General features: G+C 44.2%; 7 protein-coding genes across 9 annotated transcripts; 1 reads left to right on the plus strand and 6 right to left on the minus strand.

Annotated features, from left to right (window-relative positions):
* Window positions 1-2,251: 2,251 nt before the first annotated feature.
* Window positions 2,252-7,729, minus strand: LOC133137167 (proton-coupled zinc antiporter SLC30A2-like). The gene is made up of 8 exons (XM_061255250.1): window positions 7,173-7,729; window positions 6,066-6,229; window positions 5,799-5,945; window positions 5,437-5,590; window positions 4,671-4,851; window positions 4,026-4,131; window positions 3,172-3,306; window positions 2,252-2,727 (listed from the first exon to the last, which is right to left on the minus strand). Exons 1-8 carry the CDS (start codon window positions 7,226-7,228, stop codon window positions 2,582-2,584), a joined length of 1,089 nt encoding a protein of 362 aa, XP_061111234.1. The 5' UTR covers window positions 7,229-7,729; the 3' UTR covers window positions 2,252-2,581.
* A 254-nt stretch (window positions 7,730-7,983) lies between these two features.
* Window positions 7,984-17,415, minus strand: LOC133136877 (E3 ubiquitin-protein ligase TRIM63-like). Its single transcript, XM_061254707.1, has 9 exons — window positions 17,048-17,415; window positions 15,152-15,318; window positions 13,460-13,634; window positions 11,443-11,538; window positions 10,616-10,849; window positions 10,239-10,261; window positions 9,936-10,060; window positions 9,621-9,701; window positions 7,984-8,949 (listed from the first exon to the last, which is right to left on the minus strand). The coding sequence occupies exons 1-9, from the start codon at window positions 17,204-17,206 to the stop codon at window positions 8,939-8,941; spliced, it is 1,071 nt and encodes a 356-aa protein (XP_061110691.1). The 5' UTR covers window positions 17,207-17,415; the 3' UTR covers window positions 7,984-8,938.
* An 848-nt stretch (window positions 17,416-18,263) lies between these two features.
* Window positions 18,264-26,428, minus strand: LOC133137417 (protein FAM76A). Of its 2 annotated transcripts, XM_061255694.1 has the most exons (10): window positions 26,206-26,271; window positions 25,074-25,201; window positions 24,567-24,631; window positions 24,103-24,157; window positions 23,701-23,853; window positions 23,322-23,476; window positions 21,350-21,436; window positions 20,684-20,819; window positions 19,859-19,960; window positions 18,264-19,649 (listed from the first exon to the last, which is right to left on the minus strand). In XM_061255694.1, exons 3-10 carry the CDS (start codon window positions 24,608-24,610, stop codon window positions 19,575-19,577), a joined length of 807 nt encoding a protein of 268 aa, XP_061111678.1. In that variant the 5' UTR covers window positions 24,611-24,631; window positions 25,074-25,201; window positions 26,206-26,271; the 3' UTR covers window positions 18,264-19,574. The 2 variants fall into 2 exon arrangements, with proteins under 2 accessions (XP_061111678.1, XP_061111677.1); XM_061255693.1 differs by lacking the exon at window positions 25,074-25,201 and having other exon boundaries at window positions 26,206-26,428.
* Window positions 26,429-26,916: 488 nt separating this feature from the next.
* Window positions 26,917-32,225, minus strand: cd164l2 (CD164 sialomucin-like 2). 2 transcript variants are annotated; one of them, XM_061256427.1, is made up of 6 exons: window positions 32,008-32,225; window positions 31,076-31,168; window positions 28,813-28,890; window positions 28,590-28,625; window positions 28,295-28,451; window positions 26,917-28,095 (listed from the first exon to the last, which is right to left on the minus strand). In XM_061256427.1, exons 1-6 carry the CDS (start codon window positions 32,084-32,086, stop codon window positions 28,080-28,082), a joined length of 459 nt encoding a protein of 152 aa, XP_061112411.1. In that variant the 5' UTR covers window positions 32,087-32,225; the 3' UTR covers window positions 26,917-28,079. The 2 variants fall into 2 exon arrangements, with proteins under 2 accessions (XP_061112411.1, XP_061112412.1); XM_061256428.1 differs by lacking the exon at window positions 28,590-28,625.
* Window positions 32,226-42,803: 10,578 nt separating this feature from the next.
* gpr3 (G protein-coupled receptor 3) lies at window positions 42,804-46,495 on the plus strand. The gene is made up of 2 exons (XM_061255705.1): window positions 42,804-43,095; window positions 44,090-46,495. The coding sequence occupies exon 2, from the start codon at window positions 44,100-44,102 to the stop codon at window positions 45,054-45,056; it is 957 nt and encodes a 318-aa protein (XP_061111689.1). The 5' UTR covers window positions 42,804-43,095; window positions 44,090-44,099; the 3' UTR covers window positions 45,057-46,495.
* A 3,921-nt stretch (window positions 46,496-50,416) lies between these two features.
* wasf2 (WASP family member 2) lies at window positions 50,417-60,042 on the minus strand. Its single transcript, XM_061254500.1, has 9 exons — window positions 59,886-60,042; window positions 58,329-58,498; window positions 57,792-57,926; window positions 57,357-57,510; window positions 55,531-55,648; window positions 55,305-55,423; window positions 54,212-54,367; window positions 53,050-53,516; window positions 50,417-52,426 (listed from the first exon to the last, which is right to left on the minus strand). The coding sequence occupies exons 2-9, from the start codon at window positions 58,459-58,461 to the stop codon at window positions 52,269-52,271; spliced, it is 1,440 nt and encodes a 479-aa protein (XP_061110484.1). The 5' UTR covers window positions 58,462-58,498; window positions 59,886-60,042; the 3' UTR covers window positions 50,417-52,268.
* A 748-nt stretch (window positions 60,043-60,790) lies between these two features.
* Window positions 60,791-68,710, minus strand: LOC133137857 (probable methyltransferase-like protein 24). Its single transcript, XM_061256246.1, has 5 exons — window positions 68,326-68,710; window positions 66,468-66,569; window positions 65,924-66,057; window positions 63,766-63,988; window positions 60,791-61,674 (listed from the first exon to the last, which is right to left on the minus strand). The coding sequence occupies exons 1-5, from the start codon at window positions 68,641-68,643 to the stop codon at window positions 61,333-61,335; spliced, it is 1,119 nt and encodes a 372-aa protein (XP_061112230.1). The 5' UTR covers window positions 68,644-68,710; the 3' UTR covers window positions 60,791-61,332.
* Window positions 68,711-69,834: the final 1,124 nt, after the last annotated feature.

The raw sequence follows: 69,834 nt of genomic DNA on the forward strand, positions 1-69,834 counted from the left end.
CTTTGATAAATCCAGTTTGGTCGGGATTAATTATGACTGGTGTGACTGTTTCAATTCTGGTGGCTAAAGCTTTGCTAATTATTTTGATGTCGGTACTGATAAGTGATAGAGGGCAATAGCTGGAGGGTAGGGATGGGTCTTTCTTAAGCAGTACTGAGAACAGCACATGCATATGCATATGCAAAATAATTTTGGAGTTAAGTTTTCAAGATTTCAAGTGCCATTCTCATGTATAATGAAGAAATGGTTAGCCAGCAGGGAAGCCATCAGGTCCTGGAGCTTTATTGTTGGGTATCTTGGTCAGTGCTTTATGGAATTCAATTTGTGTTAATGGTTTGCCCAGTGCTCATTGGATAGTTGTGGTAGGTTTATTTTATTCAAGAAGGAATTGATGTCTGCTGAACTTGGGTCGATGTCTGAGGTATATAATTAGGGGCGGCCTGTAGCGTAGTGGTTAAGGTAAATGACTGGGACACACAAGGTTGGTGGTTCTAATCCCAGTGTAGCCACAATAAGATCTGCACAGCCATTGGGCCCTTGAGCAAGGCCCTTAACCCTGCATTGCTCCAGGGGAGGATTGTCTCCTGCTTAGTCCACTCAACTGTACATCGCTCTGGATAAGAGTGTCTGCCAAATGCCAATAAGGTAATGTAATGGAGAATCGTTTATTTCCATGCAGGACACCCACTTTCTCAGGCTGTCTCAGGGTTGTTTACTATTTAAAATGAAGGAGACAGGGGTGTGGTCGCTGACTATGGTCCTGATGTTGACAATTGCCAATAACAAAGGCAATCAAAAGCCTAGAATCTAGATACAGAAAGCTTATGCCTGCACAAAGGAAACAATGAAATACACCTAATTAGAAACATTTGAGAAGCCAACTGTCCAATTACTTTTGGTCCCCTAGAATGGACTAATGTATAGAGATGTAATACTTACACAGACCAATATGGATGTAAATACCTTCAAATAAAGGTGACAGTCCTCATTTTAACCTCATTATCCATTGCTTCATTTCATATCCAATGTGCATAAGTACAGAGCCGAAAGAACAGAAATTGTACAACTGTCTAAATACCTATGGACTGCACTGTATACCATGATGACTAACAAGCAATTTTAGAATTTACAGCAATGTGGAGAGGATTTGTTGCTGCACAGTTGTGTCTAGTTGTAGCATGTGGGAACATATCTGGCTTTTAGTGGGGATGCGGGCCCACTAAATTATATACGTTTTGTGGAAGTGACATGTTTGCGAAGTGCAGGAGGGTGGCAGATACATTGTGAAAGAGGATTTCCCTAATTGGATGTTTTTTTCAACATAAGTTTCATAATCACACACACACACACACACACACACACACACACACACACACCTTCCTGACTAGGAGCAACAGAAACTTATGTTGACAGGCCTTATCTAATCACAGTGAAAGGGAGCGTTACAGGGGTTTGCCAGTCTCCACACCCTGCTAGCTGCATGGCAGTGTGGAGTATTCAGGGGATGTCCTAATGTACAGGACACAATTCAGGTAAAAAAAATGATGCCTAGCTATTGTTTGGTTCAGTGTAACATTCTTATAAATATATTCTTATCATTATTTGTAGTCAATCAGGGTGTGGTTGCATATGTGCTGACCACACCAATTTTATCACAATTTTTTCTAAACTGCCAGCAGTCACATTTATCATTGTTAATAATATACAGTAGATGTTTTTTATTGCATCGTCTATCATGTTCTAATCATACACCCGCTCACTCTACATTTTTCTTTTCCCAAATTATGAATTCCCCTTTCACTTCGAACAACTTTCTCTTTACCTCAGAAATAGCCTTGCTCTATTATTCTCTGACTTTACTCATACTGCCCTGCCCATGGTTCTGATAAAAATGATTGCCAAAGTACATTAAGTCTGTTTGTGCACACATTCACAATGACAACAGGATCAGCACACTCCCCGTGTTCCTGCTTGTGTGGAAGAATCCATTAAGCGTTTTGTAAACAGACTGGGGTAAATGGACAGTCCCTGCTTTGTGTGAGTGGCTCCTTACGTAAGCCCACTGCTTTGTCCCGTCATTACCATGTTCCGTTCTTGTCCAAAGCAGGACTCAGGAGCCAAACAGGAGTTCTCTGCTCATACATACAGTATCTGTGTACTATGTAAAGTGAATGAGTGAATGTGATAGAGAATAATTTGATTTACCTCAACAACCACCCCCTCAAAATACACAATCTACACTGGTTAGATTCATTTCCCATTTTACGTTTATTTATCAGTTCACTTCTGTTGGACAGCCAGTACACGACACTACAATACCAGCAGGTGTTGTGGGACTGGACTAGGCAGTTCAGTCATCCTGTACTCTCGGCGTCAGGGCACCATACGAATCACAGTCTACCTTTTCAAACATTAATAAATAAATCTATTAAATATTATCTGCTCTTTTTGCTGGTGCACTGTTGTGCCAGTGTCCTGCACTCGTTCATTTTAATCTAATTTTCATTTATCTAAATCAGCTCCCAGCACGCACACACACACGCGCACATGCACGCAAGCACGCACTCGCTCTCCTCCCCTCTCAGTCCTGTGGGTCCTGGCACTGCTGACAGCTCTGCATGTCCTCAGAGTAATCCTCAATCTGGATGGTTATGGTGTGGAAGTCAAACTTGTCCTGCAGGATCCCACTGGCTTCCTTCAGCACTGCCTGTCCATCCACCCCATCCTCTACACACAGTGGATATAAGCCAATATAAATGCACAACAACAAATAAAGCATAGCATATATATTTATGGCTAAAATGAGCATAACAGGAAGCTTTAACTTGGCACTGAATGAACTGAAAGCAGAAGCACGCAGGCCATTCTATGCCAAAGCAAACACTCACTCAAACTCCAATTAAGATGCAACAAAATTATCCTAATCAGTTTTTAAACACTGAGTGGCAAAAGTGTGGGGTTTGTTCACAGCTAGGCCAATACTCATTAAAATACTAAAAGCTATTCACTTTCACAAGACAACAATCACCCCAAATCACCTCAATTAGCAACTGGGACCCTCAAAAAACACAAAAAATAAAGAATTTTCAGAATCTACATGACAAGTACTTATAGAGTTTGTTATTATATTAGGATTACGATGTGGACAGACTGGTAGAAAAGTAGACTCACTGATGGCAATGTGAACAGACAGCACTGGTTGATTGACACTTAGAGCCCAAATATGCAGGCTGTGGAGGGATCTCACTCCTCGGATTGACAGCAGCGTCTCTTTCACCTGTGAGAAGTCCAGCCCCCGCGGAGTACCTGCCGGAAACCCCACAGTTCAGAGGTCATACAGCCACATCAAAGGTGCAAAGGCACGGTTTCAGTTGTGGCTTTTTGACAAGGCTTGAGGAAACATTATTTGCTTGCGTGTTATATTTGGTCTCAGTTTGCATATGGTGCATTTTAATGCGGATATGCAAACATCCACTGTGCTGCAGTGGAAGTCTAGTTTTATGCTTTGACTAGTCAATAAATCCATTTAAAACATTTCCAAGGGACGTGCAGTCACCTACTTTGACAAAGGGTGCTTGTGAACACAACCGAAGTCGAACACACGTGTATATTCACACTGCAAATGTGAATACATATACAATGATGTCCATCATTTGACCATGCAGTGAAATGACCAGGCTAATGTACCACTGAGCGGTATGATATGATGTGACAGGGCTGATCCCTTATTGTTCTTGATTATTACCCCAAACTGAAACAAATGCAGTGATGGATTTGTATTTCAACACTGCATGAATGATAGAACAGAGCACTTAAGGATATGCTGGAAAAACACTTTGTGGTTCAGAATAATCTGCCAGTGGCATCACCTGAAAGCTCTGAGAAACAGCCTCCCCATTGCTATCATTTTGACATAACTTCTATGCCTTTATGCAAACTCCAACTCCTCCCTACCACCACTTTTCACCTCTTCTCTTCCCTCACTTCCTCACTTTTTATCTCTCCCTTCATCCCTCCCCCCTCACCCTCCATCAGCACGGTGAGCACGTCCCTGAGGATAGCGAGAGTGGTTCCCAGGACGAGGAAGGAGAAGAGGAAGGTGCAGATGGGATCGATCAGCTTTAACCCCGGCTGTAATGGGAGACACAGAACCACAGAGGGTTTAACTCCATCAATTGGATCGACTGATGAAAAAATGAAAGTGAGCTTCCCACAACAGCCTCACCATGAGCTGCCACCTCAGAAGCACTTCCAAGGGCTACAACACATCATTAAATGTCTATTTCAATGTAAATTCAGTGTTGTAAACTGAGTGCCCAAATGATGGGTTTATGCTCTATATCGCTTTTGGTAAAACTGATCATCTATAGATATAGCGAACGTAGAAGACCACTATAAATAAAAGCATTCGAGATCTCCACTGGTCAATCAGGGGCTTGCAGTCTAATAAGGACTTTCGTTAGTGGAGACAACATAAAAATGGTGTGTGAGCATTCCACCGAACATGAATATAGAACCCACAAAAAAGGCTTATTGGCTAATCAATATCCAGGACTGGAACTATCAATTTTATGATAGACATAATTTCATTAATAATTGGCTGTGAGTACATGAGGCATAACGGGACAGTCTGCATCCCTCTCCCGGTCATTAGGAGGCGGAGTCTGTACCTTGAAGTAGATGGCATAAGAGGCCATCAACACTCCCAGGCTCTGCAGCAGATCCCCAATCACATGGATGAAGGCAGCACGCACACTCGCATTCTGCTGAGGCTTGCGGGAATCTGGAGGACTGTTAGATCCATGGCTGTGACCATGGTGGTGAGAGCACTGATGAAGAGTGATACCCATTCTGGAGGAATGGATGGAAGGATGGGGGGAGGGGGGAGACAGCGAGTCGGTCAGAAAGAAAGAGTCAGAAGGATAGAGGGTACAAAGTTAGTTTAGACTATGTCCAAAATCATGATCTGCATGATAAATTACTGATATACATTGAAAGCACCTGTACCTGTGCACCTGCTTATTCACATGATTATCTATTCAGCCAATCATGTGGCAGCAGTGCAATGCATAAAATTATGCAGATGTGGGTCAGGAGCTTCAGTTAATGTTTACATCAACCAACAGAATTGGGAAAAATGTGATCCAAGTGACTTGGACCTTTGGGGTAAATCCTGAGTGGAATTTCAATTGCAGTACCCTTGTGTAAAAGAAACCAGGTATGTCTGTATATAACCAGGAGTGTGGTAATGCAATGTGGTTCAAGCTAAAATACTGAGTAAACAAATTTTGAGATATTTTCAGTTCTGAATCAACTTGCCAGTTTGCACTGAAAACAGAATTCGGGTCCCAGGGTGCTATTCAGACAGAGAGAAGCAGGGCTGTTTTAATGACTGCCTGGGTGAGCAGGACCCATGGAGCTGGACCCGAAACTCACATGATGTTCACCGCAACAGCACAGCCGGACGTGATGAGCATGACGCTGCCATTAATGTCAAAATCCTGTGACATCATTCTCTGCACTGCCAGGTACACCAGCACACCCGTCACCACCCAGATGGAAAGCACAGACAGCAACGCCCCCAGAATCTCTAAGACACACACCCACAGAAAGAGAACAAGGAAAGGAAGGCTGTGGTCATGAACACAACAAACATACAAAACAAACAGTACCACACAATTCAAGGAACCCATACAAAACAGAGGGAGAAGGTTAAGTTGAAAAGGCCATACGCCACATAGTCGCCTTTTCTCCTACCAAACTGTCCCTCGCACGCACACCTATGGCACTGGGCTCACCTGCTCGGTGCCAGCCAAAGTTCATGGTCTTGGTGGCAGGGCGGGACGACATCCACAGTGAGAAGAGGCTGAGCAGCATGCTGGCAAAATCTGTCAGCAGGTGGGCTGCATCTGTGAGGATGGCCAGACTGTGGGCCAGATAGCCCCCTGAGCAGGGTGCAGAGAGGATGGATTACAGAACTGCAACACTACACAACCGCATTATGATCCCACAGACCTACCACAGATCCTTATGTCTCAAACTTTGTCGGCAGGGCCTGTGCTTACCAATCACCTCGCCGATGATAAACAGCAGACAGACAGATGAGGCCACGTACAGCTGGAGGCGGGCCCTGCGCTTCCCCTGCTCTCCACGAAGGGCCTCGCCAGCAGATGAGTGACAGTGCTGTTGGCCAATTCGTTGCTCCTCTGCACCAAGATCACCATATAATCTTGAAAGTGATGGAAGGAGGGAGGGAGAGAAAGTCAAATCTGAATTTGAGGAGATGTATTCAGAGAACATTTTGAAACTAAGTGTACTGTGAAAAACAATGTTGCTGATGGGTAAGGGTGAATTAAAAAATGAAGGAATGGTTAGTTATTTGCACACATGCTGACAAACACACAGAGGTATAGTTCTGCAGAGATGGACCACAAACTGTGCTCACAAGCACAGTGTTCATTGTACAGCACAGCACCAATATGTTATCTGAAAACATTTAGTTTGGTGAAGTCTCGATTAAGTCATTCAAATTATGTTTATAATACTGCAACACATCATTAAATTGTATTATAAAAATGAAACCCATGAAACAAAAGGTTCATAGAAACTACCAAAGGTAGCCCAACTGGTAGTGCTAGAACCAAAAAACCCTTTATATGAAGTGTAAGGGAAGTCACTGAATGCAGGCCCAGCACAATGGTTACCCACTTCATATCACTCATCAATAATTCTTGGCACATTCAACGACCTAATTAGTATGTAGAGTTATGGACAGACAAATAGGCCAAATGATTACGTCGAGTAGGATGGTCTTGTAAAATTATGTGAATTCGCAGTGCCTTTGTCAAGAAATGTAGGTTACCTGAAGCAAAGTCGTCAGACGGCATAATGACTGCACTTAAGATCCCCATATGCCAACCACTAAAAAGGAAACGTGTCAGCCACAATAATTCAATGCAATTTTGAGACCGTCATGATTGGTAATGGTTTAGGGTGAGCATAATTATAGTCTATACCCAGTGCGTTTGAGTAAAAAGATGTACAAAAATACCACGCGCTGATTGACAAACCACCTGAGTGCTTGCATAGGTATCCAAAGCAGCACGTGAAGGAATAACCAACCCAACTGATCCAATAACAAATGCAATGCCACAAAAAATACTGACACTAACCTGCCGGGAAAGTGATGTTCCACCAGAAGACCGGTTCTCTCGTTGACTTTATCCATGTTGGTTAGTTGTAGAATTGTAGTTGTAGAAAGTGGTGTTGAAAAACAAAATTTCTTCTGTTCGTCTGCTCTACCCTGTTAATAATTAGGCTTGAAGATCCATTTAAAAAATCTGTCGCTACACGCGAAATGTTCAGTTAATTCAGTAAATATCCAGTGCAGGCTCGACAAGATTTATCTTGATACTCCTCTCCTACGAGTAGTTCAGGCCTTTAATCACGTCTTTTTAATTGCGTCGTGTGTAAAAGTGAGAACCGCACTTTGTTTCTCGGACTACTGAAATCATAGCCAGTATGTATAACGATTTTAAACTGCTTGTTAATTATTAGTTTGTTAAATGTATATAGCTCTTGATATGCATAGGCTATGGCCCAATCATGAGACATTAATTAGCCTATCAATGCTAGACGAATTGAGGGTTAGGTAGTTATCCGAAATGTCTGGTTTTCTGAGCCGTAGTCAAGACCTTGATTTTGGTTTTCTTGCAAAGAAATTTCTTCCCCGGTTTTCAAGGACTATTTCATGTTTGGTTGTAAGTGATGCTAGCTTTCTATTGGTTAAGATTTCAGTTTTATTGATCACGGACCAGGGAATCCCGAAATGTCTTCACGCCCCTAAATATGCAGGTACTATGGGGTATATTTGGTGTGTCCGGTTCCAGACAAGCAAAAACTTTTTTATTTTATGTGAAGATTTATTTTTATATTATATTATATTATATTATATATAAAGACGTGAAGGAAAGGCGTGACATGTTTGACATGAAAAGCAACACTTTATTCCACTGTGCAATTTATACATTCATTCAGTGAAATCTCTAGGTGCATTTTTTTTCCTGAATATGGCACCTAGCTTCTGATGTCTGCACCTAACAACTTGATCTTCTCTCGCCAACAAATCTACACATCACAAAACATCTACAGGACTGGGTCTTTGGCCCGCCCCCTACGGTACAGTACGTGCTTTCTGCCACCCTTCCAGCGTAAACAAATGTGCTTCTTCGCGTCCAGGTTTCCCCATCGTCTTTTTGCTCCTTATACCCTTCAGCGTAAAAATACGTGGCAACTCTTGGCATAATATACAAAACAACAGTAATGATTATTTTAATCATTACAAGTAGCACAATAACATTAAAAATATAAAAAGTACAAAACATACATTTTGCACCAATGCATGTATATATATAAAAAATAACATTCCATTGATGAATTAAATGATGACATGATGCAAAGAAGTTTTCCTGCTTTGTATGGAAGATTCAGAGGCATTTCACAGCGCCAGCCGCAGGGGGCGCTGTCTACCAGGAAACCCTCCACGTCTGCAATTGGATAGCGTTCACTAGTTTTAAAGCTAAGCCCTATGCCTGAGTCTTTCCTTTTGGTTTAGTTTATAAACGTTCTCCATCCTCTCACCTCTCACCTCCATCAAAGAGGGCTGATATGCACTTTGTGTGTGGGTATGCGTCAGAGGAAGAAAGAGAGAGAGAGACAGAGAAAGAGAGGTGAGGGGAGGGAGAGAGATTCTCCTGGAATTTTTCCCGAGGTTGCACCATTTAAAACCTGAGACAACAAACATCTCCACCCTCCTCCAACTCCTCTTCTTCTCATCTGTCAACACCTTCCCTGTCTTCTTATCTTCACTTCCTTTTTGACCACCATCGGCTCTGCTTAAATCACCCCAGAGCAGCATCTTGTTTCTTGTGCTCGACTCTCACTGCTCACCTGGGGGAGACACAGAGCACAAGCACATCTCAGCCTGAGACTCTCCATAGCAGCAGACTCTCCTCTCTCACAGACATCAGTCACAGAGCTTCATCTGCATAACAGAAACTCTTATCGCATCCTGTTCATGATGTGCATGCATGTTCATGATTCTCTCTTAGATGAGTCATAGCAGGGGTGGAAATAAGGGAGTCTTGTTTGTGTATGTGTGTTGGAGGGCCCTTTCTCACATTTTTTGTCCTTGTACAAATGATTTCCAGATCCTTCCATGTGTCATAGATGTGGCGTGTGTATACGCACAGAAGCAGTTGTGTGCACTTCCTACTGGGTTGTGCATTGTTAAAGTGCGATGCAGAATAAAGATATAACCATAGCGGTAGGATAAAGATGATGTCAATTCATCTTCATCCTACAGGAGATGCTGCCTGAGGCATAGTGGTTAAGGTACATGACTGGGACCTGCAAGGTCAGTGGTTCGATCCCCGGTGTAGCCACAATAAGGACCACACAGCCATTGGGCCCTTGAGCAAGGCTCTTAACCCTGCATTGCTCCCTGATTGTCTCCTGCTTAGTCTAATCAACTGTACATTGCTCTGGATAAGAGCATCTGCCAAATGCCATTAATGTAATGTAATTTCCTCCCCCTCCTTGTTCCCTCTGCCCCCACTAACCTCCCATTGGCCGCTGTGCTTCTTCACCAGCCTCTTCCTCTGCACCCCCTTCCTCATCCTCAAAGTCGTCATCATCATCATCTGGGTGAGATAAGTCCGAGGTCAACAGAAACATTAATGATGCACAATAATAGACATTTCCTCACTGGCACCTCTCCCCATTCATTTAAGAGATGTTGAGTAATACCAGAATTAATAAATACGGGTGTATGACTACAGCAATGGCAAGTGCCTCATACAGGTGATTAACTGTAAAATGAAATACAGTTTAGCAGGGCTTGGTATAAAAGGTTGCACCGGTGACACAGAACTTACCCACGCCAAAATCCATGGTGCTTAGCAGCTCCTCCACTTGCTGGGTGTCGACGGTGAAATGGTCCATGTTCTCGAACCCCGGTTCGATTCGCTCGGCCGCGTTGAGGCGTGAGGCGCTGGATATCCTATCAGCACAGCAGGGTGTGGTCATTCAGAGATCAGCAGGAACAGTGAGGGCGATTACTTACAGAACAGGAAGTCACAGGAAGTCACACATGAAACGGGAGGATGTGAGGATGGTGGACATGCGTGGGACAAGAAGACGGAACGGGACGTTAAACATGAGAGGGTGGTGCGACTTACTCGTTCAGAAGCTTTTTAGCATTCTGTAGATATTTAGCATGGGTAGAAAAGGAGAGAAAAGATAATTAAATTAGAGCTAATTTTACTCTTAGCAATCCACGATTGTATAGCGGTATAATCAAATAACTGTATAGTGCTTTACTTTTTCAATTATTCTAGCACACAAATAACATCAACGCTAGTAGTGACATAATTCTTAATTCATCTGTGAATTTAAGGCTTTGAGGCAGCTTATGGAATCACGGCCATCACACTAGTGTTTCCACAGTAAGAATGAACGCAAGGTCATCATCCCGTGGCTTTGGCATCAAAGCAGCGCTGTAAGTGCCCAGGCAGAACTGCTAGCTGGCTAGTGCTGGATGGTGCTGGAGTCTCACCACCAGGAAGCTGGCCTCTCCCGGCTCATCCATGGAGGAAATGGCGGTCTGCATGAGTGCGGAGCTGCCCTCCAGCTGCTGCCGGTACTTCTGTGCCAGGCCGCGCACAAAGGCCGTCTTGGTGTCCTGCTCCACCGCGATCCGAGCCAGCAGCTCGCCCTTCTTCTCCTCCAACAGTGCGTACAGCCCGTCAAACGTCTCCCCTAGCAACCGCTTCTGACGCTCGCTGTTCTCCTGCCACAGGGAGAGAGAGGAGAGTGAGGGAGGCAGAGGGCAGGCAGAGGGAGAGAGGGCAGATGGAGGTAGAGAGGAGGCAGAGGGAGAGAGTGGAGATTGAGGGAGGCAGAGGGAGGGAGGGAGGGAGAGAGGTCATATGGAGTTAGAGAGGAGGGAGAGGGGGGAGGCAGAGATGACAAGGAGGGACAGAGGGGAGGGAGAGAGAAGATGGGAGAGAAAAGAGATGGGGGGGAGAGGGGAGAGGGAGGAGGCAGAGGGAGAGATGGGGGAGAGGGAGGAGGCAGAGGGAGAGAGAGGTAGGTGGGAAAACAAATGAGAGTGAGAAGAAGGTAGAGAGAAAGGGATATAAAGTGAAAGCAGGAAAGGTGATAAAGAAGTAAAGGAGAGAGTAAGAAAATAAAATGGTGTGAGTCAAAAGAAGAGGAAAAGTGAGTGGTGGGGGAAAAAAGGGAAACAGAAAATTGGGCAGAGAGGGGTAAAACAGAAAATAAAACACTGTTTGTTTCAGGTCTCATCAGGCGATACCCTATTATGGACGTTTAGTGCCAATACATGTGGTGAATCCACCCCACTGGTGCCTCCTGCTGTACCTCAATGGCTGTGCAGGTGTTCTCCATTTGGGTCAGGATGGCCTGGATCCTTTCATTTCCAGACACTATGGCTGCAATACCTTCAGACAGCTCTGTCTGCAACACGCACAAAAAACTGGGTCAGAACACACATACACATACACTCAGTGAGCACTTTATTAGGTATTTATTGAACTCATTTTGTTTTACTAAAAGTCTAAAAATACCAATACGTCTAAAATAAATACATAATAAAGTGCTTACTGGGTGTATACACAAAAGGCAAACAAAAACACTGCCAGGAACCCTTTCATCTGCTTCACTGTCTACTGGCACTGACTCACTCACCCTTGCACAAATGTTTTTCTCTCTCACACCCCCACTTTTCCTTCCTGTTGTTTTTATGTTCTGCTCAGAGAAATGACTGCATGAGAGTCAGAAACCTCACTGTGGTGACAGTCATTAATGATGTGAAAGCAGACGCCCCTCTCTGTATCTGATCTCAGGGAAGAGGGCTGATATCCCAGCAAGCCATGCACATTAGCAGCGAGCGCAAATAGATGCCCTGCCATCTGCCATATCCAGGCCCCTCTGCTGTGCTGATGCAGGCTTTTCTCCTTCACTGAGTCTGGCACACGGGAGACTTATATGGGTAACGTGTCACCCCACCTGTGTCTATAAACAGTGGGCTGGCAGGGGAAGGGCACAGACATAATGGAGGGAACAGAGGTCACATCACTGAGAAGATGGGTTCATACACATCCACATACAGAGCGAGAGAAGGCATTCTACATGGATTCATAGGCACACACAGGGGTCAGGAACACTCTCCGCCAAACAAAAGTGTCAAATACAGTCATTTCTCAAATATTGTAGATGCATACAGACAAGTGAATAAACACAAATCTTTCAGATATGTTCAGTCTCTTTCTTTCTGTCCTTTCCCTCTCTCACACACACCCACACACACACATGCACTGACGCACACACACTGACATGTGCACATGCTCACATACACACATACACACACTTGCACACGTGCACACACACAGCGCTGGTGTGATCTGAAAAGCATCTCCTCTGAGAATAGCATGCATAGCTGGGGGAGGGTGGGGGCACTGACAGGCCCTTCTACGGACCAGAGAGGCACCCACCCCCCCCCCCGCCCTCTGACCTGTTCTGTGACACATGGCTCCCTGTGCCCTACTTGTAAACACAACTAAAAGGGGCGGGGGGCAACCAACACTTCCAATGCAATCCCACACTGCGCTGAATGTATCAGGTTCACGGCCCTTGATTACTGCCCAGAGCTGAGCCATGCTGTGGGAAGAGGAGGGGCCTGCAAGGCTGATGCACACCAGGTTTCTCTTTCATTTATCTCCATTCATCTTTCCTCCTATCAGACTATTCATCTTCCCCAATCAACCAGCTCTCTCTGTCCTAGCTGCAAATGAGCTACTTCGCTCAAAACTACAATGTTTTGCAAGATGGGGCAGCCTATAGCCTTGTGGCTAAGGTGCTTGACTGGATCCTGAGAGGCTGGTGGATGGAGCCCCAGTGTAGCCACTGTAAGATCTCTGCAGGAGTTGGGTAATGTAAATAAATCTAATGTAAACTAATAAACTAAACTAATAAAATATTTCTCAGAATGTACAATTCTGATAAACTGTCCCTGTCTCGCTCCTTCACCTTCTCTAAAGATCTAAATATAGAGCAGCACTAGAAGCCTGGTCTGTAAAGCATACAGTGACCTACTCCGTGTTTAGATACAGAAACATATATGTGTACATATATACACATATGCACATACACCAGTCTGTCTGTGTGTGAAGCATTCCTTACAGGCCCAGAGGATTGGGGACAGATTCCTGCTGCCATGAGGCTTCTTATCTCTCTCTCTCTCTTTCTCTCTGTCTCAGTCTCCTCTTCACTTTCTCTCGCTCCCTCATTCTCTATTTTTGTACATATGACCCAATCTTTCAGAGTTTTGATAAAAATATACTGCTGTCTGAGCACAGCGCCCCCTGGGGGAACCCACCTTCTGTTTCTGGTACACGCTCTGTAGGGGCGAGACTTCACAGTTCTTGTGGGCCCCAAACACCTTGCACATGGAGCAGGTGGGCACCTGGCAGGTGAGGCAGTAGATGTTGATCTTCTCCTCCCCGTGCTCCTCACACATAGGCTGCTCCACCTTCGCCTTCAGGGGCCGCGGGCTGTGTTGGGGGGGATGGAGGGGTGGGGTGGGTGGTTAGGAGGAGGCGCTGGTGTCAAAGCTCAGTGCGCTGCTATAACTGGGACAATGACCTCACCCACCTGAGGCTGTTGCGCTGGTTTATGTTGTTTGCCAGTCTGGATGATTGACGTTGCCATGGCAGAGAAGACGTGCCCTGCTCTGCACCTACCGTGCGTCAGGCGGGCCTCGGCCTTGCAGTCATGGCAACGACAATATTGTGGTCTATTAATACGTCTGACCTCCGCCATGAGTGCAGGCGCTGAGTTTCTCTCACTTTTTACCCCCTGCTGTATTTACTACACTGGTCTCTTTCAGAGCTTTCTTCTACCTCTTCCTTTCTTCCCCTTCCTTAGTCTCGCTGTGCTAATTTCTTATGTACCCCCCCCCCCCGCTCAGCCTTGTAAGGCTCTGCTTTAAATACCCTCTCACGGTAAGACACCTGATATTCTGTCACCGGTGTCACCTGCTGCCCCCCCACACCCCCATGGCCTGGCTCTCACATGCACCCAGAATATTTCACTGATAACAACACGGCCTTCTTCCTAAAGGTCGGGGCAGCACCTCACCCCCACACCCCCCACAACTCTGTGGAGAGGGGTTCATGTTCTGTGCTCCAATTTACTGTACACTACTATGCAGAGTGTCTCTGCAATGCATTAGTCTACTGTACCAAACCCCCAAACTGAACTGAGATTATTTACTAAGAGCACCTAATTGTTCAGGGTCACATACATCAATCTGGGTTAAACCACAAACATCGCCGAGAACACACAGACAGAGTGCGTGCTATCGAAAGCATTTGAAGAAATGAATGCATGAACAATGCATGGCTCTGAATTCCCAAGATAATTACATGTGTGAATTACAAATGAAATAAGGTTTAACTCTGAATTCCAGGAACATTCCTGTGAAGGCTGTAATTTTTCTGAAAATGTGGTGTGGGAGGAGAGGTGAAAAGAACTATGCTGAGCAAGATGCAATATAAATACCAGCTGAAGTTCCTCACCTGTTCATGGTGTCACACATCTTTTCAGGTGTCTTTTCACATACACTATCTCTCCAGGTACACCACCAGGTATTACTCAGCTTGGTTTCTCTCACACCTGTGCAGGTGTCTGGTGCAGGGTCTGCTGTGTATGGTGTCTGTGCTGATGTTAATTTGCCTGGTCTGTCAAACACATATCTGTGTGTCTATTTCCTGGTCTGTCTCACTCCTGTAGAGGTGTATTCTACCTGGTCTATCTCACTCCTGGTCTGTCTCACTCCTGTAGAGGTGTATTCTACCTGGTCTCTCACTCCTGGTCTGTCTCACTCCTGTAGAGGTGTATTTTACCTGGTCTCTCACTCCTGGTCTATCTCACTCCTGGTCTGTCTCACTCCTGTAGAGGTGAATTTTAACTGGACTCTCACTCCTGGTCTGTCACACTCCTGTTGTGGTGTATTCTACCTGGTTTCTCACTCCTGGTCTGTGTCACTCCTGGCCAGGCATTTGCTCACCTGCTGCTCTCCTGTTTGTAGATGTCGATGATGTTCTCGACCAGCAGGTTGCGCTGCAGGCCGTAGACTCCATGTCGGTCCAGGACCACCTCATGTCGACAGGAGGGGCAGCGAAATCGCCCCCCTGTGATGTTGGTGCCACGCGACGAGTAGTATGGGTTAGCAGCCTGTAGGAGAGCACAGGGAGAAAATGTTCAGGCGTACAGGATCACGTTCAGTATCAGGAGCAGGAGCAGGAACTGTGTGAACAGTGCGGTCTGGATTTCCCTTGACTTAACTTCTCTTTCACTCTAGCTAAATGGACAGAGATGGAGAAGATGATGGCAAAGGAGATGGTGTAGTTATGTAAAACTGAAATGTCATTTGGGGAGATCAGTCAGTGATGTAAGCACAGACCACAACTGACTTGGGTCCTCAGAAGCCCGACAGTCACCATGGAGAAGGGGAAGTTTCAGAGGTTTTGTTGGGTTCAGGACAAGGCTAGATTTTAAGTAATTCATTAACAGTGATATAGATTATGTGTTTTGGATCAGTAACAAAGTACATAGCAAACCACACAAACAACTGAGCTCCTCTTGTATGCATTGCCACTGCAATGTGATCACATTGTATCAAAATAACGGGTTGTTACAGCACAATGACATCAGAACCGGAAATAGGGTGCAGCAGGGAGCGCAGACGCAGCAGGCAGCGCAGTCACATTGGCATGTAGGCCTACCCAGCGCAAGTGTCCCCTGGTAGCCTAGCCTAGCCTCAAAATCATTCACTTTTAGTGTAGAACTGTATAAGAACTAGAAAATAAAAAGCTTCTCATCACATTGAGGTTACACATTGATATTCCCTGCTTAAGTGAGGCGGTACAAGACAGTGCTCCATGAGCATAATTTCAGTACGGGGAATAGGACTGTGTTTACTGAGGGGTGCAGGACTGAACTGCATATGCTCTTTCTGTACTCGGGTAAGCTGAATTCAAATATTACAATGTTTAAATGGCATTCCTGTATGTGCCCCTTACAAGTACTAAAAAGCATATACAGAACACATGTATGACATTTAACATCAGGCCAACAATAATTACTGTGTAGCAATTAGACAATAATGGTCTTTTGGCCAGTGGACAGCAGTCTGTTCCTTCTCAGCTCTCACAGTTTGAAGAGGGCGAGATTATGGTTAACCTTTGGGCTGCCAACACATTCCAGCTGGCTGATACTGAGTGAAGCATGTGTGTGTGTGTGTGTGTGTGCTACTGTGCTACCATGTCTGAGGGAACAGGACAGGGTGGCGAGTGAGGGGGACCAATCCACCAAGCCATTTCTCAACACAGTGGTGGACAATAGTAAAATGTCATGAAAAAGATTCTCAGTGTAAAAATTCTGTTAACCTTTCAAGGTACTAAGAATGAGAATTTCCCACAACCATTGAAAACAGAGAGAGAAGATATTACTATGGGCCTTGACTGTCAAGGACAGGGCAGCATGAACGTCCTTCAGATGTTCAGAGGGGCTCACGGTGACACAGAGTTATGAGGCTGGAGAGCAGTGGCGTACTTCAGGAAAGAAATCCATTATGGTGGACATGAGTGGACACGATCAGAAAAAAAGCGACAAGGCCCATGAGAGAATATTTACACAATTCACCGTCACATAGATCACCTCTCAAAGCCGCAAGCACACCCACCCCCGCCCCCAGCTCTACGCCCTACAACATGAACCACTCTTCATTCCTCCCTCTTCCTCATTTCTAGACATTGTTCTACCTCTATATCCCTCTCCCTAGTCTTTTCTGCTCTTCTTCCTCCGTTCTTAGCCAAACTGCTGCTACTCCTCCTCTCACTGGTCTTTTCACCCCGTCCACCCCTCCCTGGGCCCTCGCCCTGGGTTCGCCCAGCGCGCTCACCTGGAAGACGTCGTTGGCACACTTCCTGCACAGGTTGTGCTGGCAGGGCAGGATGACCACGGGCTTGGAGAAAATCTCCAGGCAGATGGGGCAGATGAGCTGCTTCTCCAGGTTGTCCATCGGCCCGGAGTCGTGGATGATGTTCGATTGGAAGTCCATGGCGGCCCTGGGAGCTGTCTGTTCGCTGCCTGCGTGCGTGTGTACGTGTGTGACAGTGCAGGTTTTTTGCGCTGCGGCCTCTGTGTTGTGTAGAGGAAAATTGGGCCCTCGTGACGGTGTGTCCGTAAAGTTTCCCCCTGCCGGTGCTGACTGTCTCACGGTTCTCCCCACAGTGTGCCTGTGTGAGTCTCTTTGTTGGCTCTGGGTCGAGTCAGCCCCCCCTTCCCCCAACACCACCCCACCCCCTCTCTATTTATACCCCCTCTCGACACTCGATCTCCGCTCCCTCCACAGCCCATATCTCCCGTCCCCCAGTCCTTTCTCTCCCTCCTCTCCTCCTTGTCTTTCTTGTCTTCCCTCTCCTTATTTTGTCACGCGCATAGAGGACAGTCTTAGCGCACCTCTGTTCTTCCACACAATGACCATTAGCCCTGGGCTCCTCAGCTGTGTCCAAAGACACCACGACCCCACCGCCCCTCCTTTGTGAGGTCATCCGGGTCTCTACCCCAGAAAGCACACTGACCCCATCACCCCGCGAAGCCTCTCTGTGACAGACACCAGACCAGGCAGGGTGCTGGTGAGGGGCCCGTGAGGGTGACACTGACAGACAGCAGGGCCCAGGCCTGGGGCAGGGAGGGAGCCGGGAGTTTCCAGTGCAGGGGGGCATAACTGCAGCAGCTGTGTACATGAGAGATATATTGTGTGTCTGTGTGTGACTCAGCCCTGCTATTTCTGCCCCCTCTATCCACCCCACCAGCTGGGGGAATCATTCTGTGTGTGTGTGGGGGGGGGGTGTCATCAGTGCTCAGCTTCTCACACCTACAGGGCTGAATAAATGTGCTTACCTGCTAACATATATACACACACACACACACATACACATACATGTACACACGTATACATACACACACACAGACAGATATATACACACATACATGTACACACATATACATAGATACATGTACACACACACACAGACACACATATACATGCACACACACACACACACACACACACACACACACATACATGTACACATATAGCACACACACAGCGCTTGTAGCCTGGAGAAAAGCATTTTATTTCGGACTGTGGCAGTACATGCTGACTCAGTGCAGGAACTCAATCCCAAGCCAATGAGGGCATACTGCCCGGCTCCCTATTACCTGCTTAGTCATATCAGTACAGACATAATAAATACTTATAAATAAAATATTATCATCCTATGATCAAAACATTATCCATGAGGCGCAGATGCATCTCTCACTAAATGTAGCTGCTTAGACTATCTGAGATTAATAAATCAATTATGTAATTATGTAATTATGGAATTATGTAGGCTAATATTATAATATATTATGAACCTATGCAGTTTAAGAAACAGCAGCCTAACTGGAGAGGTATTGCCGGTATTGTCAAATGCGGAATCATAGCTTATTCAGAATATTGCACAAGGCAGGACCAATTGATTGCAGAGCCAGTTCCTCTGCTCAATCAGGAGAAATATTACAGGCAGTATCAGCCAACCGATGAGTGAAGATCTGCCTATGCCATACGCTACACTTTAGGAGAGGAAAGCTGGAAACAGTGGAACACACAGCTCAGAAAAGTTGCATTTCTGAGAATGCCAAAAGCTTAATCCTCACACATTTTGACAGACAGAAACTCACTGTATGCTGTCTCTGTGTGATTATTAACATGTGACATGTTTGTACCATGTCAGGGTTTCACTGTGCAATGTACAATTTCATGGCAAAAGAAAGTTAGGAGGACCCTGGATTTTTTTGGAGGTGCTAGTGCAACAGGTTTTGACCTCTTCATCTACCAAAGAGGGGAAATTACAGTAAAGAGAACATTACAGTAAAGAGAAAACTTTTAAAACTTTTTAAAGTTGTCCCCATCACCTTCATCATCAAAAAATGCAATAAAAATAACAACAAAGAATGTGTATTAGTCATGCTTAAACGTGGACAGAAATGTTCTTCTCGTCATTTCATACCTATAAATAAAAATATTTGAATGTAGAATACTCCCTTTATCCATCAGTATTAGTCTTCCTATGGAATATTTTATTATAAAAATATTGGTCTAGGTGTAATGGTTGGTGTACTATTAATACAACTATAAGTACACTGTATGTAGGTGTAGTGTAGTATCGTTAAACCTATATATGTCCTGCAATATAGGTATGGAGTGTATCATAGTGGTATGCACTGTGGTTGTTGGTGTGTGATTGTGAGTGTTTTGGCCTGTAGATACACAGGTACCCTGTCTCAGGATGGAGGAGATCTGATGTGGGGGCCACCAGGTGTCACACTAATCTGAACACCACGGGTGAGTCAGCCTCACACCGCACCCCCCCGTGCGCTCATGGTGAGGTCATCGCTGGCTTCTTGCCCTTGGAAAGTGCGGCCACCTGTTTCATCAGCTCTCTGTTGCGTGCCTGGAAGATATGCGTATGAACATATGAGCAAATGCAACAGATAAATTAAATTTTTCTTAAATATGACAGCTGGTACACACTGTGCGCAGACAGACAGACGGGCATGTCAGGGGGCCAACAGTCCAGGACATAGAGCCACGCTGGTGAGGCTGTGAATGCACAGGGGCCAGGGACACACCGGGGGGCGTACAGGGGTGGAAGGGACTGACCTGCAGTTGCTCCACCAGGTCTTTATGAGTTTTCTCCATTTGGTTCATTTTGGTCCTCATCTGACTCTCCTGGTACTGGAACTCAGCTCTGAGCTCCGTGATCTGCAGAGAGAGAGAAAGAGAGAGAGGGTACTCATTGCTGTTGTTACAACAATGCTGTTTGCATAATGTTCTAATGTATTTCTATTCCTATTCCCATTTGTGTGTGTATGCTTTGGCAATATTTATGAATGTATTTCAGGCCAATAAAGCATTTTAAATGTTAATTAGATTTTTCACTAAATGTTTTCCTATGATCCCTAATCCTCTCTCTTGATCTTCCCCAGAGCCGACAGCATCTCCACAGTACTCCTCCTCTAACTCTCCATTCTCTCATTGACCTCACTAAAGGACACACCAAGAACAATAACTATAACCATAACTGTAACAATAACGATAATGATGTGAGGACCCACACTGCTGAACAATAACATTCTGTAGATAGTCTCTTGGCTACGTCATCTGCAACTTTTCATGTGACGCCCTGTAAATTTGATTGGATTTTGATTGGCTGTCAGTATTTTATTGTTCATGCAGATGGAAAAAATCGCAAAGTGATCCCATCGATATTGTTTGCCAACGTCATTGTCGTTGTGTGGTCTCCACCATGCACTTGAGTCAGAATGATGTTCATAGTTATCGTTATAGCTATTGTTCTTGGAGTGGATGGGCCTTAAGCCCTCTATAAGTCATCATAAGCCCCTCCCTATTCATCTCCCTCCCCAAAGCCCTCTCCCCCTTTTCCTTCCCCTCCCCACGCCCATCTCACCCCCCCAACACTCGTACCTTCTTCTCCTTGTCCAGAATGAGCTGGTCCTTCTGGTGCAGAACCTTCTTCAGTGAGGCCACCTCCTCCTTCAGCTGAGTGATAATGACAAAGTGATCTGTGCCCGGGGAGTCCAGCGCCAGGTCCGGTGAGAAGCTGAGTGATTAGGAGGGCAAATAGAGCACTAACTGAAGGATTACACCATGATAACCATTATCAGCGTAACCTTCCTCCCCCTCCATCGCTCTTCATCAACAACAGTTCAAAATGAGTTTTATGGTTACTGTCACCCCCTTGTGGTCATATAAAGTATAATACACTCTTCGTTTTAATGCTTAGATAAAATGAACAGTTTGGAATGAATTCCAACAATTATATTGAATTATATTGAAACTATAAGAGTCTCAAAACTGGCATAAAACATTTTAAGAATACGCCAGGTCATTTCAACATTAAATAATAACAGATACAAGCACTGCTTAAGAACCAAACGATATTTCACAAGTAATCATCACAAATATTTCAGTAAATATAACACGTATGTATTTAACAAATACCTAACTTAATATGAATGAGATTTAATTAAAAGATATATAATATATATTAGAATACATATAGCGCAGTCGTATTCAAAAAATGATGATAACTGGACCCCATTAATCACCAGAGCCCTCCCACTTCCTCACCTGTCCCCATTGGTGGAGATGCTGTCAAACTTGGCCTTTTTCTTGGGGATTTCATTCTGCAGTGAGGAAGTAGAGAGTGTTTTCTGGCTAAAGAGAGTAGACAACAGCAGGTCAGTGAGGAAACTGAAGTTCTCTCTCATCTGAAAAGCTAAATGGGTATAGGACTGCAGGTCTGTGGGACTGAGGACAGTGCAAGTGTGTAGGTGTATGGGTGTGTGGAGAGTACAGATGTGTGCAGTAGGTATATGAGTATGTGCAGTAAGTGGGTGCAGTAGGTATATGGGTGTAGGTATATGGGTGTGTGCAGGTGTGTGCAGTAGGTATATGGGTGTAGGTATATGGGTGTGTGTAGGTGTGCACAGTAGGTATATGGGTATAGGTATATGGGTGTGTGCAGTAGGTATATGGGTGTAGGTATTTGGGTGTGTGCAGTAGGTATATGGGTGTGTGCCGGTGTGTGCAGTAGGTATATGGGTGTGTGCAGGTGTGTGCAGTAGGTATATGGGTGTATGCAGGTGTGTGCAGTAGGTATATGGGTGTGTGCAGGTGTGTGCAGTAGGTATATGGGTGTAGGTATATGGGTGTGTGCAGGTGTGTGCAGTAGGTATATGGGTGTGTGCAGGCGTGTGCAGTAGGTATATGGGTGTAGGTATATGGGTGTGTGCAGGTGTGTGCAGTAGGTATATGGGTGTGTGCAGGTGTGTGCAGTAGGTATATGGGTGTGTGCAGGTGTGTGCAGTAGGTATATGGGTGTGTGCAGATGTGTGCAGTAGGTATATGGGTGTGTGCAGGTGTGTGCAGTAGGTATATGGGTGTGTGCAGGTGTGTGCAGTAGGTATATGAGTGTGCACAGATGTGTGCAGTAGGTATATTGGTGTAGGTATATGGCTGTGTGCAGGTGTGCGCAGTAGGTATATGGGTGTGTGCAGGTGTGTGCAGTAGGTATATGGGTGTGTGCAGGCGTGTGCAGTAGGTATATGGGTGTAGGTATATGGGTGTGTGCAGATGTGTGCAATAGGTATATGGGTGTAGGTATATGGGTGTGTGCAGGTGTGTGCAGTAGGTACATGGGTGTGTGCAGGTGTGTGCAGTAGGTATGAGTGTGCACAGATGTGTGCAGTAGGTATATTGGTGTAGGTATATGGGTGTGTGCAGGTGTGTGCAGTAGGTATATGGGTGTGTGCAGGCATGTGCAGTAGGCATATGGGTGTGTGCAGGTGTGTGCAGTAGATATATGGGTGTGTGCAGGTGTGTGCAGTAGGTATATGGGTGTGTGTAGGTGTGTGCAGTAGGTATATGGGTGTGTGCAGGTGTGTGCAGTAGGTATATGGGTGAGTGCAGGCGTGTGCAGTAGGTATATGGGTGTAGGTATATGGGTGTGTGCAGGTGTGCGCAGTAGGTATATGGGTGTGTGCAGGCGTGTGCAGTGGGTATATGGGTGTGTGCAGGTGTGTGCAGTAGGTATATGGGTGTGTGCAGGCATGTGCAGTAGGTATATGGGTGTAGGCATATGGGTGTGTGCAGGTGTGTGCAGTAGGTATATTGGTGTGTGCAGGTGTGTGCAGTAGGTATATGGGTTAGTGCAGGTGTGTGCAGTAGGTATATGGGTGTAGGCATATGGGTGTGTGCAGGTGTGTGCAGTAGGTATATTGGTGTGTGCAGGTGTGTGCAGTAGGTATATGGGTTAGTGCAGGTGTGTGCAGTAGGTATATGGGTGTGTGCAGGCGTGTGCAGTAGGTATATGGGTGTGTGCAGGTGTGTGCAGTAGGTATATGGGTGTAGGTATATGGGTGTGTGCAGGTGTGTGCAGTAGGTATATGGTAGTGTGCAGGTGTGTGCAGTAGGTATATGGGTGTGTGCAGGTGTGTGCAGTAGGTATATGGGTGTGTGCAGGCGTGTGCAGTAGGTATATGGGTGTGTGCAGGTGTGTGCAGTAGGTATATGAGAGTAGGTATATGGGTGTGTGGTCCACCTGTTGTAGTGACTGCTGCTTAGCCGGGTGAGCTGCTCCTTCTGAGAGAGTGAGGAGTGTGAAGAGGAGCCCAGCTGTTTGCGCTGTTCACGGGTCTTCTGTAGTACACGCTTATAGGACAGAGTACAGAGCCAGCACAGGAGTTTACCATCCACCTGCACACACGCACACACAAAAGTCAATGAGACACCATAATACACAGAGCCAGCACAGGAGTTTACCATCCACCTGCACACACACACACACACACACACACACACACACACACACACACACAGTCAGTGAGACACCATAATACACAGAAGTGAATGTCTCTCCATCTCATTGTCACACACACACACTCACACAGGCTCTGGTTGCGGTCACGAGTGCAGCTCACCTTCCTGCGGTCGTCCTTGCGGTCGAAGGCACACTGCTGCTTGCACTGTTCGCAGGGCTGCGGAGGACCGTGGCGCTTCTCTGAGTTTGTGCAGCGCTGACACTTATTCCCAATGAACGCAGCGATGATGTTACAGTACTGACAGGGTTTGGGCTGTGGAGGGGGAGAGAGGACACACAAGAGAGTGAGAGAAATAAAACCACTGACATGGCAAGTGAGAGACAACGACAAAATTAAAAAGAGAGTGACTGACAGCACGAGGTAAAAAAGGAGCAACTGCCTGGAAAGACAGAGAGAAAGAGGGTAAAGAAAGAGAAACAGAAGAAGGCGGGAGACAAAGCTTAGGTAACGTTACAGGCACAAGGCAGATTCTGTTTCCAGCAGCATTCAGCCTGAACTTACCGTCCCATACAGTTTGACGTTCTGGGCACACTTCTTACAGATGGTGTTGGTTTTGCTGCAGAGTGGACACAACACAAAAATGCTGGTCTTGAATCCTGAAATGTGAGGCTATTAACCAGCATCTGTCCGTATGCTTTCACCCTGGCACTGGGCTTGCACCTTGGTTCCTTAACCACCCCATTCCCCATGATGCACTACTGTAACTAACCTTCTAACCTGCTAATGTAATGTAATGTATTAGTGGACATCCATTTAGTTCAGGCTGTGCCATAGGGCGCTTGTAGCATAGAGGTTAAAGTACATGACTGGGACTTGCAAGGTCGGTGGTTCGATCCCCTGCGTGGCCACAATAAGAACCTGCTTAGTCTAATGACATGTAATGTAATGTGCCTCATATTCAGAATGATACTTAATGGCCGTGGTGAGATACTGGTTTAATAATACTGAATAATACTGGAACGTACCTCTCCTGCTGGAACTCCGTTCGGCAGTACGTGCATTTCACCATGGGGTGGGCGATGCGGCACTCCTGAAGACCACAAGCACACAGCCCATTAGTGACATCATCACATCAGGTCTCACTGATGGGGAAGGAGGAACAGTCAACTATGGCGTCAGGGAAAGTGAGGGATGAGGAGATGAAGAAGTGGGGATGAAGAAATGGAAATGAGGGTGACCTAAGGACTATGAAGGATGGATTTAGAATGAAGGACTGTGACAATTGGGACTGTACTGGGAATGATTGGGAATAACTAATTGGGAATAGCTGGGAGTAAAGAATTTGACATAACTGAAAACGAATTATTGAGAATTAAAAGGGATCAATTTATGTCATGTTACGATTCATACAAGCACATCTACAATTATGGGCCTTGCGTAACCGGGTTGTGGAAACTGAGAAACTCCACCACTACGACAGTAGGTATCGTGGCACTGGCAGTGGTGATTGGATGGCACAGCATGTCAGTCACCTTTTGGAGCCAGCAGAGTGGGCATCAGGGAGACACAGCAGGTAAGTGAGCATATGACCTTGTGCCAGGGGGGATGTTCACACCACTGACTGGTTCAAATCACATCCAGGAAAGGCTGCTGGAATGAGCTGTGGCGCGCCAGAGATTAGGATTAGTTGGCAGGTCACCTGGATTAATCACCTGATCTGATGTCAGAGAGACTCCCCGGGAGAATCACATAATGAGTCCCTCTTAATTCTCATTTATGAGGTCAGTACACAGTCCAGTCGCCACTTTAGCTAAACTAATTCTTTCAAAGAAAAAAAGCATTCCAGGCAAGTAGCACACCCATTTACTGGTGGCATCCCCTGGGTGTTGTCATTTTAGCCAGGAACAAACACCATGGAGGATGTGTGTCATCACCAAGTTAGGAATGTTCCAAATGTAAGTACTTTAATGCAATATTAATTAAACAAACTTTCCAGATACAATGAATATGAATGAATATATCTTGGTTCTATTAAGTTCTAGGACCATTTTTAAGAGGTTTTGTTTGATGTAAAACATTATGCTTAAGCGACATCCAAGAACCGGACAAATTTAAGTGTTTACCCTAACTTTCTACTAATGTGATCCAAAAGCTGTGAGCAAGGAAAACATCTTATTTGTACTTTGAAGAGAAATCTCTATAAACCACAAGCTAAAGCAAATACCAATTATTATTACGTTCATGATAATTTTCATAAATGATGTAGGCCTAAGTGTATATAGTATGACGTTTTTATTAGAATTATATATTGTAAATTATTAATTGAATTTACTTGAATATATCCCTTCTTTTTCGGAAGAGAAAAAGATCAGTGGAAAATTATTCAAATTGTAGGTCCCTAATTTATACTAGTATATGAGAATAGGCTACTATTAAAGCAACAAGCTGTTAACCAGCTAACGCTGTGTAAATAAGTGTGCAAATGAATTCAACAGTACTGAATTAACCGTTGCATCGCAAGATAAAGCCTACTATTTATTTGACGTCATTTCAGTTAAGCGTTTCAAGCTTCAAAGACAGCCCCCGGAAACTGTGTCATCCCACACCCATAAACACTTCTCAAAAGTATAGAGGACGAGAGTGCCCTTAGCCAAAGGCCCTTACCTTACATAGTTGTTGACCCTGCGACAAAGCTTCGAACTGGAACCTCTGGTTACATTTTGTGCACGCGTACAAAGCAGCCATTGCGATCGTAAAATCCCCAAAGATAAATTATCGCGGATCGCCACTGAACAGTTAGACCACCGAATCCTGTAAATGTATGATCAAGATTACCACCTTGCCGGGAAAACGACGTCAATCAGGGCAAGTGTACTATCAGTAGAGGTACCATTATGGCCCTTGCGTCATAGAGTGGGCATTCTGAATGCCCCCAGCGGTCGGATTGGTGGACAATCTGACACAGACTGTGAGGATTGGAGGACGAGTCATGTCAATCATCTTGAGAGCCAGTGGAGTGGATGGGGGATTGTGCGCGGTGTCACAAGCTCTGGGAGGACTTCGGGGCAGCGTTTTATAATCACGTTTCGCGGTCGCAGTGTAGAGGAGTAAGGTGAGTCACAGAAAAATGAAATCGCTTCTTGATATTGAGAGGAAGCCCATGTAAATAAAATAGTATACTAAGCATACTGGATATAAACTTTAATTATACTACCAAGTATTCTTGAGTATAATATAATATACTTCCACATTTTTTTTTCACATGGGAGAGGCTGGCAGTTCAAATACACATTATTAAAATATATATCATTGATGAAATGTACACCAATGAAAAATGAAATCACATGATATTAAATCATACATGCGCATCAGACATCTTATCAGTCATTTCTTTATTTGGATAAAATCAACATGAGCTTGTTTAATAACATTTTGTATACAACAGCACCCGCAAAAAAAGTATTTAAAGCAGTAAATTAAAACCATCCATAGTAACACACAATACAAAAAGTAAAGTGTCAAAAAGAAAACAAGACGCAAACTTTGTAATGGCACCAAAGTCCACCAGGAAAACATTCAGTGTTTCCCCCTCACCAAAACCTCTTTGCACAGGGATGAACTTTTTTGCCATTATTGCTCCCATATCAAGAGGCTGAGGATATCACTCATTCACTCCTTTTTAAAACCACAGAGAAAGACACACAATCAAACAGATTAATTAAATACCATAAAAGTAACTGAATTAACAAAACCACAGGCACAAAATAAAGCAAGACCACCAAATGACTATTGATAGTTACATTTAAAGCATCTCACGCCCGTTTATGAACCCATAAGTAAACTGAGTTAAATTAAGTATTTTAAAAGAAACCTTTCAAACACCCATACATATTCATGATACACAACAACAACAACAAAAACAACAGCAACAAATAATAATAATTTAACTGAAGGAATCAAACAGTCTGTATGTAGTCCTCAAACTGTAAACAGGAGAACTACTCCAGTAGAAAGAAGCCTGGTGGGTAAATTGGCCCCCAGTTAAAAAAATAATGCATTTTCATCCTTTAAATCTAAAAACCATGGGGAAAGAAGTCACCCCCCACACATCTTGGTAGTGTACTGTCACCAGCCGAAAGCATGTATGGTGGGGTCATTGAGAAGACACACAGACATACAAATGTACACAAACTGCATTCACAGAGTCTCATATAGAGTTGACCAGCTGGTACCTGGTCAGACAGTGTACATGTTAAAGGGCGCAAACTAAATGAAGACAAACAGAAAGGTTTTTTTAAATGTAAATGCTTAAACATAAAAAGAAAGACAGGAACATACATAAACATTTCATGTGTGTTCTCTCTGATTATTTCCCTTATTTGCACCTGCTTCACCCCTCCCATCTCCTCTCTCCTCGTGTCTCCTCTTGCCCTTTTTTCTCTCCATCACTCTCCCTTTCTCACATTCATCCTCCATACTCCCTCCTTTCTGTCTCCATCACCTCTGCACCATCCAATCTCCCTCCTTCCTCACAAATACTACTGAGGTTGTTCTCTGAAAGGACAAAAAACAACAGACAATGGGTTAGCAACACACCTTTTTCATGATGATTCATGAAGGCTGCTCTGTAGGGAAAATACAATTCACCAGAGGCCCACTAGGGGACACTATTGTACATCACACAAGTGTATGTCTAATGCTGGAGGATTAAGGGATGATTCATTGCAGCCTCCCCTAATAGGTCCACACTTACATTGTTTCATAGGTGCTGTCCTTGCTCTTCACAAATTTCATGGCAAAAAACGCTCCTGCCTGTAGTACCAGTACCAGAATCACACCTCCGATGAAACTGGACAGGTTGAAGTTTGCCTGAGAGTACACCGGGGTAGGTTCTGGGGTGACATCGTTTGCTAGAGGGAGACCGAGAGAGTGGCACACAAAGAGAAAGACACAACATTGTATGGGGCATGACAAATACATTATTTCTCAAGTAGGTGAGTCTGCAGTGGGAATTGTGGGGCATTCCAGAGAACAGCGGATCTGCTCACCTGTGCCGTTGTTGCCAGGTGTTGGGGTCAGAGAGGCTGAGAGGACATCCGCAGAAATATATGGACACGTCATCACATGAGTCAACACAAGCAAGCTGAGATGACTGCTGATGCACTCACTTTGCAACAAATGTGGAATCAGAGTGTGTGTGTGTGTGTGTCTGTGTGTGTGTGCGCGTGGAAGAGAGAGAGGGAGAGAGGGAGAGAGACAGAACTCACTCACCAGAGCATATTGATGTATCATTGAAGACAGAGCAATCCAGAGTGTCCTCACTATCGGAAACACATCCTGTGTAATTATCTGAGAGTGACAGAAGGAGTGAGGTTGCAAAAGAGAGAGAGAAAAAAGGAACATTCCTATCAAGCTAATTATACATGCTTTGCCATCTTGTTGCACCCTTGAATCAGGATATCACTAAGCTCATATGATCTACGCATTAAGATTCTGTCAAATGTAGGTTTTTCTGTTTACTGCTGCAAACCATCCGTCAACTATTCAACTTTCAGGATAATACCACCTTTGGAGTGATTACGCCATTTATATAGGGCGGCCTGTAGCATAGTGGTTATGTTACATGACTGGGACACGCAAGGTCAGTGGTTTGATCCCTGGTGTAGCCGCAATAAGATCCACACAGCCGTTGGGCCCTTGAGCAAGGCCCTTAACCCTGCATTGCTCCAGGGGAGGATTGTCTCCTGCTTAGTTTAATCAACTGTATGTAATGTACTGTATATGGTGAAATTAGTATCATTATTACAGGACAACCATTTTTCTCAGTGCATAGTCATCCTATCATCATGAAACTTTGCAAACCTTTACTCCATATCCAGGAATCTCATTGTTAGATACTGAAATTCCATCATTTTTGGAAAAATCTGAAATTTCTAGAAAATGACTATTGGGTGCTGGTGATAAACAAGTGGCTCAAAACAATCTTAAAACATGTTATCATTTAGAATCTGAAAGAATCATAACGATATCTTACTTAGTTACGATTATAGACTGCTACAAATATGTTAGGTAGGAACTGGCTGGCATTCCTTTCTCTACCACAGCCATTTAAGCATTATAATTTATATCCAATCTCATGATAAGGTATAGATAAGTGTATGATACTGCATCCATTTATGCTGATTACTGTGTCCATTACAGAACAGAGCAAACAAACATTTATCCACTTTATTCTCCCATAATGTGTTTCTGACATGAACTTAGGTGGGGAGGAAACAAGAAGTTACTATTAACAGACCCATTGTATTAACTGTATTCCAGAAACATAACACAGTTACTGGGGTGGGGGACTTCCAATTAAAGTCACCTCTCCTGAGCTCCTGAGTGGAAAAATCAGACAAAATGTTCTCTGTCTGGACTTCAAATGCTGCACTCAAACCACTCTGGGGTCTTAGAACATAGCGTTTCCCCTGACAACCAACTCATTTCTTATGTTCTCTCTGCCCCTGCAGCCTTTCTGACGAGGAGGAAATGAAACCTCTGACGACCAAACAAGTGGAGTCATAGCCCATTCAAAATTATGTCACCGGGAATGCTTTATGGTGATTGGGTAGTCGTACATCGCATCGGTGTCACAGGTACACGCACACCTGACTGCTTGTGTCTCAACTGCCTGGTTCATGGTCTGCAGTGAGATAAATAGCCTGCACTAATTATACTGTTTGGTGAGCAGCCTGGTGGATGTTGAAATTTCTATGTGAATCTCTGAATCATCAGGTGAATGAGAACACGTGCTGGATTAACGTAGTGTACTTGTGATTTGGACAGATTGGGGTGAGCTTTTAGACGGGGGCGGGAACTCCTGCCAGGCTCTGAGTGACTGAACACTCTGCTGCAGTCCAGCTGCGTGCACTCGCCAACTTACAGCGTTGCCGTGGCAACCAGGTGCACTTCTCACTCCTCACATGAAGAACGACGTTACCTTAGCAACCAACGAAACTGCAAGCCCAACAGAGTGAGATCTTGCCATTGTTGTCTACGTCCTCTCTATCTGTCCATCTTTGATCTGTGTTTCAATTAATTTCTCTTTTGCATCCTCCCATATTTTCTCCGATCAGTAGAGGCACCTCAGAGGCCGCCCGATGCCCCACCCACTGTACTGACCACACCCACATATCCATGCCCTGATCCACAGTCAGTATCGCAGTGTGTGTGTGTGTGTGTGTGTGTCTGTCTGCAGTAAGATCCTCAGATAGTAAATTATTCACCAACCTGGTTTGGGGTTTCGGGGCTCATACAGCAGTGACGTGATCCAATTTCCATCACAGACATATGAGCGTTTGAGTGTGTGTGTGTGTGTGTGTGTGTGTGTGTGTGTACTTCTGTGAGTGTGTATGTGTGTGCATGCATGTGTGTGTGTGAGTATGTGTGTCTGTGTGTGCGTGCCTGTGTGCGTGTGTGTGCGTGTGTTTGTGTGTGTGTGTGTGAAAGAGACAGATCATATGACGTGTGTCTGTCTGTCCGCTGCTCTCACCGTTGTCGCACTGCCTCCACACGCAGCCCGTCAGGTTGATAGAGAGGTCTCCCATGATGCAGCCATCACACGAGTCAGCCAGAGAGCAGTCCCCTGCGATCAATCAGTCACACAGTCAGAGACAGAGACACAAGGGGCTCAGTACGGGCCAGCTGACTGAGTTCACCAGCTCCCAGCACTCTTCACTGCATCGACCTTTTCTCTGGACAAGGACGTCAGACAGAACGCAGAGGAGGAGCGCAGCAAAGTCTGTCACACAGACAACTGCACAGTCTTTCTTTCATCCATACAGTTTCATACTTAAAAGCCTACATCAATGCAGCCACTCTACTTTAGAGAGTACTCTTGCTTTCAGGCATACAGCGGCAGTCTTTTAACAGGGAACTGCAGTGTAGCTCTTTCCGTCAAGGAGGAGGACAACACTGTCTCTTGGTATAGAGCCTACAAAGGTACTCTTACACAGACCTGTCTGTCACAACAGGGGCTGAGGAGGAGGAAGAGGGGAATAGGAGAACTGAAAAATGTAAGTCAGGAGGAAGTAAGGGGTGAGCTGTGAGCAGGAGGGAGATAATCACTTTTTTGCAATGAAAGATGTCTTGACCAGATCACAAAATATTGACTTACTACCTACTCATCTTATACATTTACTGTTTTCCTCATCTGTGCGGACAACTATTTAAAGAGCTAAGCACGGCAAACAATACATTCTTCATGTCACATTATAGCAAGTAAAACTGTCTTTATGAACTTCATAAATAAGTAACCAAGGTGAACTGTGCACAGGCACAGTTTCACACTGTATTTGTTGCATTTCTAGAAAGTTCACTTGAAACTATTTAAGTGAAGTAAGTAACATTTTCACTCGGCTGGCATGCTGTCAAAATCTCCCTTTTTTTCTTTAGATCATCCGCATGCACACACACGTACAGTACCTGTCGTTTGACAATGACATGTCTCCAAAACCCCGAATAGGATAATGACTCCCACAGCAGTCCCCCACCAGTTACTCATGCTGTTAAAATCAACAACAAAAAAAACTTTTCACCAAGGGTGAGAAATGGTTTGGATCCCGGCAGTTTACGCAGTGATAAAAGAATACCCTTGTCAAAGCATTAAGTTTTCATATGAAAACTTTTTTCTTTCTTCTTGTGTGTTAATAATTTAACAAAAGTTTGAAATACGAAAATATCGGGGTTAAAGGAAACCTATTCGGTATTTTGGACCGTTTCTCAGTCTTCTTGCTCTTGTGGCGAGGAAAGACGACAAAGGATGAAAACTGAGCCCAGCGTCCAACTAGCACGCTACTCGGCTCCGAAACAGTTGAACCACCCACCCGGAAAATCCACTCAACTGCGCCTGCGTGACGTACCGCTCGGCCCGGTGCCAGTCAACTATTGCGGTGTGCCGGACTACAATAGTTAGCCATCTGGAGGATCGCACATGTAAAAATCCACAAGGATCCCAAACATTATTTACAGAATTACATTTTAATCAGCAGATTGAATTTATATATAGTTTGCTTATTCATCCCAAAAGCCCATTATTGAACATATTCCGCGAATCGCTCCATGCTAACTAAAGAGGAATCTATGAAGTTATTAAACCAGCATATAAAGTTCTCATATCTTTATTCAAACTGGTGATGTCATCGCCGTGCACGAGATCGAATTACAACAATTGTAGATCGAACAATTGTAGTAATTCCGCTTAACTAGGCTGTAAAATAGGACATATTACTTTTATTATACCTATTGTTTTGTATTGTATTGTTGTCGATGACCGACCGAATTGTAGTACCCAATTGTACATTTCAGCGACGTGTAATTCAAGCGTTTAACACAGTCCAGACACAAGAGGGAGGCAGAGTGTTTTCATCAAGACCGAAAACCCACAGTGCCCTGAAAAAATGTTCACGTTTCAGACACACGCATTCTGTTTTTCATGACGCACGTCTCTGACAAACTGGAGTTAACGGCGAGATTTTTCGGTTTTGTAGCATTTGCTGAATAAAAGGAAAAACGTGACTTCGTTTTCTGAAAATAAAAAACGTGGTGTGTATCTGCTGCAAGTGCATGACTCGATTTTCATTGTAGCTTTGTCTATCTCTAGCTCTTGTTATGCTTTCTTACCATTAAATGCACTCATGTAAGTCTCTTTGGCTGAAAATATCTACCTAAATAGTACATTGTAAAATAGTATCATACACTGTAAAGCCCTCCCCAAATAAATCACATAAATCAGTTTGATGTGGCAAACAGTAATGTTAGAAAGGGAATGCACATTGACATTACACTGTGTGATATTCTGTACGCCCTTATCTATAAACCTTTGACAACATTTGGTAATTTTACCAGGATTTAATGAGGATGGAGTCATATTTCATTACACACAGTAATAAAACACCTCCCCACATAACCTTTTCTCTTCTGCTGGATCAACCAGCTGGGTTTGGTTTCTGTCAACTTCCTCAGCCCGCACCTGGACCAACCCTGACATTTCTTGTGCTATACACTCGGTGAGCACTTTATTAGGTATTTATTAGACTTATGTTTCTTTACTTCTACTGCTGTAGCCTATCCACTTAGAGTTATGATGCATTGTGTGTTCAGAGATGCTCGTCTGCATACCACTGTTGTAATGTGTGGTTATTTGCATTACTGTCACCTACTTGTCAACTTTGACCAGTCTGGCCATTCTCCTCTGACGTCTCATTAACAATGTGTTTCTGTCTGCAGAACTGCTTGCACCATTATTTACACTCTAGAGGCTAGTGTGCAAGAAAATTCCAGGAGATCAGCAGTTTCTGAGATATTCAAACCACTCTGCCACCAACAATCATTCCACGGTTTGATGTGAACATTAACTGAAGCTTCTAACCCATATCTACGACTGTATCTATTCCACTGCTGCCACACAATTCACTGATTAGATAATCGCATGAATAAGTAGGTGTAATAAAGTAAAAATGTTCCTAATAAAGTGCTCGGTGAGTTTATGTGATTAATAATGATTACATTTAATATTTTTAAATAATACATTTAAATTTAAATTTAATATATTGTATATTGTTTTTATTATTCTTACTTTGTCAGGTCCAAATGCCGAGCCTATAATGTCTATTGATTTCCATTCCTGTTGTACCCTTGAGAAAATAACTTTATGTGAATTACCTCCATACCTAGCTGTATAAATGTTAAATATAAAAATCATAGCAACATAAAAAAACTAGAAAGGATATTTAAACTGTTATTTAAATTCCCATTGTAAACATTTCTCTGCCCTGCCCCTACAGCAGTACAGAATGGAGCTACATTTTCCTGGTAAGCTGGCATTTAACAAGACTGTTTGAGTGCCATTTGACTAGATCTTTGGAGGCTAAAAATAGAAATGACATCAACATTTTACTTAATGGTGATGTTACCCACGTTCTCTCTCTCCTTCCTGTTCTGTGAGAGGACCTGACACCAGATGAATTTTTCATAGTGAGTTCTCTGATGAGCAGTGCAGTACTGCCCCCAGCATCAGTATGCAATATTAATCCTGAGAGTGCATGAGAGAGAGAGAGAGACAGAAAGAGAGAGAGAAAGGAGGGAGAGGGGACGGGGTAGCTTATATAACACTGCTACAGCTGGCTGGCTGCAAAGCAAGCTTGGATGCAACACCCCTGTCTCTCAAAAATTCATATTAGCAGCAACGGCATGACTATATAGTACATACTGTAAATGTTATATACTGTATATGTTAGCACAACATCTGCTTAAAGAATGACCAACAAATCGAACACCAAAAAGAATGCCGAGGGAACAGGAAAATAATTACAAGACCCGTGGAATACATTACACTAGTTTACCCTGACTGGTTTCCTCTTTGGTAAACAACATGCAAATAATTATTATGCTCCTATAGTGTATGAACCGTGAGCAAACAATGGCTGCTGACTGGCAGCCACATACCTGTTTATATTAAAGTAGGCATATCCAACTGTGTGCTTATGTTTATAACTGACAGTTTGACCTTGCCATATATTACACATAGTTGGAACCAGATTTTGAAAGCACCTACAGTATAATGAGACAAATAGCTGATTGGTACTTATTGCCAACAATAGCTGGTGACTGATTGGATACTGTCCAGGAAATCTGTTATGATCAAATTGGACTAACAGTGTTTGATGACAGATTAAAGTCAATTACAGCACAACCACATTGTACTGTTTAGGCTCTGATGATGACTGTTTCACACTGTATCAACTGAAATCCAGCACTGTGCCTGTAACAGAACACATTTACAGGGTTCACATTAGCACACTAGTGCTCCTTCTGCTTTTGAAATTAGTCCTATGCTAGTAGGAGGTAAGGGAGAGCAGGGTAAGTTGTTACATGGGTAAGTTGTCACACTGTTAATTTCTCCAAAACAAGAGGCACTACCTCAAAAATTGAATAGGCATTTTGTATGACTTTGTGACAGGTCAACTTCCTGTTTACATCAAACACAAAGAAATCATACTAATCTGAGGTGAGGATAGTTTTCATATTGTTCACCTTCAAAAGGATGAAAAGGAACTTTTTTTAGGTAGAAATTTGTACTGAATAGTGGAGAGAACAGAGGGCATGCTTTTGCTTTTCATAGGTTAGCTGGCATCCTATGTGAAGCTAACCTTGAGATATAGCCCTAATTAGTGCACATGTCAGTTTGCGGCAAGTTGTCTCAGGTGACAACTGTTCCCTACTATAAATTGACACATAGATCTGGTAACTAGCACATTCCGGTCTTACAGCAAGGTCAACAAGGGGTATTCAGAAGACAAAATACTTTTAAATGTTAGTGGCTTCCTTCTGGAAAAGTGTGTATAAGAGTCTTACTACGTCCGATTCAAAACAGAAAGCTGGTAAGCTTTCTCACTTTCTGTCATTTCTTTGCAAATAAATACGAAGGTTAATTCAAGTATAACTATCGTTGTTTTTACTGGGATCTGTTTCATCAGATGATGCTCACCTGTGAAATGTTAAGGGCATTGTGTAATAGTACTAAAAAGCACCTCCCAGATCCGGCCCTGCTGGTCCTTTGATGAAGTTATATTTGGTTTTGAATTTAAAATGAAATATATAAATGAAAATAAAATCAATATTCACATGTAATGACGATAAATGTGCCTGAGACGTCATTCTTTCATTTGGTATGGCATGTATTCCATTGTGATGTATTGCACCCACGATATTATTAGAAAAAGTGTGACAGATATGCCCGGCTCTCCCCTACTGTAAAGTGCTACTTGATCCCTGTACTTCATTCAGCATAATTAACATCTCTCTCCATCTCCCTTGGAAATGGCAGTTTGAACAGCCTAAACTGTGTATGCTGCTGTTTGCTGTACTATTATGTGGCTATTTGTTGTTAGCATGTGTTAATACAGCTAAGAAAGCACAGCATGTCTTTCCTTACTCTTATCCTGCACTTGTTTGTGCCAGGAATTTGCCAATGTTGTGTGTGTGTGTGTGTGTGTGTGTGTGTGTGTATACTGTATATTATGGGTGTGTAAACAATCTCTTCTTTAAGGGATCCCCATACTTCACTGCCATACATAGCAATAGGCTTCAGTTTTCTGTTGCTTAATGTGAGGTCGTTGTGATATAATATGTCATGTGTGATTCATCAACAAGTTAAAGTTCCCTGCTAAGCAGTTTAAAACTCACGTAGGTGTAGGATGTGTCATATTCTAATGTTTAATGTGTCATATTTTCTAATGTGTATGACAGCAAAGTAATGTTTGTTTCCTTGACAACATGTTCTTTTGATACCTTTGTTTGTGCACATGTGAACTACCAGGGTTACATGCTGTCCCTTCAGCAGACCCCGATTCTGCTTAAGTTCTATTTGACTTAGTTGTACTATGCAGTGAACCCAGAAGCAGGAGACCTACCTGGAACTGTCATTCACGTTGTTATGAATGTTGTGAATAAAGTGTTGGCTTTAAACCATCTCTCTGTCCACAATTGAAGTAATTTGCTCTTTTTTTGTTTATTTAGATATAAAGGAAGTAGCACATGCTGGAATACTCGCAGCATGTCATAACTTATTTTCACTCTACACTAGTTCAGTATTTGACACATTTACCCAATCAGGTGTTGCTGTTATGTGGAGTATTGATGTTTCCCATGGAAACCTCACTCCGTGGTTGGCTCACGTGCCAATTAATTGCACTGTCAATGACCCCTGGTCACAGTGTAAAGGCCAAACATATATTGCTGCAGTGAGAAGCCTTAGAGCAATTAAACAAACATATTGTGCTGTGAGAGTGTCTGGGCAACTTTTACAATTAATATCTAAGTGAACAGAACCTTAAACATGACACATTTCTTCACATTTTAAAGCAAGATTACTTGTTATTTACATTTTGTACAGTTTCAAAATAATAATCAAAGGAAAAAGGCCCTGTGCAAAAGTCTGGGAACCCTGTCAGTTAGTACTTTGCAGCTCCTCCTCGGGAAACTATAAAATCTTGTAAATGCTTCCTGTAGCCAGCTAAGAGTCTTTCAGTTCTCACTTTTGGAATTTTTCCCCAGTCTTTCTGACAGAACACCTCTAGCTCAGAAATATTTTTCAGCCTTCTTGCATGTACAGTATGTTTGAGATCTCTCCACAGATTTTCAATGATATTAAGTCTGGAGACTGTGGTGGCCATTCCAAAACCTTCATCGATCTTTCCTGGAGGTACTCCATGGTTGAATTCCAGATATGCTTTGGATCATTGTTTTGCTGGAATACCCAACCTCTCTTCAACTTCAATGTCTGGACTTACCTTTGAACATTAGCCTCTAGAATTTCTTGATATTTGCTGGAATCCATTCTTCCTTCCACTCGCACAATATGTATTGTGCCCCCAGCTGCCACTCAACCCCAAAGCATAATGGATCCACCGCCATGCTTCCCAGTTGGCAAGGTGTTCTTCTATACAAAGGCTTCATCTTTTTTTCTTCAAACATTCTTTGGTGGAAGCCAAAAAAATCAGTTTGTCAGTCCAAAGGACATTGTTCCTAAAGGCTTTCTGTTGCATACTTCAGACGCTTAATTTTGTGTAAAGGTTGTTCTTTCTGGCAACCTTCTGTAGGTCTTTGTTGTTTAAAATATGTTGTGTTCTTGTCCCTTAAATAGCAAGACCTGTGTTTGCTACTCTTTTTTGCAGTGATCTGAGGGTTCTTCTGAGCGTTTCTCATCAGGTCTCAGGCCATTCTATCTGAAATCTTTCTTGGTCTTCCAGACCTTGCCTCGACTTCAACTGTTCCATTTATCTTCCATTTTCTAATAATGTTTCTGATAGTGGAAATTAACCATCTTCGTTTTGAAATCCTTGTAAAGCTGTTTAGAGGAACCCATGGTTGTTAACACGAGACAGAACACCCACTGCAGTTGGATACTTAAGAAGGTTACTTCAGAATAAAAAGTTACTTCAGAATAAAAAGTTCAGCCCTGGAATTATACTCTCCTGACTCATTGAAGCCCAAACGAGTAAATCGCCTGAGTCTGGACTTAACAAACGATAATCCAAGTGGGTTCCCAAACTTTGGCACTTTTTTTATAATTTATATAAAAAATAAAAAGCAATCTTGCTTTAAAATTTGCAGAAAGGTCAGGTCGATCACGTACAGAGTCATTGTTATACTTCCAGCAAAAAGAGTGCAAAACATTTTAAACAAATCATCTTGATATTGTTGTTATTGACTGTAAGGTGTAATCACATTATAGTATAGTATAGTATTATAGCTTTATCCAAATTATATGTCGTCCAAAAGCCTGACTAGATAGTGACAAGGGTATATTTTGATGAAATAATGCTTAATTTGTATGTAAGAAGGGCATCAGATATTGCACTCGATATATGTAGGACTGAAAGAATACTTTTTTCAGGTGAATCCTGTTTGATATAATTAGATGCATCACAATTCAATCAAATTGTCAGAACTTTCAACATTTTATTTAACGAAACAAAATTATTTGGCCATGTCTGTCATACAAAAGCTATGTGTTGCACTTCACAATATTAAGACTGCTCCTAAACATTTGGGGGAAAACATGGGCTCGGTGCGAAAGCATTGTAAATGGTAAATGGTAAATGGCAGGCATTTATATAGCGCCTTTATCCAAAGCGCTGTACAATTGATGCTTCTCCATTCACCCATTCATACACACACTCACACACCGACGGCGATTGGCTGCCATGCAAGGCCCCAACCAGCTCGTCAGGAGCATTTGGGGGTTAGGTGTCTTGCTCAGGGACACTTCGACACAGCCCGGGCGGGGGATCGAACCGGCAACCCTCCGACTGCCAGACGACTGCTCTTACTGCCTGAGCCATGTCGCCCCATGTCGCATTGTGAATGTCATCCAGCATTAAACACAGTGCTTATGAATCATCACGGATGGGGCATGGGTGCAAAGGAAAAAAAACATGTTTTTTTTCTCAAGTGATGTAAGTGATATGATTCAGTCACATAAAGTTTTAAAAACGTGTTGCATTTTCTCACACGTCTGACCTTTTGTGTACAATGCAACACTGCATTGGACCACTGCCTTAATCACAAATACACCGTAACATTGGCCTTGTAACACAAACACACACTGTCACTAGCACAGTCTCACACACCTGACAGCAGCTGTAGTTGTGTAACAGACAGTAGGTGGTCCTCTCGAAAAATAATTATATATGAACCAGTATTGATTATTTCAGTGTTGTGTTGTTTCTCCCCACTGATACCACATCCAAATCAAGCAGTTATGTAATTCCTTTATGGATTAGCATTATGTAAAAGATTAATACAATGATCCATAATTGAGTTAAATCACCTGTAGGGATATATAAGTTGCTAGAAAATGGGCGTGAGTTTGTTGTTATTCGGTTCGGTTTTAAGAGGTCCCGTTTCTGTATATGCTTCATTAAGCCAACACTATATTTAGTTTCCATTACCAAAATAACTAATTGATGCACAGCAAATTTATCCAATTATTTAATTAGGTATGTAGTTCACATTTCATTTGGGCAAAATAGAAAACAAATAAACAATATTGTAAATAAAAGATACAGCCCTATGCAATAAATAAATAAAAATGATGGCTGTATTCAAATATCACCCAACAATATTGTCAGCTGATATTACTTAGTAAGATTAAGGCATAATGTGTTTGTTGGCGAATTGGCTACACTGTCTTGTGTTTTCACTGAGCATGCTGAATTTGGTTGGAAGCCTAGTCACTGGTCAAAACATTTATGGATGGCATGTCAAATTATGTAAATGTAATAGTATGGGTCTGATTTAAGCATCTGATTTAACCATCCCCAGCTGGTGTTACAACTCACCGCTGTAGTGGGGGTAGGTTGTAACAGTGGTACTCCTTGTATTTGACATTAACTCATGCATTCTGTGATATTGGAGATGATGTCTAAATGACTACCATTTGTAGCTTATATCAAAGTTTGAGAGCTCTAGCATAAACGTTCATTGTGTTATACAAGTTGGAGCAAAGCATGTTACAATTGTCCCCAGTCTCCCCCATTCACATAATATTCACGTAATATTGTTCTCTTATTGTTAATACCAGTTTATGCACCATCACCAAACTTTCATGGTGAAAAACAGACAGGAGTGTTTAAGGCAAAGTAGCTTTTTGTGAATTTGGCATGTGTGCGCTCCACCTCTTTCTTTCGAGGATGAGGATCCCGCGGTCAGAGCTACAATACGTCAGGTGGTCCCAGTGGGATAGCGCAAAGGCTGACGGAATTCGCTGCAAAAAATATGCGAGATACTGTCGTCCATTCAAGATCAGGGAAGCCCTGCAAATCCACAGCCACGGCTGTATTGTTGTCCTGCCGATGGGAGAGGCATTTATTGTTAGTCAAAGAGATATATCAACATCCTTTCGATATACACAGTAATACACGCGCATTCAATAAACGATATGTTTTTCTTTCTATGTCTCCCTTTCTATCGTCTCCTGTGCGAAGGAGCTTGTGAAAGTCGAAACGAATTCATCAGCAGGACACTGTGAAGCCAGGGTCGAACGTCTAGTGCATCGTCACTGAAGTTAAATAACATAAATCCTGCAGTCAGCCCCCTGTACAAGCACGAGTTGCCTGAGAAATGCAACCTTCTGCCAGCACACGTCACCTACTCGGAAAAAATCATGGCGTCCAATTCTATAATCTATCCCGACTCATTACATTTCGTCCATGTTATGAATGAATCTATGCTTCCCCCAAAGCAACCTGCCTAATTTAGAATGGGCTTTTTAGAGTAAACAGCTACAGATGTCTAGGATTTGGGATGGGTAAAGTAAAGAGCAACCTGTACAGAGCATGTGTTGTGCACATGTACATTATATATCATATTATAATATCTAATTACATACATTTTTGTACATACAGTATATAACATGCATTAACAGATTTTTTTTGTACCGCCCATTTCTCATTAACAAGGAAATTTGCAGTGTCCTTTCCTAGCAAAACAGAAATGTGCGCCAGCTTACAAAACTTAAAAATATATTATCAAAATGTATTTAATATCATCAGAAATAAATGCAGCTATTCTAGGGTGCCCGTGCAAATACAAGGACAGGACAAATTGAACCACCTCTTGGCCTACTTATGAATTCGCTTCTGTAAGGATTACGTGTATCGAACTGTTGATGAGAACCGGAAACGGCTCTCCTTATTTAGAAATGAACAGTGTGAGCTTCCCATAGTCTGCCTGGCTCACAGCACCCACCAGCTCATCGGCATGCGCATTCACGTAGGCACTGCGCCGCCCGGCGCCCACGCACTCACATAACCGGGAAAAACCAAGGATCCCGGTCACCTGAGACATCCATGAATTTATTCATCATTGTCTGAAAGGTTGAAACCACCAAAATGTGAATAATAAACTGCCTATAAATAATTGTGCTGCAGCTAACAAACCATGCTACAAATATTGTATGCGGTATCCGAAACAATAAGACCAATATGTTAATACGATTCATTTTGAAGGAACATAATCAAAATAAACCATATATACTACAGTATAAGATTCCCCATTCAGGACCATGGCTAGTACAACGAGATGACGATTCCAGAACCAAGGACAGCGGTACATGGATTCCTGTTTTTTCATGGTTGGCGGAGATGATCACACTTTTAGTTAACACAAACTTGGATCGTGAGGTGCATTTATTGCATCGAACGAGAAGGAATGTATGCAATAACACATTTGTTTCCATAGTAATCACACTCCCAGCATCACATATATCATATACTTCTAGGGACGAGTGTAAGAAAAAGTGTTTGAAGAAGATATTAAATGGCACTGTGGTTTTGTTTTATTATTATTTCATGTATACGAAAGACCCTGCAAATATCCTGTCAAGTAGGATAGTGTTGGGATTCTTGGAAGAGATATGACCGTTTATCCGTTGGAAGTGCCATAAAACGGCTGCCCGTCATGCAGTGTTGTAAAACAACATGCAGGCTACATCAGCTATATGCGAGTAGCCGCAGTGGAAGGGGTTGGGCTCCTGCGGCATTTTTTATGAATGAAATCTTGACGGTATACCCGTTTTTTCTCCTCTATCGACTCATTGGCTAGATTCATTGACACCACCTCCCCAACCCCCGCCACTGACGTCAGAACTGTTCTGGCGAAGGCATAGCGCGCAGACACTTCTGTCCCAACCAACAGTCCACCTCTATACAGGAGAACTGTGAGTCACCAAATAACAGCGACGCAGAGCGCGCCAAAGAGGACATACAAGACAGCGCTCTTCAGCCTGTCGCCACTGTGACTTCGACCGAAGCCAAGAACACAGCTGCCATCACTTCAATGCAAGGAATGGGAAACATTCAGATTTAATGTTAGGATAAAGCACCTCTTGACATTTCTTCGCGGTTTTCCACATCCTGTACCACAGACTGTCGTGGACTGCAGGAACTTATCTTTAATGCTCCCTCAATGGTCGCGCACGATTTAAAATTTCATCTTTAACTATATTCGGTGAGTATTTATTTGTATTAGGTTATGTTGTCCGTTTCTCTGTGTTTGGAGCGCTGGACAGTATAGGATTATAGGAGTGATGTCTAAATGTCGAAGATGCTGTTTACGGTCAGCAGTGATGTTGAGTAAGCAATGAAGATCCTTTGAACATTTAGCGATTGTCTGTTTCCAAATTAATGTAACCCACTGTTAATAATGGTAGCTATATTCAATGCCTATACACCATCACTTTGCATTGACTTTTCATTTAAATATACAAGATAATTTACCCTCGTTATTTGAAATAACACGTCACAACACATGATGTTGATATTAAAATTAGATGAAAATGTATGCAATATGCGTGTTCGGCACGGCAATGGCACCGAGATTATAAACAATCGGTCCGATCCATGGCTACGGCCTCTTCAGAACCATACGATTTAATATCAACTATTTATTCTCCTGTTGATAATTTTCTTGGAAATACTTTCCAGGTATTTAGACTTGACTTAACAAATATTGCAGACTTTGATTGGTATCACGTTTATGAGCATGGGTTAAATAGTGATGCTATTTATAGAATCACGTTATAAATACTGCGTGCACACGAGATCTGCTGTTTCGGCGCGTGCAGCATTTTTATTACCTACCAACCAGCATCCACCATATATTTTTTTCTGTTTGGTCACATGGACGCGGGAGAGGCGTGTAATAACAGGCATTATGAATAACATTCTTTTATCTGGCAAACGATAAAGGCCTGTCCTAAATAGAAAGAATGAATAGGCCTTGTGTTGATTTGTAAAATGGACTATAAGATTATGATTATGGCTGTGCTGAAGCTGAATTAACTGAAGACAGGTCTGATGTTATAGCAGTCTAGCAGTCAGTTGTGTGTGCATGTGAGGTAGGTGGGGGGGGGGGGGTTAGGGGGGGGTATTGTTGGCGATGAGAGAAGGATGGCTTGGTGTTGTTTTGCTTGTATCTGAATTTCGTCTCCCCCCTCTTCCAGGTGTCTCCCCATGAACATCAACAAGTCCCAGGATGGCTGGGTGGGGGAAGCAGATGTGGACCTGTCCTCAGCCCTCCCCCAAGAGCTGCCGATCAACCCCTGGGACGTGGCGCTGTGCGTGTCCGGCACCCTCATCTCCTGCGAGAACGCCATCGTGGTGGCGGCCATCTTCTACACGCCGTCGCTCCACACGCCCATGTTCCTGCTCATAGGCAGCCTGGCCACGGCGGACATGCTGGCCGGCCTGGGCCTCCTGCTGCACTTCCTGTTCCGCTACTGCGTGCCCACGGACAGCGTGCAGCTGGCCACCGTGGGGCTGCTGGTGGCCTCCTTCAGCGCCTCCATCTGCAGCCTGCTGGCCATCACGGTGGACCGCTACCTGTCCCTGTACAACGCGCTAACCTACTACTCGGACCGCACGGTCACGCGCACCTACATCATGCTCATCCTGACCTGGGGCGGCTCCATCCTGCTGGGGCTGCTCCCGGCTCTGGGCTGGAACTGCTTGCGGGACGGCGGGTCATGCAGCGTGGTGCGGCCCCTGACCCGGGCCAACCTGGCGCTGCTGTCGGGCTCCTTCCTGGTGGTGTTCGTGCTGATGCTGCAGCTCTACGTGCAGATCTGCCGCGTGGTGTCGCGCCACGCGCACCAGATCGCCCTGCAGCGCCACTTCCTGCCAGCCTCGCACTACGTGACCACGCGGCGGGGCGTCTCCACGCTGGCGCTCATCCTGGGCGCCCTGGCCAGCTGCTGGATGCCCTTCGCCGTGTACGGCCTGCTGGGCGATGCCTCGTACGCGCCGGTCTACACCTACGTCACGGTGCTGTCCGCCGCCTACAACTCCCTGCTCAACCCGCTCATCTACGCCTTCCGCAACCAGGAGATACAGAAGGTCCTGTGGGCGGCCTGCTGCGGCTGCCTCTCCCCGGGCCTGTCCTGCCATTCGCACTCGCCGTGTGACGTGTAGCAGCCGGAGCCAATGAGGTCTCCCGGTATCAGAGAGAATGACCGGGATCAATGCTGAAGTGGGGAAAAGTGCTCTTACAGCAGCACTGCTTCCAACATCTTCACAAGATCCAGTTTTCTCCAGGGACTCTCAACAAGCCTGGCTTTCTGTTTGTCCATCTGTGTGTGTGTGTATGTGTGTGTGTGTGTGTGTGTGTGTGTGTGCGTGTGTGTGTGTGTGTGTGTGTGTTTTCTAATCTAAATTCATGCAATGAAATGCACTTTAAATAGCATGCATTCTGGGCTCTGAGCAATTGTTTTAAAAAAAGAACAAACACAATGTGCCAACTTTGTAACACTATTTTTTTTACCACAAGAACCATTAATCATTGACTCAATGAATTTCACTCATCTCTAATTTTGAATCCTTAAGTGACTGTAAGCTTGGTGGTCGATAACCCTGTGGTGCTGACACAGACCTGGTACCTTGTTAACATGTGCCGAGAATTATTAAAAACTCAAGTGGCCATTGCTTTATATGGAAAATAGTGCAGTGCATGTTCAATATTTTGTGATATACATGTACGATACATTTACAAAAATTGGTCTTTGGTCACGCCATTGCCTGTTATACAACATAAAAACTATTTCTGCAACACTCGAGAGAAAGACTTGAAAAGTCAGTTCACAATAGGGATACTTCAACTCAGCTGCAAGAGTTTTGGCTTCCGAACCAGTAACTCATTCAAAGAGACACTTCTCTTGTCACTGGTTTCATTTTTGAAAGCTCTGCCCTCACTGTCAAGTTGGACTGACTAGCCACAATGCATGTCTTATTATAAATCCCACCGGTTCCACTAGCCGTCACTGCCAGAACATCTAGCCGGAACACTGTGTCGGACGAAGCTGGCACAATAGCGCTCCCTCCCGGTCAGAAACGAGCATGGCCCAAGTGGAACCTTGTGACAGTCTCAATTGCATTTTAATCCAAGATTTTCTGTGGAAAAACAATGCCGTGTTTTGTTTTGAGATGGGAGATATAATGTAAAGAACAATAGATAAGAGGAGCTAATTGTTGGTATCGTCTTTTAAACTCGTGCCTCACTCTGAAAACCAAACCCTGATATTCAGAGGTTTTGTTAATATTTAACATTTGCACTATATTATATTTTGAGAAATATTGTTTTAATGTGCGAATGTGTAGCCTACATGTGGTATGTCTGCAATTGTATAAAACGAAAAATCTGTGGCCAAATACATCCAGAAACAATGACAGGGTCACGTTTTTAACGTGCTCTGTTTGCACAATCCCAAATACGACCGAAGTGACACTTTTGAGATGTAATGCGTAGCGTATGTCCATGTTGCACAATGTCATACATTATACGAACTGAAATGTTTTAACGGGAATGTATTTTTTTTATTTACATCAGAAAATAAAAATTTAATTTTTCTACGCCAGTTTGCATTCTGCTTGTTCTTATTTAATATAACATTCTATGGCACATGCATCCGAATAGTCTTTTACGGTTTGTCTCTGGAATCATCTGTAGGTCCAAGGATTATTACTAAATAGCTGATAACACTACACAACTCCTTGCTTGGCTAAGTGAGATTGTGTGGGTCATATCTCAGGGCTTCCTTTCGTTGCGAGAGACAACGATAGTTAAACCGACAAACAGCAGTTTACCCACAGATACAAAGAGGTAATCTGGAATATTTGAAGTGATAGGCGTTTTCGAAATAATGATCCGAATCAATGTATCGTATCCATTGTAAAAGTAGCTTTTATTGGATCACAAATATCTTTACAGTTTAAAAACACTCATTCATAAGACGCCGTTTGTCTGCCTCATTTAGCTATAGCCTAAACTAGCTGTATATACAAATCAGAGCGGCGGGGACGAAATAAACGAAATTAGCTTAGCATTTATGTTCACTTGCCTACTCAGCAAAGTAGACAGGCAGGTAGCCTACTCTGACTCGAAAAATGTTGTCACTGTTTTTTCCAGATTCAAACAGGAAAACGTACCTACCCAATCTTGGCAATGGGCTGCCCGGTCACCTAACATCAACAAGCGTGATCACTTTTCTCACTGCCTGCGTCCCATTATCTTTCACTCCATTCTCCTTTACTACACTCCCCTACTACCACTCCTCCACAAGGAGTGAACGAGGGTATGTGAAGAAAATCGGGACCAGCTTTTCGGCTTCGCCGTCATCAAAGTCGACGTCCTGTGTTGAAGAAATAGCCCTACCATAATTGTTATATTTTGAGGAGCCCACACATATTCATATCACCATTTACAGATCTTACATGTGGTCAGCTCATTTAAAGCTACAAAATCCCTTGTTTCAAGCAAGTTGCATGATAGGATACAATAGCCGTAAAAACACAAACCTGTGGTTCGCATCGATACACTAATTAATATGCAACCAGCAACATTGGATCAAAATAAAAATCTATACAACATAACTATTTACTGTAATCCCAGAAGCCCAATGTTTCTCAACTGTACTGTAACAGTTCATTTTCATGGTTACTGAAATAATGGTTACTGTCGTGCTTATTTACAGTGACACTGGTTTTATGTACACACACATATATAAACCTGTTTCCCTGTTTTGCTGAATTGTTAAATTTGTAGGATATGAGCCACAAAAACTAGCTGACCTTTCACAATCAGGGTAGGATAAGTTCCCTGCGATCTCCACTTTCTGGACAGTGCCAGATTTTGTGTGTTGGGTTTTCATAGTATGTGGGCGTAAGCATGATGACGTCAGAAAATGTGAAAAGACTTCCGCCGAAACATACATGGTTGTACAGTACGACAGGGGAGTGGAGGAGGGCGGAGTTGAAGCGGTTTTGTTAATCTACTTCGAAAATCGGAGAGTGGAGGGGGGAGTCCGCAAAGAACGGTTTCTGGGGCAAAGAATGCAGGACGGTGGTAGTGGAGTGAAGCAGTGTGCACTTTCCGACTAATGGGATGCACCCAATATGAGTGACTTGGTTGATGGGTTGCTCAAGTGTACTTGGCTGAGGGAGGGGCAAGAGCATTGAACTGTATAATAGCAGGAAAGGAAACGTGGTCATGTGGGTCTATTCATGCCCATTCATTTCGGTTCTTCCAGTGGCACCGTCGCAAGATGGCTGCCATGGCCCAGAAATAGGACTAATGCTGAGCCTGGCATTCATTTCCTATGAGTGTTGTCTAAATTCATCATACTCATTCCGGCATGAATTACATTCCAGTAATCAATAGAAGTAGGCAATATCATTTAACCATTTTTCAGGGTCAAATTATTTTCTAGGCTGAACCAAAAAGAAAGAGAGATCAAAAATCACTGAATCAATGCGATAAGCAAACTGATCTCTGATGGGTTGAGGTAGGCACTAAAGCGGCCGTAGTTACATCACCATTTCATCAAGTAAAGAGGCCTCACTCCACTGTAGCTTCAGTCAATCTAGTTTCCAAATCACAGAATGCAATGCAATTGGCTTACAGCTAAGTTACAAAGTTCCATAGCTTCACTAGCTAACCATAATTGCCACTGTTATCTTGTGAATAATGCTTTGCAGTATGTAATAGTTCTGAGGACATACTTGACATCAAGTTAAATGTTGGTAACGTTAGACTATATATGACAATGAAAAGTATTTCTTGACAAGCCAAATAGCAAATGACTCTGGGCACTGTCGGTGCAGATAAACAGTCCACAAAGTCCCTTGCTGTCTCGGTAGCTAGCCTACATTTGGTAGTAGCCTATAGCAGCTTGTTGGCTAATGGTTAGCATTTACACAGCCCATACGAACAATGAAAGGGCGAGTAGCCAAATGGTAAATTAAGCAGCTTAGTTAACCAGTTATTTTATTTAGGAATAAGACTGTATTGAAAACTTGTGTCTGGATGGTGGAATGCATCAGTGCATTGTCCAAGAAGGCAGTCAGGTCCTCCAGCTGTATAGCCTAGTTCCAGCTTTTCTGATAGACAAATGTATTGAAAAGCAACACAAAAAAGATAAACCAACACGAACACCAAAGAGCTGTCTTTGGGAGAAAAGCAAGCCATTTTGAAGCTTAGAAAAGAGGGATGACAAGATGAAAACCACTCATCAGTAGTAAGAATTGGAAGGCGAGATTACAATTTGCAACAAAGTACAGAGATGAGCCACAAGAGTTCTGCAACAGTTTTATGTACAGATGAGACCAAGATTAACCTCTACCAAGGTGATGGAAAGGCCAACGTGTGGAGAATGAAGGGATCTCTGCTCATGATCCAAAACATACAAGCTCATGCGTGAAGCACAGTGGAGGATGTGTCATGGCTTGGGCTTGCATGGCTGCTTCTGGAGTGGGCGCACTAATCATGATGGTAGCAGCAGGATGAATTCAGAAGTCTACAAAAACATTCTGTCTGCCAACTTATGGAGAAATACATCCAAACTAATTGGGAGGAACTTCACCATGCAGGAAGACAATAACCCAAAACACACTGCCAACACAACAAAGGACTTAGAAGGTTTTAGACCGGCCAAGTCAATCAACAGACCTTAACCTAATTGAACATGCATTTCACCTCCTGAAGAAGAGATTGAAGGGAAACCCCCAACCCCCCCAAAACAAACAACTGAAAGAGGCTGCAGTAAAAGCATCACAAAAGAAGAATGCAACAGGTGATGTAAATGGGTCGCAGGCTTGATGCAACTACTGCAAGCAAGGGATATGCAACCAAATATTATTAAGTGTCATTTACTTTCTTTTTTAAAAACTCTGTTCCAATACATTTGCTCACCTAAAAAGTCTTGATACCAAAGGTGCTATGTTCTAAGTAGTTTAACACATCTATGTGTAAATACCAGGAAATGAAAGCTGAAATTCTGAACATCTTTTTATCTAGACCCCAAATCGCCCTTGCTGTGCCAATACTTTTTGAAGAGACGGTAGGATTGGTTAACATTAAAGGTACAGTATGTGGTTAACCTTGAGGTTTGTACTTTATATCCACTTCATAAAAAATAAAAACAATTTTTTAAAAAGATTTTCAGGAATATCATATCACCATACCACTTGAGCCTTGTACACTACAAATGCATTCAAAGAGGTGCTTTTCTTAACAGACTGTGTGAAAATGTGAAGTAGTAAAGGGTTCCAACTGGGATGTGTGAACTGTAAATTATTCCTGCATATCATCAACACAGATATGTTTTTAAAAAGTACTTTGCTATCCATCAATCATAGGAACAACAGCTATTAGAAGAGGGTTGAAATAGATAAGGCTACAGGTGAGAGGGCTTCCATTAACCAAATTGGAATCCTACTTGGGACAAACATGTAGCTTCAGATTTGTCACAATATTACAGAGAAACTAGTCACAATGAACATCATTGGATTACATTTATTCAAACCATTCCCCCATTTTATTTGATTTTGCTCCAGGTTAGATTTATCCAAGGCAATGCAAAAGCAATATATGGAAATACAGATACAGAAAAAAAACATGTTCTAGCCCATTCTAGGTTTTGCATACATATAATACACTTTGGCATTTTAAAATGAGGCACTTGTAACAAAGAGAAAAAGGCACTTTTTTTTTCATGCGATAGACATTGGCTTATTAGCAAGGAAGGACTAACTGTTACCTCAGAATATCCACCGGAGTGATAGGAGGCTACCCGATTCAGAACAATGACATTTGGGACCTATACTTTCTTTTACATTTATTACATGGAATATCCCACCACCTATAATATATATGTTCCATTATCAGAAAATAAGTTTAAATAGTTCTATAGGTCAAGCAATAAGCGCAGAGTCTGGGGAGGCGGGGCAAAGGATGCAGGGCTTGGGGTGGCATTACCGCACCTACGGAATAGCGGCCAATAAGAGAGGAGACTAAGCAGAGATGGACTATTTGTGCTTTTAATTCTCTAACCATTTAATATCCTCATCCTCTCATTCACCTCTCACCCTGATGGGCAGCTCTGAAACAAGGATCAGCTTTGAAGCCTGACAAAGGCTAGTCAACAGGACCGATAGCATCTTTTTGACATACTGCATCGTTAACAACTGCATTCAGGCAATGCCTCCCCACTGCAAAGACTACACCCCGTCTTCCCATAATGCACTCTGCCCTTCCAACTCTCCAGTTCATTGATTGATCGACATACAAAATCAATATGACTATAGATTCATGTTAAGATATAGGGCAATAGCACTGTAGTCCTCTTAAGATGGCCTCCGCACTTAGGCTCTGCAATTGCGACAACAGCTTGTGTAGCTACAGTGGAGAAAACCAATGCCACAAACTGTGCCACAAATGTGAGAACATAATGAGAGCATTGTGTCAATACGAGGTTCCCACAATACACCCTCCCATACAAAACCCCCGCAATACAGCAGGTACAGTCATCCGCATTGCACATAGTGTTCCAAACACAACAGCGACATTGTTTGGACCCTTCTTGCTTCTCACAGCAAGGACGACAGGGAAAAGGTCTGAAACAAACAGGATTGGATGATTGGATATACCAGGTAATACATAATAAACTTGATTATATTTAAAAGGATTAAACATGACAGTATTGGAGTACTGCTGTGCGGTGATTTGGATAAAGACAGTGAAAGGGAAGCCATCTGGCCACTGGCAAGATGCCTTCAGGTCAAGAGGTGAACAAGAAATTTGAGACACTTGATAAAACAGAAATCATGGGCTGTCAGTAACCAAGCACTAAAACCAACCCCCCCCCCCCACACACACACACACACACACACACACACACACACACACTTTCATCTTTGGCTTGGAGACACAACTGTGTGGGGATGGCATGAATACTTCATGCGACAGGGGTGATGTAATGTGATCAAGGCTCTGGGTGGGGGGGGGGCAGCACTCAGCTCAGCCTGTCAGGCTGGGGCATGGGAGGGGTGGGAGGGGTTACATCTGAACATAGCCCCTGCTGGAGCCCTGAATTATGTATGCTCAGAGACGAGCTGTTGCTCCAACAACCACATCAAACGGCAACAGAGCTGGAATTAACCCCAGCCTACGCACATGGAGACTGACATGCGCACACACACACAGGCACAGACACACAGACACACAGACACACAGACACACAGACACACCTTTGGACCCCTATTCTTTAACAGAAATGGTACTGCTTGTTCATGAGAAACCGGTCAGATTAACACTGGAAGGGGAGGGAAAGGAGACCGACGAGGAAGAGGAGCTCAGTCGGACCACTCTTCGTCGTCAAACTCAGAGGAGTCATCCTCGGAGTCGCTGCACTCCACGGCGATGCGCCTGGACAAAATGGCCGCCACGTCGTTCCCCACGTGGTCGCGTTTCTCCTGCTCCCTCTGCTCCTCCACCTTCCGCAGGTTGAACCCTGGGGGAAGGGCAAAGGTCAGCGTGTGGTGACACTGCAGTCACTGTAAGTAACTACACGTTTCGCCAATTGACATAAAGCCACCACCTAGTGATACTTATATTTTTGCTTAAAAAAAGTCAATTCTCCCATTGGACTCCATTCATGTTTGACAGCAAATTTTAAGTATTTCCACTCATATACTGGTATTCAATCTATGCTACATATTTTTTTAAATGTAATTTACCCTGCGTTTTCTTCGTTGTGCATGTGACTAGGCATGTGACCAAGGACACAAATAAGTATGAACAGTGAGCTAACGAGCCGCCCTGACTGGCTGAATCTTTCTCCATCGGTTTCTACTGCCGGCGGCGTCTCTGTGTGGCACACTGGCAGTGAAGCTTCGCAGAGAAACAAGAGGCGACAGGCCAGGTGCTTTAGAGAGGACGTGCACGTCTGCACCCTCCAGAATACAAGGGGGAAACACCTACGGATATTACAGAGAATTTCACACTGCAAGAAAAAAAAAAAAACTGCTAAAAATGAGTTTCAAACTGTTACTCATCATTAGCAGCAGGAAGGAGGCAGAGGGAAGAGCTGAAGGACAGACAGACGGACGGACGCGGGAGGGGTTCAGAGCTCACCTTGGCGGATAGCGGACAGCAGGTCGGTGCGAGCGTCGGGCACGGGGGCCGGCTGAGCTTTGGGGGCGCTGGGAGGCGGAGCCCCACCGGGTGGAGGAGGCGCAGGGGGAGCAGAGGAAGGAGGGGGCGGGCCGGGAGGAGGAGGAGGAGGGGGAGGCGGCGGGGGCCCGCCGGGCGGCAGGGACGGGGGAGGGGCGGGGATGGAGGGATCCAGAGAGGGAGGAGGGGGAGGTGCCATGGGAGAGGGGAAGGACATGGGAGGAGGCGGGGAGGGTGGGGAGTCGAATCCCGGGGGGGGCGGAGGCACGTCCATGCCGCAGGGGGGCGGGGGAGGGGGGGCGGGGGGAGGGGACAGAGTGGGCCGTGAGCCTGGAGGAGAGCCAGCCATGGGCGGGGCAGGAGGAGGGTGGGCGGGGCTTATCATGCTGCTGCGGTTCTGGGTTGGAGCTCCTCTCCGGTCGTCATACCTGTCGCGGGAGAGAAAGCGAAGCGGAGAGGTCAGCCATGTTGCCACGGCGACAGACCGGACTATATTTGGAGGCGGTCTGTAAATGCACCACTACTGAGCATGAAACACGCCGGAACACGCGATTCATTCACGCTGTAATATCCGTCAGTACACCATGAGCAAAAACGGACATCCACATCACACATACTAATCTATACAGCTGAACACGCACTTAATAACAATATTTCCTCACATTAATATAGTGCTTTTCTCATACTCAAAGCTGTTTACAGTGATGAGGGGGGAACTCGCCTCCACCGATTTTGGAGCACCCGCCTGGGTGACGCATTGCTGTCATCTTATGCCAGAATGCTCACCACGTATCAGCGGAGGTGGAGAGGGCCAGAACTTTCATTTTATTTTTGCCAATTAAGTCAGGGGATGATGTGGCAGGTTGAGAGAGGCAGGTTGGGAATTTAGCCAGGACACCGGGGAACAGCCTACTCTTTGCGAGGAGTGCCACGGGATCTTTAATGACCACAGCGAGCCAGGACCTCGGTTTAATGCCTCATCCCAAAGATGGGTTCTTCGCCAATACACCCACCCACAAGCTCTGGATTAAAACCCAGAGCCTTTGGGTGGTGGGCCCACCTCTCTAAGCAGGGCAGTGACGCACGATGGACTGATTGACTGACAGGCTGAGATGCGGCTTACGTCATGTCCGGGGGCGGCGGGGGCAGGAACTCGTCCGTCATGGGTGGGGGCAGGGGCGAGCCGGGGTCGAAGTAGCTGCTCTGCTCCCCGTCTGAACCCATGTGACCCATCCCGTCCCCTGAGCTGATACTGCCGTTCAGCACGTCGTTGGGCGTCCTGAAAGACAGCACGTGCAAACAGTCACACACGTATACACACACACACACACACACACACACACACACAACATCCTCTCAAGAACGTACTGCTGAACACAGACATACACACAACCTCACGCGTGCACAGACACAGACACAGACACAGACACAGACACAGACACAGACACAGACACAGACACAGACACAGACACAGACACAGACACAGACCAGCAGGCACACACAGGTGCATTCTGTCTGCGACAGACAGACTGAATCAGGCCATCTCCTGGCTGTATCACGCCATGCTAATATATCTGGCCAAACTGATAAAATTATCATCAAGGGCTTGGCCAATCACAATGTACATAAACACCCACACAGGGCTTAGGAGAGCTTTTGGACTTCCTTAACTACAGACACATCCAACCTGTGTGCTCAAAACGATCATAGCAACCCAAGCAGAGTCAGTCTGCGAAATTACTGTTACTGCATAGGCCTCACACAGCTTTCTACTCAGCTGTACGGGCACCATTCTCCGTCTCTGCAAGCCATGTGCTCACAGAGGATTAAAGCGGAAAAGTAGAAGGCCTGGTGCGGTCCCCACATGTCTAATCCCACCAGATTAAACCCAGATGGGGAGCCCAGATCAGCCGGGGGGTGGGGGGGGGGGGGCTGAATACAGTGCTCTGATCCTCAGATGCTCCGTTCATGTCCTGTGCAGCAGGGCAGCTGGGGGCCTGCGGTTCGGCCGCAACCCCACGTCCCCTCTTCAGGCACCCAGCTGTCACAGCTGGACAGAGACGCGCGCCACACCAGGAGCGCTTATCCACCCAGAATCCAGCATCCCACAGCACATTAGAGAAACGTCCAGGTTGTGTAAACGGTGGGGGGGGGGGGGGGATTAAAGGACACATCTGGCACCCCTCCCCGCCCCGGCGCGGCCGCGCCCCTCTCACCCGTCGGCCTTGGGGACCACGAACTCCTCGCCCCACTTGCGGCGCTCCCACTCGTCCTTGCGCGTCTTGATCTTCCGCGGGTTCATGTTGCCCCGGTTCGGGTTCTCCCGCTTCTCCTTCTGCTCGAGGGAAAGAGGGAGGGAAAGAGGGAGAGGAAGAGAGAAGTGTGTAAGTGACATGTCACTCGGGGCGGGGGTTCAGTGTTACGGGGGGCCGTGTCTCTCACCCGGTGCTTGCGCCTCTCCTTCATGATGTCCTTGGTGTCCTGAAGCATCTTCTCCTTCCACAGGTCAAAGAAGTACGAGGGGTCAGTGTAAAACTTCATAGCATCCTTATTATCATCCCTGAGAGACAGTGAGAGAGAGAATAAGCAACAGTTATCTAGCCATCCATATGAACATGCACACAAATGTATGGGGAAGACAAAGCCCCTAAACATATTTCTACCCAGTTCCTCAGATCTGATTGATGGTCAAAATTATACCACTGCCTAAATATAAACCAAAATGCCCCAGAAGCCTTTTGGGTTTACAGAATGAGGCAAGCCTTTTCAGAACTATGAGATACATGGGATTTTAACTGTACAGAAATTATGACTTGTTGCCCAGATGTGTCCCTGTTAGACTGATTGATTAAACAATAGTTCTGAATGTCTACTCTTGGTTTTAGCCTTGGGTTTTGCTTTTGAAGACTGCATTTGTGTTAGAAAAGATAAACCAACATGAAGATCAGAGAGCTGCCTTTGGGAGAAAAGCAAGCCATTTTGAAGCTTAGAAAGGAGGGGAAATGAATCAGAACTATTGCAGAGGCATTGGGGATAACTTGTACAACAACTTGGAATGTCCTGAAAAAGAAAGAAACGGCTGGCGTACTGAGTAACAGACACTGAACAGGGTGACCAAGGAAAACAACAGCAGTTCATGACAGAAACATTGTGGGAGCTATGAAGAAAAACCTCAAAACATCAGTCAGTGACATCAACACAGGGCAGGGGAGAAGGCATCTCAATCAACCATTTAAAGAAGACTTAAAAGAGCAGCAACATAGAGGCTATACCACAAGAGACAAACTTCTCATCAGTAGTAAGAATTGGAAGGCGAGATTACAATTTGCAAAGACGTACAGAGATGAGTTACAAAAGTTCTGCAACAAAGTTTTACGTACAGACGAGACCAAGATTAACTTCAACCAACGTGTAGAGAAAGAGTCATGGTTTGGGCTTGCATGGCTGCCAGTGGGTGCACTAATCTCTATTGATGATGTAACTCATCATGGTGGCAGCAGGATGAATTCAGAAGTATGAAGAAATGCGTCCAAACTAATTGGGAGGAACTTCATCATGCACCCAAAACACAATGCCGATACAACAAAGAACTTAATTAGGGAGAAAAAGTGGAAGGTTTGAGACTGGTAATGTTAATCGCCAGATCGTAACCGAATTGAGCATGCATTTCACCTCCTGAAGAGGAGACTGAAGGGAAAACCCAGCCGAAACAAACAACTGAAGAGGCTGCAGTAAAAGCCTGGAAAAGCATGATAAAAGAATACAACAGTTTGGTGATGTCAGTGCATCGCAGGCCTGATGCAGACCCATTGACATGGTTGGTCTGATACCAAAGGTGCTATGTTCTGAGTAGTTTAATACATCTAGGCGTAAATACCAGGAAATAAAAGATGAAATTCTGAACTCTTATCATGTCCAACCTTTTTATCTGAACCCCAAATGTATTCAGTGCATTGCAAAAACAAAGGAATTGGCCTTGCTGTTCCAATAGTTTTGGAGGGGACTGTATATATGGTGAGCTTCTTGAGGGGCAGGATTACCTATAAATACTGATCTTGTTGAGGGGCAGAATTATTACATATACATGCAGAGGTATCTGAAGGGCAGGATTATTACATATACATGCAGAGCATGTTGAGGGGCAGGATTATTACCTATACACGCTGATCTTGCTGAGGGGCAGGATTATTACCTATACACGCTGAGTTTGCTGAGGGGCAGGATTATTACCTATACACGCTGAGTTTGCTGAGGGGCAGGATTATTACCTATACACGCTGAGTTTGCTGAGAGGCGGGGGCTCATCACAGACGCGGTATGTCTCCTGCACTGGGAGCGGTAGAGATGGCCGGATGAAGAGCTGCTGGTCCTGAGTCAAGTTGCTGCGGAACGCCTTCCGAGTCGTGATGGCCTGGAGAGAAACTAGAAGACGGAGAGAAAATATAAACACCCGTGTAAACTGCCTGTTCTCACTGCAGTGCTGCATATACTGTATTCCATTCAGTTTCATTCAAGTTAGACATCATTTCTGAAAGAACTTAACTGATTTTAAGGACACCATATACAAATGGTTGGGAAGATCAGGGTAATTAAAAATCTGAGAAGGGGAGTTCTCAGGGCACCTTTAACAGTAATAACAATCAGGAATTTAAACAGAGGAGCCATTTAGCTCGCTCCAGCTGTTGCCTGACTGCGTATCTCACCTTCCTCCTCTTTGGGGTCCAGCTGGGTGACTTTGACCTGGAGTTGGTCCACCCGCTCACCCAGGGTGGTGACCCGTATTGCAAAGGTGCTGGCCTGGGTGAAGAGCTCCCCGAAAACATCCTCTGCATACTTGCCTATTGAACACACACGACAGCATGCCATGAACACTCTCTGTCTCCGTCTCTGTCATTCAGCAGCATCAAGAGAACAAGGTTTACTTCAAGAGGAAGTTGTGTGTTACTAAAGCAATTGTATATATGGAATAAAAGCAATCAGAAAAAACATGTTCAAACACCCCACCCCCCAAAAACAACCCACACTCAGAAAAACTATGAGACACAATGGGCTGTCAATTCTGTTGTTAGCCTCTTCCTGCACGGTGGAAGAAGTTGATAGTTCCACAGAACAATATGTCAGAAGTGCGCAGATAACATTTTCTCTATCTCATTGTGCGCTCTGCTCTCAGTCTCTCTCACTGCGGTCCAATCATACTGCTTCACTGGGGGATATCCCCTAACCCAAACTCCCCCACTTACTCAGGCTTCCCAGCTGTCGAATGATGTTGGCGAGGGTGATGTTGGTCACACATTCCAGCTCACTCTTGATTGCATCAGGTAGGGTCTGTCGGCAGAGATGCCGGGGCTCGATGCTGCGGGTCACCAACGGCATGGTGCTCGCACACAACGGCTGTGATGGGTGAACCTCACTGTGTATGTGCATGGAGGGGGGAAAGGGGGCAGATAAGGGGGGGGGGGGGGGGGCAACACAAAATCAAGACCTCTGCAGAGGACATCCGCTGCAAACTCAGCTGTTGCTAAACTTCCTCTTGGCGGACAATGAGGCACTGCACAGCAACATGCTCTAAATACACAGAACACGAGACAGAAGCAGAACTAAAAACGGCTCCGACTGCGGTTTTACATCAGACTTCTATCGCCTCTGAAGCGACCGAGCTGCACAGCACTCCGGAGGCCAGTGAGGGGCGCTGCAAATCCTCTGGCCTCGGAGAACATGATTATCGGAATAAAGCCATACATGCACAAGCTTGCTGACTGCATGAAAATGGTAATATAATCAACATGAAATTAAAGTTGATATAAAACTCACACGTAAAGATATCCAAATTCGCCTAAGCTTTTGGTAGGGCATCTTTCTGCTACAACTAGATCGACTAGTTCATTCCACTGTTAAACTTCTTAATGTCATTGCTACTTCTCGCATTATCAAATGCAGGGAAATCCTTTCCTCTCTCGGTCAGTGAGAACACCTGGATGAGACTGGGTTTTGCTAACACACGGATAGAATCACTCAGTTAGGACAAAAACTAGGTAGGCTACAGTTTGCGTGTCATGGCAACATTATTCGCGTTGATTATTCATGTTACTGGCAAACATTAGGCTATCTAAAGTAGGCGTAATGATGTGGCTAGTTTCATTACAATAGAAAAACACACTTCAACAACATAGACGATCGGTTTACTTCCGATTTAAAGAAAACGGGTAAATGTTAACGGGTAAATCTATGGCTTGAATATGGCCGGGTGGCTAACTCGTTGAGACAACTTGGAAATCTTGAATCACTTCTGTTAGCCAGGAAGATGGCTTGCTTCCGAACCAAGTATTAACGTTATAGTGCTCTGACCCCAATGTATCCTCCAGCTAAAAACACGATTGTTGTTGCTAAGAACTCTTAAGTTATTCAGACAACTTTCTGGCGCAACTGGACAGGCAAAATAGCTGTGTAGCCATAGCTAACTTAAGTATCATTAGGCTACTGGATACGGAGATAGCCAGCGAGCTAACAAAACAATCACAAAACAAAACTTTCAAACAACTTGGTTAAATCTTGATCATCTTAATAAATGTCTTACGTGAGAAAACCTTCTTGTCTAAAATAACTACGTAAGTTAGTGCTAACTAGCGGACAAACTTTTTGTCAAGGAATTCTACTGCTCACGGCCTAGCTACAATTTAGCAGGAAGTAAATTGTAACCACCCATAATTCTGGCAGCAACTACTCGACGGACACAATCCGACACTTCTGTAAATTTTAACTAGGTAAAACAAAAGCAGAGAACAAACACGATACCTTACCGTCAAAGTGTAAACGTGATGTTACAAATGAAAATCTTGATGTTCACATGAGAACTGTGCTAATTCTGAGCCTACTGTCCGGATTTTTTTTGGCACCATCAAAAATGTCTACAATGACTGTAAGTGCAACGACCAAGCAGAAGAGGAAGCTAAGTCCCAGATTTGTATACTTTTGATTGGACGATTCGGAGGAATGCCTAAACGTCATTGGCTCCAAACCATATCACTTTCTGTCTGAAGGCCGGATATGGAAATTTTGACTTAAATACGTAACTCCACCCTAATGAGTCGTAAACATCTGTTCAAGGTTTTCGCCCAACATTCACTCCGAATGAGCCAGGGGCAGGGGTTGGCATTCCTGAAACTCGGACGTGTTTGAACAAATGCAGGGAAATCATTATTACAAGGTATTGCAGTGAAGTTACACAGTCCAGTTTACAAGCTTGTTTTAAAATTATTAGTCATGGGACTACGGTTGCGTAAAAGAAGAAGAAGACGGCATACTGTCAACCGCTTACGACAGTCATTGGACACAGCCACACCCGCGTATATGCCGCATACAACTACTTCTTTCTTCTCGTGCAGCTGTTCGAGACAAATGGCGCTGTCTGAACATAGCTAGCCTCCCTCCAACCTCCGACGGACCTTCACAAGAGTTCATAAATAACATACAGTTGTTCAATCATACTAATGTTCAATGTTCAATCTTCGCTTGTGTAGCCTACAAGTCAACATTACTTTGTCAATATACAATATCATAATCAGGCTCATCTTAGAAATATGATTCAAAATAAAGGTGACGAGACGATTAAAAAAACAAAACAATTTCTGCAATTATTCTCCATTACTAACAAGGTTATTTGACAAAGAACATTAGTTAACAAGCATTGCATTCCATGTTTGCGAACCGTCCAAGGCAAATTTTTATTTATGTATTACAAATGACAAAATGTAACAAAATGTAAAAAAAATCTGAAAATCTGACACGAAAAAAATAGTTTATGAAAAGTCAATCTGCACTGCACATCATCCGCAGCCGATTGCACATTAGTCTCAAACTCTACGCTCCCTCAGGACATGGGGCAGGATACAGTAACAAGGGCAATACCGTAACACTGCCACTAGAGGCAGTAGCTCCTGTTCAACCCTGGTAGCCTACTGCACTTACTTCATCTGCAGTACATGATGTTCAGATCTGGGCTGCGACAAACGCAACATAACAGGATAAAAACTCAAAGCAGCAAAAAAAAAAAATCAAAACGCTGTGGCAAAACTTCATTATTTGTATGGCATCCTGGAGATGTTTAATAGCCAAAAGAGTAGAATTTTGATTCTTCATTGCTTCGCAGCTTTCAATGATGACTTCATTTCTGTGCTGTCAAATGTCATCAACATCCAATGTACCATTCGAGAAACTCAATGTGTGGAGACTGAGTGAGAAGATGAGTCACTTGTTGGTTTTTTGGGGAACGTAAGACTTAGTGGCGTCCCTGGAGTTGACCCAGCTTAGAGTGTATGTGCTGTGTATGTCCGGCAGAGTATGCCCCAGTATAGTCAGACCCGGTCCTTTGAAGCTGTGCAACAGGCGAAACCCGGCCATGGACAGTGCCCGAACCATGCTGTACCAGAATCTTATCACCTCCGCATTATTGCCCCCAACCTCAAAACCAGCCCATTGCAAGTGTACTGTCAGAACCAGCTGCTGGATCCGACCCAGGGTGCCGTCCATGACCCAGCTCTCCAGAACTTTCCATTCTGCACTCTCCAGGTCTGCATTGATGAACTGGACCTGAATTGTCAGTGTGGAAAAATGTCATTAAAATAGGATTATTATTATTATTAATAATAATAGTAACAATAATAATGATAGTGATAATGATAATGATAATGATAATAATACAAAAATACAAGTACAACACATAAAACCAAAGAAAATATGGGGAAATTCCAAGGTACATTTCTGTCACCAGGAAAGTATAATATGAGTAGGATAAAACCAAAGTCAGCTTGATTATGGCATTACGGCAAAACAGCAAGTGCAATTTACAAGCACGGTATGCAAATGTAACAGTGTTTACTTCATCAAAGAGAGGTTCTTTTCCAAGGGACTCAAATAGAAATATAGCGATTGTTCGACCAGAAAGGCAACTTAAATAAATGATAACTTTTTCTTGACTTTTAAAGGCTGGTTATCACAACACATGGAAATGTTTGGTTCTTGGTTTTAAGCGAGCATGTGAATCCAGCCTCTCGAAACCTGGGCTTTATATTTGATCTGTTGTTAAATGTTGAATTCTCTTGGCAAGAATTCTCTTTTAATATGGACTCTTGGCAAAGACTAACAAGATCACATATTATGTCTTTTGGAATTGTCATAATTATTTTCCAGAGTCCATATTAAAAAGTAAAAGCAATGCTACATTCATACCAGGTGAATTACTTAGCCAGTGAATCATTTTCTAGGTTTTGGCTTTGAAAAACTCCTTTGTTGCTTTAGCAGTTTGGGGTAGTGCTTTGGATCTTGCAGTTTATTGTAAGTTGCTCTGGCTAAGAGCGTCTGCTAAATGACTATAATGTAATGTAATCTTGAGCAGTTCCTTTTGGTCACACTTTGCTCTCGCAATCACTCTGATACAAGTGAATCTTGTCCACATTCATTTTTTCCAGAAGAGACTCTCAGGTACTTTGAAGCAAATTGTAACCTAATCATCCAGTTTTTGTGGCTAATTAGTGGTATGCATCTTGAAGCGTCGCCTCTGTAGTTCTGTCTGTGAAGTTTTCTGCAGACAGTAGTCATTGACACGTCCATGGCTACTTCCTAAAGTCTGATTTCTGATCTGTTGGTGTTCTGGTTTTTCTTTATTATGGTGGGATTTATTTGGTTATTAAAGAAGACTGTAGAGGTCTTACTTGGCCTACCAGGTCCTTTGCGACTAATGAGCTCACCAGTGCTCTCTCGCTTCTTAATGATGTTCTAAACAGTTCATTTTGGCTTATGTTTCTATCTGTTGTCCTATTTCTCCGCCTCATAATGGCTTCCTTGACTTTCAACTCTGATTCTCTGATATCATTTTTGAGGAATGCCAATACAAAGGCAATGAACACAACACTTGTGAAGCCATTTGTCCGAAATGTGATGGCACCCTGAAATGGGGAGACTGTGTTTAAAAATGCTGTAATTTCCACATGTTGAAACCAAAATGTGTACTCTTTAATAAAAGCTGAAAATCTGCACTTTAACCACATGTGAATTGTTTGATTACAAATCTGAAATTGAGTACAGAGCCAAATCAAGAATAAATATATCTTTTGGATCTCACTGTATATAAAATAAATAAGAGCCATTGCAAAACATTTGTGCATTTCAAAGTCCACAGTATGGAATGTCCTAAGAAGAAACGAACAACTGGAGGACTTAGGACTTCATATAAAATCCATAGTTCAAACACAAAGGGCATGGTCAAGAATGCACACACTGACAGCTAGTGATGTAATGTGTCTGTTACTGAAATGCATCAGAACACAAATATATTGGCCATGCTGGTGCAGCCTACGGCCAGCCTAAAGTCACATAAAATATTTTGATTAAATTAGGAAGTCTTGTCAATATGTATGCAAGGAAAAAAAAACTGGATTAAAAATTCCAATTAAAAAATATTATGGCTAAATACTATACTCAATAACGGGATAATTCTTGAACACCCACTCCATCTAGTGGAAACAGTCTGCCCCAACAGTTTCTGCGTCAGACCTGAGCCTGAGTTCCCTGTGGAAAATCCAGAATAGTGCAGTAGACAGTGGACACTGTTGCTATGGCAGCTCTACATGTCACAGGACACTGTTGCCATGAAAACAAAAAGTCAGACAAGGAATTCCCTACCTTGCCATGTCCCAGCACGTCCATGATGGCGCTAAGCTTTCTGGGCGTGGCGTCCCTGAGCCTGGCTTGCTGGCCAGCACGCGCGCTGCGCCAATCCAGCCAGGTATGGTGTCGGTGGACTGGACCAGGACCAGACAGCTGTCTCCTGCCTGGGTCAAACTGGTGCATCTCACACCCTGCCCACAACATCCTCTTCACAAACGCCTCATCCTTTTGTCCCATACTGAGGAGACAAAGAGAGGGACAACAGAAATAGTAGGACATGAACAAAAGTAGCAATAAAAATAATAACAATACTCATCATCATCCAATAAAAGCATCATGTAAGACTAAGCCATAAAGAATGGATAGAATAAAACACTAAAAATACCAAAGATAAAACATTAAAAACACTAAAAAAACACTAAAAGAGAACAGCTGTCAGTTATGGATCTGGCCCAGTTAAACTGATCCGTCTGGATATAAACTTCAAATAAATGTTCAGAGGTGGGGGCTGCTGGGTGTCCCCATCATAGTTAAATCACAGTTTCAGGGCATGGATGGCTCCCAGTCTGGCATCAATCTGGGGCTTTTCCAGTGCTGACTGCGGCCGGAAGCCCCACATAGTGATGCGTAATTGGCCGTAATGTTGTCCAGCGAGAAAAAAATTCAGTCAGCCAGGAACACTGCCTCTCATTGCTCACCAGCGGCCCCCGCTGGTCAGTTGGGTGCTTGCTCAAGCTGCGCAATGAAGCGGCGTCCTCCAAGCCAACTCGCGGACCACGGAGTGAAAAGAAGCAGCGGCTTTGCCGTCACGTGTTTCAGAGGAGAGCACGTGCGTGTCTGCGCTCTCCTGAACCGACAGCAGAGGTTACAGCGCAGAGCGAGGCTCACGAGTACCATCAGCCACTCCAAATTGGAGGAAAAAAAGGAGAGGGGAAGCATAAAAAATGTTGAGACACAGAATCGGCAAACATTTTAAGCAGGCATCTGAGCCTGTGGTGTTTACTCTTTACGGTTATGTGATGGCCTACCGATGACCTTAAACGGCTCGTCTGAAGATAAGCACGGAGCAGGTCAGAAAGGCTGGAGGCAGAAAGGCTGTTTAGCGGTCTGTATGGAAAAAGCAGGCCTTTATGTTTAATCTTGGCTTTGACAGATAACCAACATCCATATTTCAGAGCGGGGGGTAGTGTGGCCGCAGGACGTGCTGTGGGTCAGGATTTTCTGCCAGTGGGATTCTGAGAACCCTGGAATTTGTTCAGCGCTCAGGAACAAACACCATAAAATAACAAAGGCACAAATGAGCTCTTCAGTATTGGGAGTATGTGTGTGTGTGTGCGCGATAGAGACTTAGTCTATTGATGTTTCTTAATTAAGTTGAAACGTTACACATTCAAAAGTGGTGGCTGGCATCACATGCTTAAGAGTGCATGCCTGTCTGTGCTCTCTAGAATTGATAGCGGGGTTTGCAACAATGAGCACTGATAATAAAATCGCGCATTACAATTTGAAGAGTGAAGAATATCGAAAGAAAAGACAAAGAAAGCCAGGTAAATATTATGGGATCGTGGATAAAGGACAGGCTTCTGCCCAATGAACAGTCCTTCTGACTAATCACAGATGAAATTTCTACTGCGTCTGAAGATTCTTGTTGCGCAAACAATTGAGATAAGGCAATCAGGCAGGTTTCGAATATTTGAATGTTTATAGACTTAATTGACTACAGTTTTTCAAAATGTTTTCAAAATATTTGGCATAGCTGTTTGGGAATAGGTAATTGTTTCAAAATGAAAACTCTTACTATCTGCAAAGTTCAGAAAATCACTCCTGTCAAACCTTGTACAGTATTTACATTATTGCCTACCTTATTCTGCACATTTCTCAGTGTGTTCTTTGTCACAGAAAAATGTCATAAGGAAGATATTGCAACTATCTATAGCAATATATTATTTAATTCCAAGGTAATTTAAATGAGGTTGAGTCCATCACTCAGGTTTGGAGGTCTGAGAACAAATTTTCTCCACCCAAGATGTGCTGAAATTGCCAACATTAACCAACATTAACCTTAACCACTCCACCACACCAGACCTGTATACGCCGGTAGGTGAGATGGCATTCCTACCCATTACAGTTGGTGGTTGATGGTGAATCACTACTGCAGTGTGTAAAGAAGTACCTGAAAGAGTAGGAAACACATGATTGTGGCTTTGCTGCTGGCAGAGTCCAGCCCTCCACACACAGGGCCCACAGGTGTTCTGTAGTCTTCCCATCCTGGGCATCCCCAGGAACTAGCATCTGCCTGCATTCCATCTGAAGTGGAACAGCACAACATAAACACCGGTACGGAAGTGTCTGAAGATGGAAAAATGCAACAATGTAATGTACTTGAAGGCAGGAAGGGGATGGCTGAAGGATAGAGAGAGACTCTCCCTGATGTACAACCACAGGACAGGAAGTTAGGTCATGTGATGCAGGAGAACAGCAAGTGGAGGATTTATTGCCATGGAAAGAGGCTTTTCTGCAGCTTCAGCTAAAGGAAGAAATTAATTTTTGAGTGAGAATTACTGTAAATCACTATGGGCTGCTCTTGTGTTGTTCCTGCAGCTTTGGGTCCATCCCATAAAGGAAACTGTGGTGTGCTCGAGAGTGCCTCAGAGAAAATGCATATGGTAAGTGCATTATGTGCGCAAGCATGCGTGCTTCAGGTAGTTTTGGTGTACCTGGGGGGTGGTGATATAAGAGATGAATCGCTCCATTTCCGCTGTGAATGATGGCTGCCCGACTGCCCAGGGCTGCAGCTCCACCTGCCGGCCAATGTGCCCCTGTGGACAAACGTCACACCTGAACAGGGGGTCAAACTTGAGCCCACACACAGACGAATGAGAGGAAGCAGTTGACAAGAATGCTAAATAATTTTTTAAAAGTAAATGTTTTGGACCACAGAGAAGGCTGGGAGCACTACTGTGAGGGTAAATTGGCCTGTCACACAGTAAGAGTACATAAATAAATGCCAGTAGATCACAGAAGGGGAGCCGATGGCCATTCCACCCTACCAGGCTTTCTGGCACCAGAGCTACATGGGGTCAGGGGTCTGATGCTATCCAGTAATAACAGGAACCACAATGGAATCTGACATCATGTGAAAGAGAATTACTGCCAGCACACCACCCACCCCACACTCCTGACTGTGGTCTAAACCTACTGCAAAGGATGATGGGATGGCTAAAGGACAGAAGGGATCCAAGGGATTCTGGGTGAGCTGGAAGGCTCTGCTGAAGGTCAGCCTGCACTGAGAGAAGAATAAATACAGCACTGGAATCTAAAGAATGTTGACAGCTGTGTGTGTGTGCATTGTGTGTTTATGTGTGTGTGTGTGTGTGTATATGTGTGCGTGTATGTGTATGTGTGTTTATGAGTGTGTGTGCTTGTGCCAGTATGCATGTGTATATGTATGTGTGTCTGTGTGTGTGTATATGTGTGTGTGAGAGAGAGAGAGAGAGAGAGAGAGAGAGAGAGAGAGAAAGAGAGTGCATGCTGTGAGAGAGATTAAGAGAGTCCCTCCTTCTCTGCTGTTGGTCTGACTTCCTTTGGTGAGGTAGGGGTCACAGTTCAGAAAAGATGCCCCAAGCGAAAAAGAAGGGAGCTGGCCGGGCCAGGGTCGAAGGCCGCAACCTCTGTCTCCTCTGTTTCTCCCGATCACACCTGGGGGGCTTTTGGTGCTTAAAAACCCTGGGATTATCCCCACCGCACACTGCATCCTGACCTCCCCCCCTCCCCCCCTCCCCCCACGAGCTCTCCCCTCCCTTACTGTGAGTCACAGGCCAAGTCTGAGTCAGAAGCCCGGGGGTGGTGGGGGGCTATACTGAGCGAGAAAGTGAGAGACAGCAAGAGAGAGTTAGGGGCCGGGGGTTTGTTTGTTTGTACCACATTCTTTATATCTTCTGTCTTCAGTAAATCTGTCTTCATTCTCTATTTGATTTGAATCAGCTGTAAGATTCCAGAGCTACATAGATACCCTCCATCACCAACAGATGTCAAGATGCGCTCTCTCTCTCTCTCTCTCTCTCTCTCTCTCTCTCTCTCTCTTTCTGTCTGCATGTGTGTGATCTCCAACACTCAATCTTCTCCTCTAGTCTGGCTATATGTAACCTGAGAAGCAATTTTAACCATGGCCACGGTGTAAACTAGACTGTGGTGAGGACTTGATGCACGCAAAAACTAAAAACTGAAAACGCTACATAAGAGAGCAAAGCTAATTCTCATACAGAACCGACCCGTGCAGTGTGACTGTGAAGTTTGCAGTTCTCAGCTACTTGCTGTAATATAACAGCCAAAAAGATAAACTGCTGCTGCTGCCAAGTCGAACTGGAGAGACACACGAGACGCCGCCGTTCCGTCAACGTCGTAGCCAAATACAGGCGTTCCAGCTCCTGCACATACAATTCTAAAGGTTTTTTAACGGCTTTTGACGCTTGCCATAACATAAGGACCACCGGTTAACTACTATCGTGGTGTCAGGTAGAAAACAAAATCAGTATAAGAGAAGTCAGAGAAGTATAGTTATGAAAAACGCATTACCTGCCGTGTGGTCATTTCGTTTTCGTCCTCATACCCGATTAGGCCAGAGACCGTCCTTGGCCCCACCTCCTCGTCCCACAGCTCCGGTCCCCCGCTCTCATCGACCCATGCATCGGCACTCTTGTCCGGCGAGATGGCACTACGACCATTCGCGATGCTAATGATGGTAAAGCCAAACTCTTCGTTCGAGGAACCGACCCGGCGAGAACCCGGCACCCTCAGTCCGACCAGCAGTTGTAGGACCAAAAAAAGTGGCAAGACAAGGAGGCAGAGCCGCGGGAGAAAGCGGCAGAAACCGCTGTTGCTTCCAACTTGCATGCCTCCGTCCCCTCACAGACCATGTCGCTGTGCTGCCACCTATTAAGCGACCTGCCTGGCCCGAGAATGGAGCTCATCTGCGGCCGGACACTGGGGGTGGGAGTGGACAAGCGCTGTCACAATTTCCCAAGCATTCCTAAACATGAGTGCGCCGCGTCCAGCCCCCTCAGAACAGCGAGGGCAAAGGTGACACAACAACATTCCTTTAAACAGTAATAAACTTTGAGCAATGTTACAGTCGGGACAGATTCGAAAGTATGCTTCTCCTAACTCTTCCGTTTTACGAGAAACTAATTTGACCTCGCTTAACTTGTGTGTGTCCAGGGCAGATTCCGATTAATTATTCTCAGACTTGGTTGAATCTTGCCAAAAATGTAACATTATCAAATGGGCGCATCACTAGGCTAACCCGTGTTTGCAACCTGCCTTTAAAATAATAGCCTATAGCCTACAACAAAAGGGAAAAGTCGTGACATGTTAGATCAACTTGACGGTCAGTGATCAATAGCCCTCATAATATCTGAAATATATATTTTTAGGCTACCCACTACTAACTAGGCTACATTGAACAAGCATAGGCTACACGAGTCGCTTGGCTGTATTGTTCTGTAGAAACCGGAGCCTGCGGGCTTCGCCGTAAACTAGCCGCCTTGGAATGGCGACGTAGTCCATAGTGTAATGAATACACAGCCTGGGGTAAGTATACAGCACACTAGCCCCGCCCCAAAACACACACACACACACACACACACACACACGATAACGATAACCTGTTTATCTGTCTGCATGTCTTCATCACGACTACCTGCGTACAGACTCCAATGGAAATAGGGGGGATTATTCCATTGGACCGTAAAGTGTGTTTTATCAGTTGTAGGCTAATCATTTCGTATTAGTTACAAAGCAAAGCTTTTTTTTATTTCCTTCTCCCAATCATAGCAAACATATGAGAGTGTGACATATATGGAAAAATTGTAGGCTGTTATATAGGCCTATTACTTGCTTGCTTTGTGTTATTATTTAGCTGAATAATTACGTGTATGTATTGATGTCTTGCTTTCTATAATTTCCTATCATCTCAAGGCCCCCCATGGGCATCTCCCTGAGGCCCCCCTTTGGGCCCCGGCCCGCTGTTGAGAACCAGTGGTCTAGCCTGCTTTCTTATACCCCAACAAAACGAATGGGCAGGAA

The sequence above is a fragment of the Conger conger genome, chromosome 9 (genome assembly GCF_963514075.1).
Source record: "Conger conger chromosome 9, fConCon1.1, whole genome shotgun sequence".
NCBI lineage: Eukaryota > Metazoa > Chordata > Actinopteri > Anguilliformes > Congridae > Conger > Conger conger.

Coding starts and splice junctions, on each gene's coding strand:
- wasf2 (XM_061254500.1), bottom strand. CDS start 58,461: ATGCCGTTGGTGACCCGCAGCATCGAGCCCCGGCATCTCTGCCGACAG. Junction 57,927..58,328: donor TCGACAGCTGGGAAGCCTGA/GTAAGTGGGGGA, acceptor TGTGTTCAATAG/GCAAGTATGCAGAGGATGTT. Junction 55,649..57,356: donor AGCAAACTCAGCGTGTATAG/GTAATAATCCTG, acceptor ACTGTCTCTCAG/GGATGATAATAAGGATGCTA.
- gpr3 (XM_061255705.1), top strand. CDS start 44,100: ATGAACATCAACAAGTCCCAGGATGGCTGGGTGGGGGAAGCAGATGTG.
- LOC133137417 (XM_061255693.1), bottom strand. CDS start 26,286: ATGGCTGCTTTGTACGCGTGCACAAAATGTAACCAGAGGTTCCAGTTC. Junction 24,632..26,205: donor AGGGTCAACAACTATGTAAG/GTAAGGGCCTTT, acceptor TGTGGTCTTCAG/GAGTGCCGCATCGCCCACCC. Junction 24,158..24,566: donor ACGGAGTTCCAGCAGGAGAG/GTACGTTCCAGT, acceptor TCCACTCTGCAG/CAAAACCAACACCATCTGTA.
- cd164l2 (XM_061256427.1), bottom strand. CDS start 32,086: ATGAGTAACTGGTGGGGGACTGCTGTGGGAGTCATTATCCTATTCGGG. Junction 31,169..32,007: donor ATGTCATTGTCAAACGACAG/GTACTGTACGTG, acceptor GATTGATCGCAG/GGGACTGCTCTCTGGCTGAC. Junction 28,626..28,812: donor TGATACATCAATATGCTCTG/GTGAGTGAGTTC, acceptor ATGTCCTCTCAG/CCTCTCTGACCCCAACACCT.
- LOC133136877 (XM_061254707.1), bottom strand. CDS start 17,206: ATGGACTTCCAATCGAACATCATCCACGACTCCGGGCCGATGGACAAC. Junction 10,850..11,442: donor ACACCTGCACAGCCATTGAG/GTACAGCAGGAG, acceptor TCCCTGTGGCAG/GAGAACAGCGAGCGTCAGAA. Junction 9,702..9,935: donor CACCATGGATTTTGGCGTGG/GTAAGTTCTGTG, acceptor TATCTCACCCAG/ATGATGATGATGACGACTTT.
- LOC133137857 (XM_061256246.1), bottom strand. CDS start 68,643: ATGCAAGTTGGAAGCAACAGCGGTTTCTGCCGCTTTCTCCCGCGGCTC. Junction 66,058..66,467: donor CTTATATCACCACCCCCCAG/GTACACCAAAAC, acceptor GTTCCACTTCAG/ATGGAATGCAGGCAGATGCT. Junction 63,989..65,923: donor TGTGTTTCCTACTCTTTCAG/GTACTTCTTTAC, acceptor TTGTCTCCTCAG/TATGGGACAAAAGGATGAGG.
- LOC133137167 (XM_061255250.1), bottom strand. CDS start 7,228: ATGGATAAAGTCAACGAGAGAACCGGTCTTCTGGTGGAACATCACTTT. Junction 5,946..6,065: donor TATCATCGGCGAGGTGATTG/GTAAGCACAGGC, acceptor CACCCTGCTCAG/GGGGCTATCTGGCCCACAGT. Junction 4,132..4,670: donor CTTATGCCATCTACTTCAAG/GTACAGACTCCG, acceptor CTCCCATTACAG/CCGGGGTTAAAGCTGATCGA.